The following is a 72,089-nucleotide window of genomic DNA, read 5'->3' on the forward strand; positions in this document are numbered from 1 at the left end:
GTCTCCTTGATGAATCTGTAGCTTTCAGATCTAGAGCAAAACAATTTCAATACTTGCATTCGTTGTGATTACACAATGCCATTTAGAAAGTGGTCAAATGTAACACATGTTATATTTGGGACTACACTTTCTTAGTAAAATACAGATTCTAGTACTTTTGTTGGGTTGAGTCCCATCCGGGATTCGAACCCACACCCTCAGAGTCAGGCACCTAATTGCCAGCACACAAAGTCAGATGCCTAGCCCGCTGAGCCACTGCAACTTTCACTGGCTGGCTGACGTACTATAACTGATTAACACACAAACAAGCCTGCCTTGGTGTCCAGGGCAATGAAAACCAAAATATGAAATGTAAAATATATTTATTTACATTATTATGTACAGTTGATGTTTGAATGAAGGATGTGCTTGCTTCAACACGTGACTTGCATGATTTTCACACCCCACACAATGACCAATAACAACCAAGATTTTCTGGAGAATCTTGAAGCATATTGACTGACTGACTGACTGAGTTTGGTTTTACGCCGCTTTTAGCAATATTCCAGCAACATCACGGCAGGGGACACCAGAAATGGGCTTCACACATTGTGCCCATGTGGGGATTCGAACCCGGGGCTTTGGCGTGACGAGCCAACGCTTTAACCACTAGGCTACCCCACTGGCCCTGAAGCATATTGAGCTGATGTGACTTACTCCAGACATCTAATGTAACATATACATAATTTATATACACACCATTTGACATTATCTTGGCAGAATGGATTACAGTAACATCTGAATGTTAAAATTATTAATTATTATGTATTTTTTCAGTGCCAATGAAGGAGGTAATTCCATTTGCAATATCTGCTGAACTAACAGGGATATGTCTTGAACTTCCAACTAAGTGTCTTTGTGAGGTCAATATATCATTCTTATTGTTTGCTTTCTAAAGTTCTCTTTTTCAGAGATGTTATAACATCACATGTTAACAGAGGAGTCACCTATGTAAAATGAAGCCATTTGGTAATTTTGGGGTCATATTGTCCATGGAGTTAAAGTCTGCTCAACCAGCACATCACAGTACTTATGTTGCTTTACCACTATATTGTGTAGGATATGACAGTTTTTATGCCTACTTTGGCAAACTCGGGCCAAATATTGACTTCTGAGCAGGGCCTGGATTTTCGAAGTTCTCTTATCGCTAAGACAGTCGTAAGTTAATGTTACTGTATGGCACATATGACTATCTTAGCGCTAAGAGAGCTTTGAAAACCTAGGCCCAGGTCTAGACAAATCCATGAGCACCAACGATATCTGTAAAATACTCTTAGTGGTGGGATCACACAGTGAACCATTATATCTATAAGGTTCCTTTTACAAGCAGGCTTAGGTTCCTAAGGACCAATTCTGACCTGGAATGCTTCTATTCAGCTAAACAAGAAGATGCACTTCCCTCAAGGACTGTACCTCCATTGTGTCAATTTGACCAAACTTGAGAAACGTCTTTGGTGAGAACTGTTTCAACACACTGTACCATCATCAAAGGTACATGCACAGCAGCAGTGTATGCATCCTGTGTATTGGAACTTGGTCCTCGTGATGATCTTAACATTAAGATCATCAGTCCTTCTTAGTGTGGGAGTCAAAATCGTTTTGGAGCTATGACTAAACTTTGGAATGAAATTCACTCCTACACCCCATACAGTCAACTCTGTGTCTTTACTTCCAATATACATCCCTGCAATGGGAAGCACTTGGAGGTCCAATATACATCCCTGCAATGGGAAGCACTTGGAGGTCCAATATACATCCCTGCAATGGGAAGCACTTGGAGGTGCGGAGATGGAGATGAAGCTTCACAGGTGGCGTACAATCCATTTGTCTTCAGACAACAAACATTTCAATCATTCAGAAGGACTGGCTTCAGTGAGTATCAGTCTTGTGACAGCCGACCTCAGAGAGGGCAGTCGTAGATGTGTATTGCTTTATCGTCTGAGACGGACACAATCTTGGAACCATTACTGTTATAGGTGGCGCTCCATACCTGAAAAAAACATACCAAACATCTCATTGTGAATTGGAGGGATTTGTTGTGGGAATAGTCTAAATGTGCTTGAAGATTTACGCTTCTAATGCCTAAGGCTAGAAAATGTAATTTGTTAGATGTGTAGAGAAATCAGTTTCTCACAGCACAGTCAATTTCATGACAAAAAGTAATGATTACACTGCCATTAGTTTGTTTGTTTGGTTGTTGTTTAATGATGAACTCAGCAGTATTCCAGCCATACAGTGGCAGTCTGTAAAAGATCAATTCTGGACCAGATAACCCAGTGGTCGATGTCATGAGCATCAATCTACACGACTGGCTAGCAAAATTTGGAACCTATATCACACACTGCTATATTGTGGTAAAGTTGGTCAATGATACATCAACAAAGGGCTTCATGTTTGTTATTTGATTGTGAAGAGTGCATGAGGTCTACTGGTTCTACTGTGGTGACGAGGGAGACTGGAACCCTCAGTAACATTCTGGCCATGTGAGAACAACTGTTTTCCTTACCTGGTCAGAGTGCTCATAGAATGTGTGGACACACTGCCGAGTTCCGGCATTCCAGATCTTCACGGTTTTATCAGATGACCTGGAAGATGAACAGCAGGTGAGTGAGTGAGTTTGGTTTTATGCTGTCTTTAGCAATATTCCAGCGATATCACAGCAGTGGATACCAGAAATGGGCTTCACACTGTGGGGAATCGAACCTGGGTCTTCAGCGTGTTGAGCGAATACCTTAACCACTAGGCCACCCTACGTCCCAAGATTAGCAGGTCATAGAGGTGATAGTACAGTAGGCATCTTCAAATAAGACTTGGACCTCTTTCAACAGTTACATTTTGATTTTCAAAAGCAAACTGGCCCAAACTGACAACGTCGTGTAATATTCAATTCAGGCTTCAACCACTATCGAGTCTCCCTCCCGGAAATCCAAGCACATGCAAATTTGGGTCCTCCTGGTGGTTCTTACAGGTGTATAATCAAACTTGATATGGTGGATAACATGAAGGGAGATAACTCCATGGTAACTCATTTCGTAGTCAATGTGGGTGTTACCTTACCCTGAGACAAACTGGGCGTTAATTTTCCCTGAGACAAAGTGGGCATTATCTTACCCTGAGAGAAACTGGGCGTTAATTTTCCCTGAGACAAAGTGGGTGTTATCTTACCCTGAGGCAAGGTTGGTGTTATCTTACCCTGAGACAAAGTGGATGTTATCTAAACCCTGAGACAAAGTGGGTGTAATCTTTGAGAACCCTGAGACAAAGTGGGTGTTATCTTACCCTGAGACAAAGTGGGTGTTATCTTACCTGAGACAAAGTGGGTGTTACCTTACCCTGAGACAAAGTGGGTGTTATCTTACCCTGAGACAAAGTGGGCATTATCTTACCCTGAGACAAAGTGGGTGATATCTTACCCTGAGGCAAGGTTGGTGTTATCTTACCCTGAGACAAAGTGGATGTTATCTTACCCTGAGACAAAGTGGGTGTTATCTTACCCTGAGACAAAGTGGATGTTATCTTACCCTGAGACAAAGTGGGTGTTATCTTACCCTGAGACAAAGTGGATGTTATCTTACCCTGAGACAAAGTGGATGTTATCTTACCCTGAGACAAAGTGGGTGTTATCTTACCCTGAGACAAAGTGGGTGTTATCTTACCCTGAGACAAAGTGGGTGTTACAATACCCTGAGACAAAGTGGATGTTATCTTACCCTGAGACAAAGTGGATGTTATCTTACCCTGAGACAAAGTGGGTGTTATCTTACCCTGAGACAAAGTGGTTGTTACAATACCCTGAGACAAAGTGGATGTTATCTTACCCTGAGGCAAAGTGGATGTTATCTTACCCTGAGACAAAGTGGGTGTTATCTTACCCTGAGACAAAGTGGGTGTTATCTTACCCTGAGACAAAGTGGGTGTTATCTGGGCAGAAGGAGACACTGAGTACCCAGTCTCCATGGCCTGACAGGGTTCCTGCTAGGTTGGCATGTTGGCTGGAAATAATGAAATGTTGAGATAAAATTAATACTATCACTGGACCACACAGCAAGAACAAGTAGATATTTGGTGTGGGAGCTGTGTTTGTTTGTTTGTTTTTTAAAGCCGCACTGAGCAATATTCCAGCTATATGGCAGCAGTCTGTAAACAATATTGGGAAAGAGGGGTGCACACTTCATTTTCACAAGTTTCAATGGTCTAAACATTCAGGACAAAAGGTGTGTGGTCGCGGCGCACCCTGCACGCACAATTTATTACTACAAATAATATGGAAAAAGGATATAACAAAGAAGAAGGATAACAAATTAAAACGATTTTGAAAACGCAACTCCACACCCATGCTACTGAAAGATATTCTGCTGTCTTACTTTTAGTTTTACACTGAATCGCACAAACGTTGTGGGTAATAGCACACACACACACACACACACCCTGGTCTAGTTACTCCATCCAATCCACCACAGATGTATCTATGATCCACAACTAGGGTGGGGCTGTTCCTGTCTCACTCACAGGGGCCATCAGGTAGGCCTGTCTACTCACACATCATATATCTTGATATTTCCATCGTCTGATGCCGTGACCAGAAGCTGGGAGTCAGGAGAGAAGCACAGAGACCTGATAGGCATAGCGTGACCTGGAAGAGACAAAGATGTCACGTGACTTCTTCATGGGTTTTGTATACCTCAAGCAGTGTCCTGCTAAGATATTAGACAAGTGGGGAGAGGGACCCCTTCAGTGTACAATAGTGGTATTCCGATTAATTGAAATAATTGAAGATTGGTCACAGTATCCCTTCAACGACATTGGACAAGTGGGGAGAGGGACCCCTTCAGTGTACAATAGTGGTGTTCCAATTAATTGAAATAATTGAAGATTGGTCACAGTATCCCTTCAACGACATTGGACAGGTGGGGAGAGGGACCCCTTCAGTGTACAATAGTGGTGTTCCGATTAATTGAAATAATTGAAGATTGGTCACAGTATCCCTTCAACGACATTGGACAAGTGGGGAGAGGGACCCTTCAGTGTACAATAGTGGTATTCCGATTAATTGAAATAATTGAAGATTGGTCACAGTATCCCTTCAATTGGCGACATTGGACAAGTGGGGAGAGGGACCCCTTCAGTGTACAATAGTGGTGTTCGATTAATTGAAATAATTGAAGATTGGTCACAGTATCCCTTCAACGACATTGGACAAGTGGGGAGAGGGACCCCTTCAGTGTACAATAGTGGTGTTCCGATTAATTGAAATAATTGAAGATTGGTCACAGTATCCCTTCAACGACATTGGACAAGTGGGGAGAGGGACCCTTCAGTGTACAATAGTGGTGTTCCGATTAATTGAAATAATTGAAGATTGGTCACAGTATCCCTTCAACGACATTGGACAAGTGGGGAGAGGGACCCCTTCAGTGTACAATAGTGGTGTTCCAATTAATTGAAATAATTGAAGATTGGTCACAGTATCCCTTCAACGACATTGGACAAGTGGGGAGAGGGACCCCTTCAGTGTACAATAGTGGTGTTCCAATTAATTGAAATAATTGAAGATTGGTCACAGTATCCCTTCAACGACATTGGACAAGTGGGGAGAGGGACCCCTTCAGTGTACAATAGTGGTGTTCCAATTAATTGAAATAATTGAAGATTGGTCACAGTATCCCTTCAACGACATTGGACAAGTGGGGAGAGGGACCCCTTCAGTGTACAATAGTGGTGTTCCGATTAATTGAAATAATTGAAGATTGGTCACAGTATCCCTTCAACGACATTGGACAAGTGGGGAGAGGGACCCCTTCAGTGAACAATAGTGGTACTTAAGATTGGTCGCAGTGACCAAACAACCAAGCAATCGATCACATTTTCTCATAATCGAACACAAACGATTTGGAACGACTGTTTTAGTGTTTGAAACACTTGACGATTGAATATATCTTAGAAGTTGTCAGGGCCTGAAGATGTGTTTAATTCTTAGAAAACTCACTTCCCTTACTGAAAAGTCATGACTGAATATTTCTTGAATACTCCAGGAAGTTTATTGAATACATCACAGCAAGTTGCAAGTACATTGGATGAAATTTTCAAATGCAATTTGTAATATATTAGTCATCTACATACATATTTATCACATAGTTGGTTGGTTTGTTGTTTAATGCCATACATCAGCCATACATCTACATCATACATACATAATATTGGTTGGTTTGTTGTTTTAATGCCGACTCAGCCATAGTCTATCTATAAATAATTGAGTCTTGATCGGACAATCTAGTGATCGACAACATGAGCATCAATCTTGCAATTGTGATACGATGAAATGTGTTAACCAAGTCTGACCACCCGACCCTGCACTAATATATATAGCGAAATGGATGCACGTGTATGCATGCAAATGTTCCTGTAGGACTCCAGACTGATGATGGGTTCATGGTGATACCCCACTGAGATACCATACACCTGCTCTGCAAGGATACCCATCTCAGAGACTGTATACTGACTGTAATCAAACAAATCCTTGTTTCATTGGTTTAGATTGAATTACTACTTTTAAATTTATATCTGTGATAATCTAGTTGTTTTACTGTCCTTCACTGACAGGTGTTTATAATATATTTTTAATTATTATAATTTATAACTGACTGACTGAGTTTGGTTTTACGCCGCTTTTAGCAATATTCCAGCAACATCACAGCGGGCGACACCAGAAATGGGCTTCACACATTGTACCCATGTGGGGATTCGAACCCGGGTCTTCGGCATGACAAGCCAACGCTTTAACCATAGGCTACCCCACCGCCCCTTATAACTTGATTTAGTCACGATATGGTTGAAATACTGCCGATGTGACTTAAAACCTTAACTCACTCACTCACTCCTTGTTTCACTCCCTTCATGCCGAGTGACAGGCAGGTACCTTATTTTAGCCTTTTAGTTGGTAGGCTGGTCGGTTGCAACACTAAGCAATATTCCAGTTGTATAATCAAGTCTGATCCAGACAGCCACATATCTTCAAACCTCTGTACAGGTGCCCTGTCCACTACACTATGAAGTCAGTTCAGTGAGTGCACAGGCATGGACCACAACAGTTAAAGGGGCACTGATCCAGAGCGATTAATGTTTCTCGCCTACAGTCTGATTACGAAACCTAGCTACAAGCTGGTCAGTACTGCTCCCTCGACCGTGACGGACACGGGGACTGGGCTACTGTCCACCTTGACAGAATTTCAACCTAAACAGTGGGACATTAGGAAGGGTGGATGCCCATCAGATGCAGTTATTTGAAAATATCCACGGTAGTTCTTGTATGATTGCCGTAAAGTATCCCAGCAGTGTAGGTTTTTCGGATTTTCGAATGCCTGGATGGTATAGTGACTGATGCAGCTTGATCCTATGCTTATATGTATTTCTTATGCAACAATGAAGTTCTGTTCGTATCCTCAAAATAGTGTCGGCCATAGGTTTTCACATGCAATTAAAATTGCATGCAATACAGCAAATAATACTCCCTTGTTGTAACCCATGTTAGGTGGTATAAACCTACATGTTATTTGTCATCATTCAGTTGATGGTCAGTTAATGAATTTATAACAGGTATAATTAGTGGTATCACCACTTAGATTACCCGACAAAGGTTCCCATTTAGCATTTCTCGTGTCGGGAGTAAATACTCAACATTATAAATAAAGGTCTGATGTGGCAAATGTATTACATGTTATGTAATATGCACATGGAAGTGTAGCAAGAAGAATTATCAGCTAAGTTACAAAAACAAACATCAATCAAAGAATTAACTGATAGTACGCTGATTGATTAATTACTTTTATCTTGCACAGCGGATTTGTCACAAGGTAGCGTTTATGTATGTAGATTTACTAATCTATACTGAATACACCCTGTCATAAAGTGCCTGTGTAGAAACAACGTCCTTCGTTCAAAGGATTAACCACCAATACATTGATTAAAACACTCATTGATGTCTTACTAAATTACTTTTTAAAGAATGGGGGACATCATGCAATTAGTTGTGTGCTATCTTCAGTGACCAATGAGACTATACACCAATGTTAAAAACCTGAAACGATATATCACTTTTTCGCATATTAGACTGTTAAAAGACACATGACATGGAACAGGATTCTTTGTCAGCTGCAGATGAATGGCATATCGTTCCTTTATGTGGATATTGATGGATACATTCCTTGAACAAGGTAATAGCCTGACATTGTTGTTATAACTTTAGTCTGTTTTAATTTTGATATTTGCATTTTGCTTTTATTTATTTGTTGTAGCATTCAACAGAATAATTTTTTTCACCGGGAAGTGTAAATGAGACAGACAACATACACTCGGTCGCACTTAGGGCGTGTGTGTGAAATATGATTCATGTTCAGATGTTTGATGGGCATTTAGAAGTTGGATGGTAACTAGTGTTGGGAATTGGTTAAAATCTCACAATTGATGATTGCTTCATTACCAATGAACAATCATCGGAAAAAATTAGTTAGCATCATTTTTCAGATTTTCCTATCCAGGTTGATATCGCAGATATGTATAACATTTTGCAACTTGCTACTTTAGTGATGACTAATATATCACGAACATAAACTTCCCGGAGTCTTCAAGAAATATTCAGTCATGGCTTTTCAGTTAGTGAAGTGAGTTTTCTAAGAATTAAACACGTTTTCAGGCACTGACAACTTCAACGATATGTTCCATTGTCAAGTATTTCAAAGACTAAAACAGTAGTTCCAAAATCGTTAATGTTTGATTATGAGAAAATGTGATCGATTGCTTGGTCGTTTGGTCACTGCTATCAATCTCTGATTATTTCAATTAATCGGAACACCACTAATGGTAACACAACAACGTACAGAGCTCCAGATAAGATTTGGCTCATGTGGGTACTGTACCCACTGTATTTTTTTGGAGTGGGTATTATGAATGTTGAGTGGGTATTTCATTTTCCGTTACCCACTGCTTTCAAATATGTGTATTTCAGTCATTTTACTCACCTTAAGTATTACGTCATTGAGTAAGTTTACTAAGCAGATATGTTCTGCCTTATGTCATACCTAATCAAAACCAACTTAAATATAATGGAAATGATTCCATAAAAAAATCATCCTATACTGACAGTACAACACTTGTCTTATACTAACAGTACAACTTGATAGCAATCGATGTCTTTTTCATCACGCAAGCAGCGATTTTTATAAATATATTCCGTACGCATTTGTTTTAAACTTTTTGCATATCTAACATTTTAAATGCGTAACTGGTGCACACAATTATTTTTCAATGCGTAATTGGAAATTTTCTATGCGTATTTTACCCAGATACGCAGCTTATCTGGGCCTCTGAACGTATGATATGGATTTACACCTTCTTTATTATTTACAGAAACGTTGTGTTGTAAACAATAAAGAAGTAGTACATCCATACCATCCATACCATCACGTTGCAATTATAAAACTATAAAATATATTTCAGTCCTAACATTTTGTTAACCTCTGGCAGATGGTTAAACTAATCTGGATTATAAGACAAAATGTTTTCATTTCTTATCATAATGAAGAATGAAATTGTATATCGAGCATAAAAGATTTCATCTTTGTTGATCAATCTATACTTTTACTATCAATGTGGCATGCAGGTGGCGCAGCAGAGGTCCGAACCAGTCAAGAATTCTGGGATATCATCCAGGTACTCATGGGAGAAAAACAATAACAAAAGCAACAACGGAAATAGTTCTGGATCAGTGCCCCTTTAAGATTGTGCAAGCCAAATTTTGCATATTCTTGTAAAAACACAAGCTTCTCTTACATGAATGCGACAACTGTTTTACTTCTTTATCAATATACTTGATAAACCTGCTTCAAGCTGTGACAAATTAACACTTTCAACACAACAGTTTAAATGATTAAATACTTCCCCCGTGAGCTCTTTACTCACGTGAAACTAATATTTGAATGACCAGATAACTATCACACATAATTTTCACATGTTCAACACATTTTATTATCATTTAATGGTGGACTTCGTAATATTCCACCTGTAATGGATAGAGACAATAAAAATAAATAGCCTGGACCAGACAAACCAGTGATTGACATCATGAGCATCAGCCCATGCCAGTGGGGTACCATTACATGCAAACAGCCAGTCGGCAAACCTTACCACACATTGACTAAGAATATACTTAAGAATATTTCGCTCATATGACGATGTGCATGTATGTGTATGTTAGTGTTGGGAATTGGTTAAAATCTCATAATTGATGATTGGCTCATTACTACCGATCAATCATCGAAAATAATTGGTTAGCATCATTTATGAAATTTGTTAATGCACATAAAAATAAGGTAAAAAACAAGTAGTTCTTTTGTTTTTTTGGGCAAAATTTCACATCTTTAATGGATGACTAGTATGTTAGTAGCATAAATTTCTTGGAATCTTTAACATAAATTCAATCATGACTTGAAACTAGCTTGTAGTGCTAACGAAATGTAACAGACAAAACCAATCATGTGAAAAATCACCTGTGTTCCAGAATTGGTTGTGTTCGATTATGAGAAATTGTGATCGATTGCTTGGTCGTTTAGTCACTATGACCAATCTTCGATTATTTCAATTAATCGGACCACCACTAGTGTATGTGCGACTGCTTGTACTAGCCCAGGCTTAAGCTGGTTTTATAGTGCTAGCCCACTGAGATACCATGCCGCAGTGAAGCATGAATACCCCACTCAGACACATAATACTGACTCCAAGCCGACCAGCTCTCATTGTACCCATTAATGCCGAGCGCCAGGCAGGGATCAACAAGTACCATATTTTATATATCGAACCCGCCTCCTTCCGCACATTGACCCGGGATCCTCAAGAGGTGAATGAATGAACAAATATTGACACACACTACACCTGTAATTTGTCACCTATTCTATGCAAACCAATAATTACTTAAAAAGAACTCTTCACAACAGACAGATACAGATGGATATTACCTTCTACTTCTTCACAACAGACAGATACAGATGGATATTACCTTCTACTTCTTCACAACAGACAGATACAGATGGATATTACCTTCTAGTGTGTGGATGAGTTTTCCTGTCGTGATGTCAAAGATGTTGACAATACCGTCTAGAGCTCCTGAGGCTATGAATCTCCCATCAGGGCTCTGAAACATGCATGAAACTCATGAGTATTTCCCACGAAGACAGGTTTTAAATCATGGGCTGTATGTAAAGTATGTTCAGGACACTGTTCTGCTAGTAACCCAAGCCTAAACATGTCACCCCTCACCAGTGGTGTGAAATAGCTTCATTTCTTTCAGACATTCTTTGGCATTTGTGTTGAAGGTTATTTCTTCGATATTTATTGATAATCGTTTGATATTTAGTTTATGATTATTGACCTTTATGATCTATATAGATAGCCAGCCCTAATTATAGTACCCTGAGTTTTATCCAGGCTTCCAAACTGAGTGTCCTTGGTGGGCTAATTGGGAAAAAAGTCTTGATATTGTCCTAAGTTCCCCTGATAAGGTCTTATTTTCTGACGAATTGGGAAATTTCAACCTTGCACCCATGGTACTTAAACATGCAGTTGTGAGCGTGAGACAAGCAAAAGTGAGCTGAGGACATATTCTAACCATTGGACCATGGATACCTGTACCTTAACATGCAGTTGTGAGCGTGAGACAAGCAAAAGTGTGCTAAGGACATATTCTAACCATTGGACCATGGATACCTGCACTTACATATGCAGTTGTGAGAGTGAGACAAGCAAAAGTGAGCTGAGGACATATTCTAACCATTGGACCATGGATACCTGTACTTACATATGCAATGCTGAGTGTGAATTTGCACCTAGTGTCCAAGGACGTCTCCTTCCTGCCAGAGTCTACACCAAACAGGTTGATCTTGCCTGTGTGACTGCCGGATGCTATGAACCTGTTGTCTGGTGAGAGGGCCACAGTCCACGCATCAACTGTTGACAACAAGAAATGGATGTCCATTGGAAACTTCACATCTTCAGATGTCACATTTGAAACTACAATTAGTGACCGATTAATGCTTGATAACTGAAAAGAGGAGAAAATTTGTACATGAAGCATCTGACAAATCATGCTAATATTCACCCCCCTGCCCTGGTGTTGTAAAACCGTCTAGTGCTACATATTCACTCATCTAGCCCGACATTGACACCCTTGTTTAGTGCTACATATTCACCCATCTAGCCCGACATCGACACCCCTGTCTAGTGCTACATATTCACCCATCTAGCCCGACACCGACACCCTTGTCTAGTAGTGATACATATTCACCCATCTAGCCCGACATCGACACCCCTGTCTAGTGATACATATTCACCCATCTAGCCCGACATCGACACCCTTGTCTAGTGATACATATTCACCCATCTAGCCCGACATCGACACCCCTGTCTAGTGATACATATTCACCCATCTAGCCCGACATCGACACCCTTGTCTAGTGCTACATATTAACCGACCAGGCCCAGCATCGACACCCTTGTCTAGTGCTACATATTCACCCACCTGGCCTGGCATCGACACCCTTGTCTGGTGCTACATATTCACCAACCTGGCCCAGCATCTACACCCTTGTCTGGTGCTACATATTCACCCATCTAGCCAGACATCGAAACCCTTGTCTGGTGCTACATATTCACCCACCTGGCCCAGCATCGACACCCTTGTCTGGTGCTACATATTCACCCATCAGGCCCGACATTGACATCCTTGTCTAGTGCTACATATTCACCCACCCACCTGGCCCAGCATCCACATCCTTGTCTGGTGCTACATATTCACCCACCTGGCCAAACATCGACACCCTTGTCTAGTGCCAGATATTACCCGACCAGGCCCAGCATCGACACCCTTGTCTGGTGCTACATATTCACCCACCTGGCCTGGCATCGACACCCTTGTCTGGTGCTACATATTCACCCACCTGGCCTGGCATCGACACCCTTGTCTGGTGCTACATATTCACCCACCTGGTCTGGCATCGACACCCTTGTCTAGTGCTTCATATTCACCCACCTGGTCTGGCATCGACATCCTTGTCTGGTGCTACATATTCACCCACCTGGCCTGGCATCGATACCCTTGTCTAGTGCCACATATTCACCCACCTGGCCTGGCATCGACACCCCTTTATAGTGCTACATATTCACCCATCTGGCCCAGCATCGACACCCCTGTCTAGTGCTACATATTCACCCACCTGGCCCGCCATTGACACCCTTGTCTAGTGCCACATATTCACCCACCTGGCCTGGCATCGACACCCTTGTCTAGTGCTACATATTCACCAACCTGGCCTGGCATCGACACCCTTGTCAAGTGCCATATATTCACCCACCTGGCCTGGCATCGACATCCTTGTCTGGTGCTACATATTCACCCACCTGGCCCAGCATCGACACCCTTGTCTGGTGCTACATATTCACCCATCAGGCCCGACATTGACATCCTTGTCTAGTGCTACATATTCACCCACCTGGCCTGGCATCCACATCCTTGTCTGGTGCTACATATTCACCCACCTGGTCTGGCATCGACATCCTTGTCTGGTGCTACATATTCACCCACCTGGCCCGGCATCGACACCCTTGTCTGGTGCTACATATTCACCCACCTGGCCTGGCATCGATACCCTTGTCTAGTGCTACATATTCACCCACCTGGCCCGGCATTGTCTAGTGCTACATATTCACCCACCTGGCCCGGCATCGATACCCTTGTCTGGTGCTACATATTCACCCACCTGGCCCGGTCGATACCCTTGTCTAGTGCTACATATTCACCCACCTGGCCCGGCGTCGATACCCTTGTCTAGTGCTACATATTCATCCACCTGGCCTGGCATCGACACCCCTGTATAGTGCTACATATTCACCCACCTGGCCCGGCGTCGATACCCTTGTCTGGTACTACATATTCACCCACCTGGCCCGGCGTCGATACCCTTGTCTAGTGCTACATATTCACCCACCTGGCCTGGCATCGACACCCCTGTATAGTGATACATATTCACCCACCTGGCCCGGCGTCGATACCCTTGTCTAGTGCTACATATTCACCCACCTGGCCCGGCGTCGATACCCTTGTCTAGTGCTACATATTCATCCACCTGGCCCGGCGTCGATACCCTTGTCAAGTGCTACATATTCACCCACCTGGCCTGGCATCGACACCCCTGTATAGTGATACATATTCACCCACCTGGCCCGGCGTCGATACCCTTGGCAAGTTTCCCGACTCCAGGTCCCAAATCTTCATGTGGCCGTCAAGACTGCTGGAAGCTGCTACTAAGCACAGTTCAGGAACATTTTGTCAGGATAGTTAAGTTGCCTTTGACATATGGGGGCACTCAAAACATGGGTCCCTGATGTGGAGTTTAAAGTAAGGTGTTACATAAAGGATAAATGTAAAAGTTTTGCTGAATAGGGATTTTCTATGTAAAGTTTGACTTTCCAGCTATATGACGGTGGTCTGTAAATAATCAGATCTTGACCAGACAATCCAGGGATAAACACAGCAGGAACACTGATCTACGCAATTGGGATTGATAACATGTGTCAACCAAGTAAGTGAGTCTGACTACCCGATCCTCTTGGACACCTCTTACGACCCAAATCTTCATGGGTCAAGATCTTTTGGAGGAATCGGGCATTGAGGCAGAATATTAAGCCCTGAAAAACCTGATGTCCGTAACCATGGTAATTGAGGATACATGTGCCGCCTGGACTGATGTCGACAGACAGGACTCCAAGCTGATGCCCTTCTAAGGTGTGTCGCAGCTCCAGCTTCTCATCTGACCTGGAACATCCACATCGATCGAGTAAGTGAGTGAGTGAGTGAGAGAGAGAGAGAGAGAGGGAGAGAGAGAGAGATGGACAGTGATTTAAAACACTGGGAGCACTTTCGGGAAATAAAATTGCATATATATGTCTCAGCCATTTGATGATCGTCAGATAACAAAATCCAGTGATTTACATCATGAGCGTCATCTACTATCTAGGCAAATGAAATACAATGACATGCGTCAACAAAGTCCACTAGATCCCATAATTCACCTGACCAGCATGGGTTACTGCAGACCTTATGGATGGTTGACACTTACCACTTCCACACTTTGACAGTGTCATCCAGAGCACCTGTCACAATATTTTCGGTGCCGTCCCGCTCACTCCGCCCCCAGGCACAGCTCCATATGCTGTCTTCATGGGCTGCAAACAACCACAGTGTCAGGTACAGAAGCTCACCTTTATCATATAGCAATTGTGGGATGATGAAAACTTAGCACTTATGTTTACATGATAAAGTTCAAGACTACTGGAGATCAACTTTTGATGGAGAACCAATAAACTGATATCTGGTGCATTTCCGATAGATCTCAATAACTAATATAGCTGTTCTCAGAGGCTCATATGCTGTCTCAAGTCAACATGTTGCTAAAATCTCTTCCCTTTGGGGTTTTAGATTTGGGACATTATAAACCACAAAAATATGAATAAAAAGATAAAAAACTGACCATATTTAAAACTTTCATATTCTATCATGAGATTGGAGAATGCTTGATTCTGATTGGTTAAAACGACTTCCATTTTCCAACTGAAACCTTTTTCAAAATTCAAATGGACATATTTAATATTTTCATACTAAGTTATTGTCATGAAATACTGCACTCATGCACATTCAAGCTGTTTGACGGCAGACTGTACAAAAACTGAGTCTGGGCCATACAATCCAGTGACTGACATCACGTGCATTTATTCATGCAGTTGGTGTGGGATGATATATGTTAGGGCGAAAGTCTCTTATCATGTTTGGCTGATCCATTAAGTTGCATCTTATGACATACAATGGCATCGGGAAAAAGATGATACTATCCAGAATCCCCAGAGGTGAAAATTTCAAGATAAAACAGAACAAATCCTTTCCTGAAACGCTTCCTGAAAACACTCCATTGGACACATCTCAGCCTCAGCTATTAGTAGTGGTGTTCCCGATGATCGAAAATAATCGAAAGGCAGATTCAAAATAATTATCAATTGTTAAAAAAATATTTTCGATTAATCATAATTATGTTGTTTTAGTATAACATACTTGAATGAAGTAAACTAACCATTAAATCTGACGAATATTCAAGAACAAACATGCACTCAACAGCGTAAAGCAATGCACATTGTAAAATTTTAACTTCTATTGTTTAATTACAATTCCAGTATTTTTCTTGCATGCGTGCATTTCATTGCATGACAGTATTAAAGTACTGTCGGAAATGCTAGAAAAATGCTTTTTAGCCTTAATACTTTGATAAAGGTGATAAATGTGCTATGTTGTCAATATATCAACTCGCCTATAGTGTACCTAATTTTTATTTCAATCGATTTAACATTCCGATGCATTTAAAGGGCAGTTTACAGGAGAGAATATGGTACCAAAAAACTTAAGATTTTTTCAGTTCAACAACAGAAATCTTTTTATTTGCAGTCAATTGTTGCAAAGGTTTATAAGTTTTTTGTGCTTGAAAAAAGACAGAGGTAAACCTTTCATTAGTTTAGAAAGGGTTTATTACAGAACTTGTAGAGCTGTTGGTATGTGTTACCAACAAGTTTACAATATTGTACACAAATCAGACAAGACAGAGACCGTCTCAAAAGCAAAACCGGGACGTAAAACCATCCTTGACAACTTTGACAAGGGAGTACTTAGATGGGTGGTCTACAAACTTTATGGGAAGAAGAATATATATATTCTAAAGAAGCTACACCAGTGACCCTGTTAAATCTTTGGCCAATGTTCACAACTAGAATAAATTGACCGAATTACATCCATATTTTTGCAATGAAATATACTGTTGACATGCAAAACATTTATTAAAACCTTGCACATTATTTTCTACAATCAATCGATAAGATAACACAAGTGATAGGAATCTTTCCAATGTACAGTAATTCGTATGTTTATTTCAAAACAAACACACATACACAAATGATCCCTTATATAACCAATACGTATAGTATACTATACGTACACATATTCAACATTTTGAAGAAAACATCTATTGAGATGATCCCTTCCCCCGGGCGTGTGCTCAGGTGTCAATTTCACCTGTCGATACCGTGCATGCTGATGACGTAACACAGGCAGTTAATGTTTGTATCAAATAACGTCCCACTACCCGTTATTTTTCTAAGTTTTTGGTATTTTCATCAGTAAAAACACATTTTAGGGCATGTCTCAAAATTTATTCCCTCGGTCTACATTAGGTAGATGTTTCTTAAAGTGATATTTGTTATTTATGTAACTGTAATACATCTGAATTTTAAATATAAGCCAAAAAGCATTTTTCTAGCATTTACGACGGTACTTTAGTTATAAAAACCATTAATTAGAAAAAAACGGGAAAAACTTAAAATTGGTGATTACAATTTACATTAAAAATGTATATATTTCGATTATAATCGATAATCATTCACCACAAGTCCTCCAATAATCGAAAGTGGATTTGGTTTCCGATTCCCAACACTAGCTATTAGCACCTGGACATTTGTCAAGCATCAGAAGATGTAGGAAGCTGTACCCATGTGTGAAATCGAACCTGTATCTTCGGCATGACAAGCGAACGCTTTAACCACTAGGCTAACCCACAGCATCAGAGTGTTTGAGAGTTATCTACCTTTGTGTATCTGCCTTGGAACTGACTCCATTTTTCAAGAAGTTTCTAGATAGCTGGCTGTACTAATGAACACCAGATATAACTGAACACTCGATGATCAATCAGTACAATAGAAACTGAAGGATGTACACATGGATGTACACTAGGATGTATTCACATTTTCCAACACAGATCTGATGACAAAATAATAGTATATATATGACATACCTTGTTCTTGTTTGAATATGATTGAGTACTGAAAAAGAAATGAGAAAAGTGAGTTACATATGTATTCTTGAAAACATTTGGTTTTCCTTTCACATTCAAAACGAATACAAGTGTTTGCCACTGATATGGCAATGTCCCCCGCCGCTAAAGAATGGAATATCCATATTTACTACTGTTAGTGTTTAGTAATATTTAGTGTTTTTTCATACACTGTCATTTATTTTTCTTGCGTATTTCAACTTTTCTACAGCGTATTATACGCAAATACGCAGCTTATCTGGAGCTCTGGACAAAACTACTATATTGTATTTGTGAATAATTATTCGTATTAATTACCCAATATTCGTGACACATATCATATTCGCCACATAGTGTATTCGTTGCAGCCCTAAATTGGGTAGTGAACAATAATTATTTCTCAGTGCTGGAAATATGTAAGGAAAACATCACAATGTTCATGATACTGCAGTCACTACAATGTTCATGATACTGCAGTCACTACAATGTTCATGATACTGCAGTCACTACAATAACTGTGGAATTAACTTTTAATATAGATATGTGGAGCTGCATCATTACATCAACATTAGTTGTCAATGATTCTGTGACACCATTTCGACAATAGCCCATCGTAAGCAATGGTTTGCAACATTGTGGTCTGCCTGCCTATATTGGCCCAACGTTGACCAACGTTGATGATACTGACACAGGGATTTGAAACGTTAATTAGTGGCATCAAGTTAAGAACCTATCACCAAAATTCAGCAGACATATTCTGTTCTGTATTCTGATTTTGGTAGTAACATTTCTTTATACTGAAAAGCATTATTTTAAAATATACAAGCGAGGCCAGTAATTCTGCACGTCCGGTAATTCTGCGTAGCTGCAAAAGCGTACTTCCGTATCGAAGGTAAACATCGCCTGCAACCACATTTACGCTTGATATCAGGACATTTCTACAAGGGACTGGCTTTTAATCACTAAAGGTAAGCAAATAACACTGTACCAGTAATTGACAGATAAATTGACAGTTTTATGAAAATTTGTTTTCTTCAGACTTTTAAAACTTTTTCTTCATTATTCATAATTGGATTTAATATGAAACACTCTTCCTTACATTGATCAGTGTTCCCAGTGGTTTTGAAAATTACTGGCGGCTTATGCCGACGGGGTCTGAAAATTCCGGCTGAACTAGTTTTTATCCGGAGAGACAAAGTAATCAGTATTCATAACAATATACTGTTAATAAATGTGTTGAAAAGTCTGCTGTGTGTTGCTTGCTTTTCGAGAATGTTCATTAGACCTACATTACAATTATTGATTCGATGCCATGCTGACACAATCAGAAAAAGAAAGCGGTCCAACTAAATTCGATAAATGTGTTCAGAATGTCATTCGCTATCTAAATGCCTGTGAAATGTGCAAATAATTAGTTTTTATATACCTGTGGTGAACTTCAATCTGCATTTCACGAGTTACTTGGCAAGCTTTGTTACACAATACAAAGGCTCGTATTGTGAGCGCAGGTGACATGTAACCTTGGCTCTGATTGGATGAAAAGGGAACTCCATGTGAAACACAGCTCTTGATTGGTCAGCCTGTCAGCGGTACAACTAATTGATTTGAAGGCATGTGACAAGTCAGGACCTGCATTTAACAACATAATCGACGGTGCTTTATGATGTTGAAAAATCTATAATTACAAAGTAAGGAATTGATGTTAATATATAGTAACGAGCAGAAAAAATGCGACAATTTTTTTTTTTCTGTACACTCAATCCTACTATAAAAAAAAGCCGAAATACATTGTTTCTAGCCGCCAGTAGCTTGCCTCGTTGGTATGGAATTATCTCCTTTGGGTTCAGGGATGGCTTGATCACATGACCTCGTTGCTAGCGGACGATACCGAAGCTTTGCCATGACGTTACAAAACAACAAAAATCGACTCTTGGCATATTATGAAGCAGGTATTACATCCATAACTAGACTTGTGAAACTGACAGGACTGCATCAGGCCTCTGTTTATCGAAATTTGAAGAAATTTGACGCAGGGTTAGGGACAGAGCGACAGGCTGGATCGAGACGTCGTGCTACTCTTGGGGCAAATGACAGACGACGTATCGCATGTCTCGTGGCGGCATACATAAAATGGTCTGCAAAACAGCTTGCTGTGAAGGCGTCAAGTCATGGAACCCCTAAGGTATCAGAATGGACAATCAGAAGATCTTTAAAGCAATCTGGATATGTCAAGCGCGAGGCGAAGAAAGTTCCATTGATGACAACAGCACATATGGAGAAAAGGCTCGAGTGGTGCAGGGAAATGCAGGGTACAGACTTTTCAAATTTGATTTTTACGGACGAATCAAAGTTTCAGTTTTATAGGATCACAAGAAAGAGGTGGTCAAGAGGTGGACGTAGCTGCAAAATGGTTCCGAAGTTCTCACCCAGTGTCATGGTTTGGGGTGGTATAGGCAAACTCGGGGTAACCCCGCTGCTAACTATTACAGGAAGGATGGATTCATGCAAGTACTGTCAACTTATACAAGAAGGCATAGTGGAATCCCATATAGGACAGAGTGGAATACCTGTCTTGACTTTTAACAGGACAATGCACCTGTACACAAGTCAAGACACCCGTTACTGGTTTGAAATGAGTCACGTGACCTAACAGAAATTTCCAGCGGCATCACCAAACCTGAACCCAATTGAAAATGTGTGGCAGATTATGAAAGACAAATGAGAAAAGTTGGAACCGAAGAGTGTCGTTGAGTCGTCTAATCTCATCAATCAAATATGGGTGGGCCTAACCCAGGACTACATAGACAATTTGATTGACAGCATGGGACGCCGTATTCAGCAGTGCATCGAGAGAAACGGTGGACTAACAGACTATTGACTTGGATAAATGTAAACTTCAGTATCCAGAGTGGATGTATGAAAAATATAACTGAATTTATAAGTAAATATATGTTGAAACTACGTCTGTGAAAAGTCGCATTATTTCTGCTCGTTACTGTATGTAGTTTACTTATAAAATGAATTTGAAACATGGTAAATTCAAATACTCCTAACCTCGAATGGCGATGATGCAATCATATGGTATTGTATCTGTCAAAACCCTTTCAACAGTAGTTTACTGGTTTGTATTATGTGTATTTATAGACAGATATTACAATACTCACTCACTGCATGGTTCAAAGAATCATGAAAATACAAAGGCTTGTGTAGCCTAGATATGTACATGGATGTATATATGAAGACAAGTAATTGCAGCTGCAGGTGGATTATGTATAGTGGAAACGTAAGGAAAGTATTTCAGAGAGCCGCAATTAGTTTGATTAAAATGTCACAGCAACTGTTTGTATCTATCTTGTTCATCATGATGCAAGGAAAAACAAACAAAATACAATTCTGGTAAATATTGAAACTCTTACACTTTATTAAAATTCAAACTGGGATGTTGCAAAAGAACTTTTGTCAGGAATTATTCTCATAAAGCCTGTACTCAAAAGTATGCCATTAGGTATCATACTGTCAGTAGTCAGTACTATTAGTATTTTAAATGTAAAACTAATTGTTACATGATATCGAGTCCAGATGTAAAGTCTCTTTGTCTGTTGTGTTTCACATTTAACTATCAGAGTTACATGATACAAAACTATCAACGATAAACAGGAATCATAATGCTGATCGCGCTTCATGTGAATACTGGCGATCATGTCATGACAGTCACATTCATGACAGTCCCATTCTGTGTCGCTGAGAACTTGGGACAAATCTCGCAGACACTCATAACGAACAGCTGAATACTGACAGAGTTTGTAGATTTCATTGGCCCTAATACGCTTCCATACTTCGGAACTACAGCTGGTTATTATGCGCATCAGTTGCTGCGCAGAATTACCGGACAGTAAGCGAAGTCGTCAGAACGCCGGTATGACATAATGCAACGTTAGAATCTAATAGTCTAGGTAAATATGATGCATACCAGCATGTTTAGTCATGTAAACCACCAAAAATAAGAGACGTTAGTTGCCGTGTTGCGATCGATGTGCTTAGGTGCGCTGGATTACCGGACGGCATTGTACAATTTGTAGTTCCGTGCCGACAACGTTAGCAATAACAGGTAGATATTTGTTATCCCCAAAAGTTCCTGTCAACGCCATCACGTCACGACAACAATGAGAGCCAGTTGCTTCTGCAACAGTAGTAACACGTGATCAACCAAAAAGAGTGGCGCATACAACAGATGTCCTCAAATATTATATCCACAGTATCTCAGGAAGAAATACACGGATCTACTAGTTGAAACTGAAAGCACCCCTCTAACGATAGGCCTAGCCAGTTGTGCTTTAAGTTTAACGAGTAGAGCCTAAGGCAAGAACTAATAATGCAGCAAGTTGGACGATGACAATCATAAAATATCCTGAACAACTAAAATGAGACAATCAGGAAAATTCTCACCATACTCATCTTGAAGTTTTAAAGTAAATCCTGCACACCTAGCGTTGTTGTCACTGTCGCGTTGGAAAGCACCTGTCCGGCGCGGAATAACTGTAAATTTTGACAAATGAAAATGCGGATTCAGCTTGTATTTAAAAGGGTCATCTTCTGCATAAAATAGATAACACTCTGTATTGTTCGGATAAATACACCAACATTATAATGAAATTGTCGAACATGTGTACAGAATTCAGTGGTAATCAATTTGTACTGAATATATTTTCGTTTCTTTTTGCCGATCAATGGTTTATGATATCTGTACAACTGATTCCCAACAAACGAGATTTAAAATAATTTAGTGTTTATTATTCATTGTGTCAAAGGATTTTTGTTATTACTGCATACATGGTTGTATTTTACCTCACTAGTCACGAAGGTAATCAAGTTGGGAAAAAATAGTCATATCCCATCATCACCAGTAATACAAAATGGCGTCCTTGGATGTCAACAAATAACAACGCGTCGTGATGCAGTTGGTTTGAAGCAAGGATTGTGTGTATTCGTGGAACGAAAAGGTTTTGATTTTGAGCACACTTAGTGAATCTGTATAGAACCGTTTGACCCGATAGTTTGGTTGTCAAATGAATATGTCACTGTGACATAGTGTCGGTAGTGAACAGCTGGAGAGATCCGGAATGTGTCGGAGCATTGCTAAATCTAGCTAATTGTAATTTTGCTTTATCTCTGCGTACGCTGTCTTTTATACTGTCAACCAACACATGCTACGGGGCTTGAGATCTTCGATTAGAAAGGATCTTTTGACATGGAAATCAAAGACAGCCATGTAGAAGTTCAAACTTGCCTTATTTATCAACATGTAGTGAAAACTCGTTCACCTACGGCGGAACACCTATGGAGTTAGCTATGGCTCGCACTCTGCGGTAATATAGCCCTAACCTAAGGATTTATGTAGACCCCAGATAAGGCGTTGTGTACTCACAGAATGGCTGGCATAGACTCGCTGTTTTTCCGGCTGTTCCTATCACCTCCCCGACACCGGTCATTACCACTATCTCTAGCAAGGGTGACCGGTGATCACCATATTCCTCCCTGTTTTAAAAGGCCCCCCTCTACAGGAAGTACACCCTCCACAGGAAGTACACCATGCCGTCCTCAGCCAAGGGGTCTTCTCGTAACTGTCTCCCGAGGGGTATCCTTTCTGTGCGGCACACCAAGGGGTCCTCCCCTCAGTCACACTGATTCCGCAAGCACCTAGCTTCCGGCTTTCTGGTGTGGATTCCACCGTATCCTCGGTGGGACCAATCGTCCATAACATATAGGGTTCGGGTCCCACTCGTACCAACAAGTAAGACCCGCAGTCTTTTACAGTCTCTAGGAAAGTCCCACTCCGCTGCGGAGTGACACTAATGACCTGCCAAAGGCCATCCAACCCCACCTAGCCATTAGGTGGGGCCAACTGGCTGCTACTGGCGCACACAGACACCACCCTGTCTTGGGTGGAGCCCAGAAAACATTAGGCATTACACGAGCCTCACCCTACCATTGGATGAGACCCACGGCGTCCCCCAGAATGAACAGCCGAGCGTTGACGTTTGTGGTCAAGAGAAGTCCCTCTTTCTTGCTACCACTTGCGCCACATAGCACAGCAACACTGGAGTTCAGGGTGCAACCTTCTGGTCCAGTGTCGGGACAGTCTGTCCCCATCAGCACCCTATCCTCTGGCACCGCCCTTAACCACACCATCTGGCCCTGGGGAAATTCCACCACCCGGGAGGTGAAACTGAAACAAGATTGTGGGAACCCCTCCAACCATTCCTGGTCCGTCCCCTCCTCTCTGGTGGAGTTGGGGACTACCAAGGGTTTATCTTGGGGAAGGCATTCCTTCAACACCCGGATGACCCGGGTGTAGGATGATCCGGCCAGCTCATCCCCCTCAGGCCCACGAACCCATACCACTACCGGGCACCCAGCCGGGATGTTCGGTGCCAGCTCCCTCAACACTTCTTCCTGTCCTCTCCACTCGTTGGCCTCTGCGGTGTCGTCCAGCCCCACCACGCAGAGGACGTCCCGCCAAAGACGTAGCGGCAGGCGGAACGCCCTGTCAACCAGATTGGCGTCTACTCTGAGGTGCAATCCCGCAACTGTCCTACACTTGGGATCAGTGTGAATCTTCTCCGGGTAGGATTTGGGGTCACTCTGCGCTTCAAGAGAATGCCCCTGATCTTCTGTCTGATTCTTGCTCATCCCCCCGGGGTCCCACCTGGTAGGGATCTCTCCCAAGTAGCTGATATCTTCCACCCCTGTTACCCCCCTGACTGTCCAAGGTCAGACAGCTAATGGAAGGATGTACTCTACGTCCTTGTGGAACTGGTCCCGTCGTTGGCGAGCATTTTGACAGCCCCGGCATGGGAGCTTGTGTAACTCAACCAACCTCTGGCAGCTGTCACAGTCTGCTTCATCGGCCAGGTCTTTGGTCCCTGGACGATATTCAACCCTCATGTCATATGGGCTCAGTGTCTCAGGCCAGCAGGCCAGCTGTCTGTCAGACGATTCGAAATTAAGCGACCACCTCCAACTGTTGTGGTCCATTCGCATCAGAAAATAATGCCCCAACAGGTAGTGGCAATACTCTCTTGGAAGGTGAACATCCACCAGCATCTTCTTGTGAGTTTGGCCATACCCCTGCTGCTCTGGGGTTAATGAGCAACGACCACAGCTGGCCCCTCTCTCTTGCCCTAATGGTAGCTCAATCCTGACAGCTAGGCCAGAGCCGTCTGTGTCCAAAATACACATGTCCATCTCGTTGGGCATGTCTAGCAATGGCAGTTTCCGTAGGACAACCTCCCCTACCTTCGCAATGGAAGAGGCCCTATAGATAACGCTGTTGGTCTCCCCACCCTGTCTGTCTTCAACTGCATTGGAAACGTGCTGACCCTTGTGTACCTTCACTAAGGGGTCAGCCGGGTTGATCAAATACGCCCAGGCAGAGCATTGCCCTTGATGTAGGTTCCCCAAGCTTAATGCACACCGCCTGGTTTCTGAAACAGGCTCCACCGGGGATTGGTTCAACTCTTGACTGTCAAGGCATGGTAGTCTGGTAGCTGTGTGCGGTGCACACGACACTGCCCTTGGAATGGCCCCTTGGCACACAACAGACTCTCTGGTCCTGAACGTTACCGGGATCTCACACCCGCCAATGGTAACTGTCCATTGTTGCATATCAATGTTTGTGCAGTGCCTGTTGGCTAAGTGAAGTCCCCGGATGAGCTGATTGCTGATTTGTGCCACCAGCACCTCCTGCCGGTACGTCTCTCCATCCATTTGGAGGCTTGCCTTACCTGTTATCGAAGCCCCCATCTCCAAAACGGGAGATTGACCACCCTCCCTGGTGTGACCGTCGGGTATCCCCAGCGGCAAACATTTAACGTTCAGACCTGTGTTGCTGAGGAGAACACCATCTGCATCCTCCTTACCACAGCTCACTAGGGCGCCATCTGGTGGCCAGGGGGGTAGACCCCCTTCTGCTATCATGCTTAAGCCCCCTGTTCTCGCTTTGATATTCTCTCCGCAACCTCTCACAACCTCATCAGTTGTTGCTGAGGTGTCTCTGTCAGCAGTCTTTCTTTCTCCATCGTTCTCCTTCCAGTCCGCAACAATCTCATTCATCTGAGTGTCATCAAGACTCACCTCAAAAGAATCATCTGTTTGGTCGAACAGAGTGACCGGATGCTTAGGAATGTTCCCTTTTTCTGTTGCTGTGTTTGCTGATACAGCTACTTTAGGTGAAGATGATCGAGTAGCATTCCCAGCAGGAACTCCCTGTGTCGCTGCTGCAGAACGCGTTGATTTGTCTGCCGGAGCAACAGTCTTGATATTTGCTGGTGTAGTAGGTGTAGCAAGGGCAGGAACCAAGGGTACTTCGGGGACAGTCAAACCCTCCCTCACTCCTTCATAATCTACAACATCCCCCTCATCCAAGTCTACTGAACCATCATCATCCCCGAGGTCCAGGACTGCATCATCCTGCGTGTGTTCACTCTCATCAATCATTGTTTCCACACCTTCACTCTCAATGAGGACTTTGTACTGAAACAGTGCATTAACCAGTCTCTGCTTCCGCCATTCAGCGAGTTCCAGAAGTCTCTGGTAACAATAGTCAATATTATTCAATCGACTCCTGACCAAAGGACATTCACAGTACTCCTCTCCCAGACCGATGGCCTGCTTATGCAGGTTCACAATAACATTCTGATAGCTTTTGAGCTCCTCAGTCACCTCCTCATGTTTCTGGAGAAGCGATAGAACACTGGCCTCATCCTTGCCAACGTCTTCCATGGACCCTAGTTGTAAAGTGTCCTTCATCCAAGTGTCAACCTTGCCAGAATCAGCAACGAACTGGTGGAAATCCATGGCAACAAACAGTCGCTTTCTTCGTTCATCAGCGAGGTCCACCAGGCTGCGCCACTGCTGTCTGACCTCATTGATGTGTTGCTGAATCTTGTCAGCACAGAAATTGCCTGCAGCAACGAGAATGTCTCCCACTTGTAGTACTGACTGGAGATGGCTGTGACGGGCATTCATCTCAACCTCCATCGTGTCATGCTTGTTAAGCAGCAGGCGAGTACTGGTGGGGTTAAGTCCAAAGTCAAGTGATGACATAAGTTGTTTCTTATCCCTGATCCATCCTTCCTCATCTTTCATGTTCCTGTAGAGCTGCCGCTGCTTTACATCCTCTTCCACACGAGATCGTCTCTGCTCAACAAGTTTTTCAGTTCATCATGCCGATTCCAAAATAAGCATTAAGTTTTCGACCACATCAGGGTCACAGAAGTCCCACAAGTAAGTCTTCAGTAAAGCGGGAGGCTGAACTGTTCACAGTTTCCACCTTCTCTGCCACTACATGGATGTCTGCTTCCAATAGGCGTTGCTGCTGCACGAGATCCTCCACCTCCATCAGGTGCCAACCATCACCCTCAGATGTAAGCCAGGCTGTGGTCCCTTCCATCCAGTCCAAGTTGCACAGCATCTCCTGGAAGATCTTGTGCAGGCTCGTGTCAACTCCAAATTCCTGTGACGAGTGTGAAGAAGCTCTAGCAGGTAATTCCATAGTCTCAGCTCTTCATCAGTGTCAATGTCATAGTAGTCCTCTAGTTCCATTTCTGATATTGCAGCAGTCACTGCCTGTAAACGCTCCTCATTGGCATAGACATCGGTCATACATGGTTCATGGTCAAATCTAGCAACAAGTTGCTCCAGTTCCTTTATTCTGATCCACTCCTCCCTCACTGCATGCACAGACGGTAACTCGGAAGCGGACCTCCTGGCAGTTCTCTCATCCAGCATCTTACTCATAGGGTCATATCCTTCATTGCATTCCCCAGGTTTTGTTTTCCTGCACACAGGGGCTTCATGATGCAATCCCGCCGCTTGTTCTGGTGTGGCCGGCTCCGGCTTTACGCCCTGGAACCAGCCCTCCATCCCTCCGCCACCTTGCTCCCATCTTACAATAGGGTTTGGTCCACTGTGTACGTCCGTCCAGGAGACTGGGGATCCGAAAGGCATACCCCTGGGATAGGGACCATACGGACTGAACCCATACGGCGATGTCAGTGGATGTCCTTGGCTATCTAGCCGGTGAATTGCTCTCTCCACTGCCTCAGCGTTATCCTTCACTGCTGCAGAGGTGTTTTTACACAATTCTACACTGTTCATGGACATTTCGCTCACCGTCCTCATCATGAAATCTGCGTTCCTTTTGTTCAAGTCCTCCATTGACCGCATCATTCTGTCCATCATGTTTACCATTCTGGTATCCCGTGAACCAAAACCGTGTGCTCCACGTGCCGATTCCCATCCTGAGCTCTGTTGGGTATTACTCTCATTGGCCTGCATCTGTATATCGTCACTGTCCTGCGCCTCGGCAAGTAACAGCCTTCTGAACCTGTGGTACCCTTTGACTCTATGTTATCTTCCAAACTATCCTGTTTGATGGGTTGGATACGGTTCTTCAACTTCCCACTTGGGGTGTAATCAAATGTTGACACTAAATCTGCATCATGATTAAATTCTTCCAAGTCCGGTATGTCCACAGCGGTAATATTAAACCCTGTTTTCCTCATTGTCACCAATGATTTCACTTGACTTGGGGAAAGTCCTCTCTCCTTCAAATCATTCGCGGTTGAAAGATTTACATAAATGGGTTGTTGAGCCATAGTGTATAGCCTATAAAGTCCAGTTTCTAGCACTCACGCTTTAATATTTCCGTGAATAGTCCTTCCGTGAATAATCTTTCCGTGAATAGTCCTTCCCCATAAAACACAATATGAGTGTCCGAGCTCCCGTCAATGGAATTCACAAAAATTAGTGTTTTACGGCTATCCGCTGTTCGTTTGCACTCCCGGAACAACACATCACATCCCTCGAATGTAAACACTGCCACTTCCTTCTTGACATGCGCAGACAGTTCACAAGAGTAACACAGTGCATAACATCAATAAAGTCATACAACATCCAAAATTTGTCCAGCACACGATGAATGTTCAATAATCCGGGCCCCTGATAACTTTAGAAGCCTAACAAAATCTTAGAAAGTTAGATAGCACAGTATGCCAGCCAGGTTGGCTGGAGCACCAGTCGGGTGCGCCGACCCACGTGACCTGCACGTGAGCCGACCGAAGTTGAAAAAACTTATATTAATCTATTTTGTAGAAGATTTCCCCAAGCTAACCTTCCGAGAACGCCCCGGAATAACTTTAAAAATATCCTAAACAGCAGTACGCTGGCTGACACACAGTCCTACGACACATATGTCGCAGACTACGCTCTCTCCCCAATAGCGGGAAAACTGAAAACTGCGCTGCGATCTCCCGAGGTAGAAAAACGGAAATTCCCACCCAGGAACGGTGTTCGCGGCGTCACTGTAGTGAAAACTCGTTCACCTACGGCGGAACACCTATGGAGTTAGCTATGGCTCGCACTCTGCGGTAATATAGCCCTAACCTAAGGATTTATGTAGACCCCAGATAAGGCGTTGTGTACTCACAGAATGGCTGGCATAGACTCGCTGTTTTTCCGGCTGTTCCTATCACCTCCCGACACCGGTCATTACCACTATCTCTAGCAAGGGTGACCCGGTGATCACCATAAACATTTCAAATGGCCAGGGCGAACGGAGCATTCAGTTTAACAAGCAGTGTTAGCTTGAGAAATCATCATATTGAGCTTCTGCTAATGGGGCAGTTAGCTAAGTTACACTAAACTACAGATACCCTTTGTTTGATATACCTCACTGGTGCAACCAATAAAGCTAACAAAATATACATTTTTGTACGGAACATATTTACTTGGATTGAAATTGATATAAGTATGTACAAAACTACATGGGCCACATGTGTGTAGATGTTAGCGCATTACAACACACAATCTTCAACGAAAATTGGCATCTTAACCGAATGATTCCAGAAACCTCTTTACTTAAAAGACCCTGAAACAAAATCACCTTGGTATGAATGTATAAATTTAGTTAATCCGACTTTACACAAGTATTTTGTGGTACTGGTATTCCAAATTAACTTAGTGAAAACACAAAACATTTGAGTTTTCTAGAGACACTTCTGTTGAAAAATGTAATCTTTCCAAATCCCCTTCTGAAGGAAGTTCGTATGTGCATTGGTTTGCGCTGAGCTAAGTGGGTGATGGGATAGCCAAGTGGTTAAGGCGTTCACTTATCAAACCTAAGACATGAAGTCAGTGCATCCCAAAATAGGAATATAACTACAAAGAAAGTTACATATTTTCCTAGCCAGTTACATGCTTTATTTCTCTAAGGTGTCCTTTTGAGAATTTACTTCATGCTAAGTTGAATTACCAAAAAAATACCTTATTTCCCTTCCAGCTGAGAAGTGGGCAATATGTCTGATATAGAAGACATCTCCTTGGAAGCAGTGGCACCGGTTGTTCCAGTCGTGGAGATCGGACATGGCAGTGGCTACCGCTCACCCCGTGATCACTCAGACCAGGATTATGACTCAGAGTTTGAGTAAGTAACTTCATGGTGATGCAAATTACAATCAGATTCTGACATGTATCAGGATTGGTTAAAAAAGTAGTGTTCAGGGATATTATTTATGGTGTCTTTAGTTTTCGAACAGAGTATCATTTATGTCAGAAGAAAGTATTTTTTTCTTTTGACGTAATATGGCACCCTACAATTAAAGATATCATAACTACTAATATTATGACGTCAGTGTATTTCATATAGTTAGTGTCTGGACGATGAGATGAAAATATAATACAACAGTGACTGAGTGAGTTGGGTTTACACTGCTTTTAGCAATATTTCAGCAATATCACAACGGGGGGACACTAGAAATGGGCTTCACACATTCAACCCATTTGGTGAATCGAATCTGAGTGACGAGCGAACGCTTTAACCACAAGGCTACCACATTGCCCATTCACACAACAGCATGTCAGATGATGGCAGTCAGACCATGTCATAATCTGTTACCATCACTCAGACTTACATTGACCTCGTATCATGTACCGGTATTGATGTATTCACAAAATTGCTATTGTAGTATCAGCTAATGTTCATGAAAAGCTTCTTTGAGAGGCATTTTTGAAATTGTGAAGATGAAGGAAAACCAAGTTCTATGGATAGTCAGCTTCTTTTTTGCAATGAGTGTGATGTTTCAGTGTAGGTACTATAACCAGGGTATTTAGAGTTGAAAACATTATATAGATTTTATAAATATTTAAGGAAAATTTGAAGTTAAGTTCAGAAGGGTGAATGTACTGGGAAAGTGCATTGACCAAGCTAACTGAACTGTTATTGATTCACTTTTCTTGGGGGGAATAACAAATTCTCTGAATTGACATCAATGAGGGTGAAACGTTCAAACTGGTGTTTCTACACAAATTGGGTGGATGGACATTTGGGATACAGATGGTCAGTTTGGTCAGTTTGTCAATAAAGGGGCATGCATAGGATCTGAAATGATTTTGATTAAGTATGTTTTGGCATCTACCAGTCTGAGATATTAGTCGGATATGTCAACGTTGGGTTGATGTATGGCTTAAGGATAACTAGCAATGTCATTTTATCACTGGAAGAAATTGATGGTACCAAATAAAGTCTCCGAAAGGGACTAATGAAAGTAACTAATTATTAAGATTGGATATGAGGCATTTCTGTAGGAGGTAGGACATCATTTCGGGGGGGAGGAGCCCAGAAATTGTGAAGAGAACTAAAAACTAGCTGACTGAGAGAGAGCGGGAGAGACTGAGCCCTGCCGTTGACTTGAGAGGTTCTCTCTGCATATTGAGAGATTGGCTCAGATGAAATTGTAACTTTAGGAATTGGGAAAGAAACCAACAAGTTCTTCCAGGAGATGTGTGAATCTGTGTTACATGTAAACCAGGAAATCTAGGAAATATTTGAGGACCTTTGTGAAAGAATTCATGTTAAAATAAACCGGACTTGAACACCATACTGGACTTATCCTTGATTATCCATCTAGCTACATCATCCCCAGAATCAGAGTGGCTAGACAGATTGCCTAGGTAATAAGGGTACAACACCCCCGAAAACCTAAGGTAATAGTACTAACACCCTTATCAAGCAAGTGATAACAGTGTTCGTACCTGCACCGAAACGTCACACTCATTGCATTAAAGATATTGACTATCCATAGAAGTTGGTTTTCCTTCATTAAAAGCTAACAGACGTAATGAAACGTATTGTCAGTGTGGATGTTGTGACCTGTTCTTATTTCTATTATTTCAAAACACCAACAGGGATTCAGGAAGACATTTTATAAAAAAATATTAGCTTCTGTGGGAATTCAGATGTCTAACTGGCTGTTTCAGTCCGAGGTGGTCATTTTGATTTGAAACCTCTGATTTACCTTCCAGAACGCAGTATTTTCCAAATCCACCACAGAGTCACTGATAAGTTGAAAGAATGCATAAAATATTTATTTATGAGGATGTGAGATCCTGACCAATTTCCATAAGAGAAAAGTGCATGTGTTTATCTCAGTAACTGACATTATTACAATGCTAGTTTGTATGATACAGGTCTGATGAAGATGATGATACCCATTCACCACAATCTACGTCCAGACAGAGGCGGAGGATGAGGAATGTTAAAACTGTTAATGGCCGTGTTGCAGTTGACATGACTCCGCCTGATGACAAACTGAGAGATGCTCAGAACAGGGCCAAGAAATACTCTCGCTTGAAGAAGGTAGATGGATGTATGGTCAATGGATTGAAACAAAGATGTATTTTACAATGTTCGATTACCGGTAGTTAAAGTATGAATTGTATTGATATGTTTCAAGCTGATCATAACCAATGTTTAACTCTTTGTTTTTGCTGAATTTGGATTGAGTTAAATGAATCGCAGTGTAATTCGGCCAAAAGGTTTCACATTAACTATGAACTTCTCAAATTATTGTTTCAGTTTTCAAAATGATGTTACATGATTTATGTTGCATGATTCATGAACTGTACAAAATAACAAAATGTTAAGTACACAGTACCAAAAATCATAGTAATAAAGTATGTGTTTGGGGAACTCAAAATGACCTGATTCTGATCAAAGTGATGACTATGCATACTTCAGATAGTTAAGGCTGATCCCTCACAATGCCCATCTATGATAAAAGACTAATCCCTAGAAAATAGTCTTTCAATGACTGATCCCTCACTATGTCTATGAGTGATCAGTGACTGATATCCCTCATGATATCTGTCAGTGATCAATGACTGATCCTTCATGATATTTCACATTGTCAGTGATCAATGTCTGATCATTCATGATATGTCAGTGATCAATGACGGGTCCTTCATGATATCTGTCAGTGATCAATGACTGATCCTTCATGATATGTCAGTGATCAATGACTGATCCTTCATGATGTCAGTGATCAATGACTGATCCTTCATGATATGTCAGTGATCAATGACTGATCCTTCATGATATGTGTCAGTGATCAATGACTGATCTTTCATGATATGTCAGTGATCAATGACTGATCCTTCATGATATATGTCAGTGATCAATGACTGATCCTTCATGATATATGTCAGTGATCAATGACTGATCATTCATGATATGTCAGTGATCAATGACTGATCATTCATGATATGTCAGTGATCAATGACTCATCCTTCATTTGTCAGTGATCAATGACTGATCCTTCATGATATGTCAGTGATCAATGACTGATCATTCATGATATGTCAGTGATCAATGACTGGTCCTTCATGATATCTGTCAGTAATCAATGACTGATCCTTCGTGATATGTCAGTGATATGTCAGTGATCAATGACTGATCCTTCATGATATGTCAATGATCAATGACTGATCCTTTCATGATATCTGTCAGTGATCAATGAATGATCCTTTCATTATATCTTTCAGTGATCAATGACTGATCCCCACAATGTCCATGAGTGATCAATGACTGATCCCTCACAATGTCCATTCCCAATCAATTTGCTCACAATATCCATGTGAGATAAATGATTCACACACAGGTTCCTCACAATGTGCATGTGATATAAAGGACTGGTCCCTCACAATGTCCATCAGTGACTGGTCCCTCACAATGTGCATGTGATATAAAGGACTGGTCCCTCACAATGTCCATCAGTGACTGGTCCCTCACAATGTGCATGTGGTATAAAGGACTGGTCCCTCACAATGTCCATCAGTGACTGGTCCCTCACAATGTGCATGTGATATAAAGGACTGGTCCCTCACAATGTCCATCAGTGACTGGTCCCTCACAATGTGCATGTGGTATAAAGGACTGGTCCCTCACAATGTCCATCAGTGACTGGTCCCTCACAATGTGCATGTGGTATAAAGGACTGGTCCCTGGCAATGTCCATCAGTGACTGGTCCCTCACAATGTGCATGTGATATAAAGGACTGGTCCCTCACAATGTCCATCAGTGACTGGTCCCTCACAATGTGCATGTGATATAAAGGACTGGTCCCTCACAATGTCCATCAGTGACTGTTCCCTCATAATGTCTATCAGTGACTGGTCCCTCACAATGTACATGTGAGATAAATGACTGGTCCCTCATAATGTCCATCAGTGATCAATGACTGATCCCTCACAATGTTCATTCCCAATCAATTTGCTCACAATGTCTATGTGAGATAAATGACTGATCCTTCATAATGTGCACGTGAGATAAGTGACTGGTCCCTCACAATGTGCATGTGAGATAAATGACTGATCTTTCCCAGTGTCCCATCAGTGATCAGTGACTTGTCGCTCACGATGTGCATCTCTGTATTCAGGCAGACAAAGCTATCAAGGAGTACGTCACCTGCACAGCCCTAGCTCGTATTGTATACGGCAACAACCACTGGAAGTTTGCAGCCAGTCACGTTGACCTAGCAGAAGCATATCTGGACTTGAAAGGTAGGTCATTCCTGCAGTGTGCATATGTAACCTAACACAACATTTGGTTAGACAGAAATGACCAACCAGAACAAAAAGAAACAAACCAAATGGAGATATTATAATTTAATGCAATGAAGCAATTGTCAAACCAGCCAAATCAAGTACAATAAGAATCTATAAAGCAAATTAAACAACCCAAGCTAATTCATCAGAAAGTATCCTAAACTGTAACATATAGAAATGTGAGTATCTGTCTCTCTGTGTCAGGCTATGCTGTACAGGCTGAGTTCCACTCCGACAGTGCCAAGGACATCATGCTGCACGGCGTCCACACCTCCAGCTCCCACAAAGAGAAGGCCAACATCTACCACGTCCTCATCCGCGTCTACTACATCTTGGGCAAGGCTCTCACCATCCTCAAAAAATATCCTTTAACAGCAATCAGCCCAACGAGTGTCGTTGATCTGTATAATATCTACTGATATCTTCATTCTGTTTTGCTGGTGTGGTTGAAATTATTAAATCAGAAATTGACTTTCTGTTAATGGTTGTACTGACATTGAAAGACTGACTGACTGAGTTTTGGCTTTACGCGCTTTTTAATATTCCAGCAACATCACGTCGGGGGACACCAGAAATGGGCTTCACACAATGTACCCATGTGGGGATTCGAACCCGGGTCTTCGGCGTGACGAACCAACGCTTTAACCACTAGGCTACCCCACCACCCCTACATTGAAAGAGGGTCGATGGGGTAGCCTAGTGGTTAAAGCGTTCGCTGGTCATGCCGTAGACCCGGGTTCAATTCCCCACATGGGTACAGTGTGTGATGCCCATTTCTGGTGTCCCCCACCATGATATTGCTAGAATATTGCTAAAAACAGCATAAAACTAAACTCACTCACAGTGAAAGAATGTAGCAGTTTTTATTTTGTCTGTGCAGTATGCAACTTTAGCCTGTGTCTGAAAGCTGTTGTCTTATAAAGTTATAGAAAGTCTTGTCACCTCAGAAATGTGAAAAACTTTGTTATGAATTAATATGAGCAGTTCTTGAAACATTGCTTTCACCGAAAAAGCTCGACTAACATGTAGCCCCTGAAATATTTTACAGATAAAAACAGTTTCTAAACTACGTTAATAAAATCTAATGAAAAGGAGCCAGGAGACATTCCTTATTTCCTGAAACTATGGCATCTACTCTTGCCAAACATTCTAGACACGCTGTTTATCTGTAAGCATGACAGAGTTACCGTCGGGGTGTGTGGTGAGCGAGCAATCTAAAGCACCAGGCTAGTGATCCAGCGAACTTAAGATGCTGGGATTGAGCCCACTTGTGACTGGGTGTGAAAACCTTGGAGTCAACTTTGTGTGTGTACAGTACACAACCCTATGCACTCACAAGAACCCATGAATCCAGCGATAAATGACCAGATGGTGGCGCCTTTGAGCAGTTGAGATGAGCTGGATATTGGCGCTACACAAATATCATATAGTGATAATAATAATAATAATAATAGTCATTTGTGAAGTTTTCTTTTCAACACCGCTTCGTTAAAGCTTCCTTAGTTCCAACTGTACTTTCCATCATAAACCATGCCCTCTAATGAAAGGCCAATGTCCCTAGTTCTGTAGCTTGTACTCTACTGTAAGTACATTTTAAGGCTTATGTTTGCTTCGTGCAATTCAGTATGATGTATCTTCATCAGTCATGAAGTGGCAGTTAGTTTTCATTTAACATATACAGTGATGCTCTCTACGATTCCCACTCCAATTCTACCCTGATTTCAGAAAATACTCAACCTGTGAAGGTCCGGGTTAGAATTTGTCTTCAGCAACCCATGCTTGTCATAAGAGGCGACCGACAGGATCAGGTGGTCAGGTTTGCTGATTTGGTGGACACATGTCCTTGCAATCCAGTTGTATAGATCGATGCTCATGCTGTTGATCACTGAATTGTCTGGTCCAGACTTGATTATTTACAGCTGGAATATTGCTGAGTGCAGCATTCAAATGTTAATAAGCAATTCTGACAGATTTTCAAATTCATTTGCCATGATGAATAATGTGGTTCTTTGAGCTGAGGTCCTGTAGTATTTGAATGTATGGATATATAGAGAATACTAAACGTTGTCCCGTGTAATACTATATTTATGAAACGAGTGAATGGTTTGGTATCTAACGAGGGAAAGCGAGTCAGATACCAATACCATTCACGAGTTTCATAAATATGATATTACACGGGACATTGTTTGGTATTTTATTTATTACACACCCAACAGTAGCAAAATAATATCGAGCAAAGTACTTCTTTCCTAAGAATTCAACGAGTGTGATGACTCTCAGCTTTCCGTGGAGTCAAGCAAGGTCTAATACTATTGTGACAGAGGTATTAGCATTGTGACGTCATAACTGTAAACCAGTTTTACGTCATACGTACGGCACCACATGGTGATATTACACAATGTGTAATAACATAGTAAAATTATTAAACAGTGACATCTTCAACGGGTGAGTAATAAACTGATATACTGAACAACACCACCCATATAATACGAAATATCCCTGTCAGACTGAAATGTACCCATGATATCTGAGCATCGTCGGTGCATTTTAGTGTGGTGCGTTTCTAATGTTGTTCAGTATATTTTTAACACCGAGGGTATGGTGAGGACTTGTGGTTTAAATCATTACACACTGAAACACTTCCAAAACTGTTGCCTTAACATCCCTACATACAACGAGGCAGAGCAGGCGCTGACGAAGGCAGACCGGATCTCCCAGGAGAGAAGTAAGCTGGACTGTGTGACTGATGACGAGTGTGATGAGATCGACATCAGGCTGTACCTCGCAATGGCCAGGTGAGTCCAGACAGCTGACCATGGGCTTATCATACACAGCTGACCATGGGTTTGTCATACACAGCTGACCATGGGCTTGTCGTACACAGCTGACCATGGGCTTGTCATACACAGCTGACCATGGGTTTGTCATACACAGCTGACCCCATGATGCCTTCTTTGAGAGGCGTTTAGAAGTTGGTGTGATGAACGATGGGGAGACTTCTATGGATATACAACTTCTCTATTATCCAGGGTTCCAGATAAGGGTCGTAACGGCGTTTGTATCGGATAACAAATATGTACGATATGGTAGGGATTAATTTAGAAAACGTAGGAGATACGCACCACATCAATGTTGTACAGTATTAGAATCGCTTACAGATGTATATTTCCAAAACATATCAATCTGATTTCAAGCAGTGTCTATCTTTGAATTTACGTGAAGAAACCGCGTACTGCATCGAATCATCTCGTTTAAATTTGATTGGTCAAAACTGCGCATGTGTATGTAAACATGGCGGCACAAAAACAAGTTTCTTTCAGAACCAAGACTGTGCCTCGATGACTTGTAAACAGTCAACTAATCAAATAGCTGTACGAATAATGAACAAATTACTACCAGTATCACTTGTTCATCTTGTTGTAGTCACACTCCAGTAAATTCCATTCAGTACTCTAAATGTACTCTTCAGTTTTTGCAGTACTCCTATATTGAAAAAATAAGGAGTACGTACTCCTGATGTTGAACAATTATCTGGAGCCCTAATTATCAATGTAATGGACATTTCGGTGTTGATGCTAACAAGTAAATGTTATCAAGTAAATGCTGTACAACACTCCTGGAAAGGCTAAGTCTGTACAGTAAGATGATTGATGTTTACACAATTAATAAGGTTGATATACAAAGTGTTAATTCTGCTTGTTTAACAATTATCTTCATAAATATTAGCATATTTGTACCAGTGCCACGCATATATCCATACCTAAGCATGCTCAAAGTGCACAAACTAGAGTCCGTTTGGCTCAAAAGCAGACCGATGAATTGCAGTCTAACTCGAAAACTAATAAACATAAAATACTCAATGAAACGCTGATCATAATCAAAACATCATACCAACTCTGTGAGTTTTTTTCAGAATTTTTGTCCTAAAAATAAAAAAGTTGTTTAACAATCTATCATTAAAATATTGACACAGTTCACTATTTGTTACGAGGGAGGAGTGCAGAGAAAGGGACAGCCAGGTGTTCGAGAACGGATGGAGACGGCACAGCACAGGTTAATGAATAAATAACTTTGTCTGTGAACGTGCTTCTCGAACACCTGGCTGTCCCTTTCTCTGCACTCCTCCCTCGTAACAAACAGTGAACTGTGTCAATATTTTAATGATAGTTTGTTAAGCAGCTTTATCATTTTTAGGACAAAAATTCTGCAAAAACCTCACAGAGTGGGTATGATGTTTTGATTATGATCAGCGTTTCATTGAGTATGTTATGTTTATTAGTTTTCGAGTTAGATTGCAATTCATCGGTCTGCTTTTGAGCCAAACGGACTGTACAATCTGATCATTATTGCCCCGGATAACCCAAGCTGCCTGTGAGGCACTGGAAAGCTAATAGTCACATGACTTCTGTACCCTTGTACCCTTTTTCTGCTGGGTGAACAGAGGCAATATGGAACAAACTCACTTGCCTAAGATGAGACAGGCCTAAGGGCGTTGTGGGGCAGGACTGAAGTCCTATAAACTCTTAGGATTCAAGCTGCCAAACAAGGAGTCTCCGTGCCCAATGTTGCTGAACTTCAACTGATTTGTGACTGAGGACCACATACATGTTTACCTCATTTGTTGTGCAATCGTCTATCTCACTCTGTACATCAACATTATGTACTGTGTAAGCATGAATCACGTTACTGTACAAACTTTACTAAAGTACAGTATCTGACCCTAGACTCACATAGCTGACTTTTAAATACTTTGTGTGTTACAGGTTGGCCAGTAAGCAGAAGAAGTATGCAGTAGCCAGTGCCCACTATGACAAGGTGTTGGAGCTGATGGAGATTCGGTACGGCAGGGACAGTCTCCTCCTCATCCCTGTCTACCACGACTACGGCAGAATATCCTTGCTTCCAGAATCACTGAATTGCAGTGTATTTATTTTATGCCACGTTAGCAGTAATGCGTGGGAATTTATTGTAGTACCACAGCGGGTTCTTAACTGACCATCCCAGCTAAATGTGTGCAATCAGGCAAAGTCAGTGTGACCAGTATCATTATCGTTCTGAAAAACAAGGTATATTTCACTGTAAACAACCGACAAAGCAGAGGGACTATTAACAAAGATACACATATCTAATAAAAATTTCGTCGCAGTCCTGTCAAAACATCGTATCTGACTTTCATATAGTTTTGAGATAATCGAAAATATTATAATCAGTCTGGACTGACAAACCAGTGGTAATTTGAGCAATGCCTCATATCAACCAGGGTGCTCTGTCAGAACTCTTGGAAGATTCAATTTAGGAGTACTGTCAACTTATTCTATCCAGTGTCCAAGAGGGCAGGAATATAAACTACAAGAGAAATTAATTTTGCATCTGGCTTCAACTCCACATGGGTGGGCTCAAAGTGCTGTATGCCTAGCACCCTGGTGTGTGGGTCAGTGTTCACTCGAATTTCTATCTCAACTCCTTGGGGAGAATACAACCAATGATGTAGGGTGTAGTTTTGTAATGACCATGTTCAAAATTGCCTCTGTTCACCCAGCAGAAAATGGGTACCCGGTGGGTAAGTCATGTGACTATCTACCTTCTAGCACCTCACAGACAGCTTGGGTTATCCAGGGTAATGATAATCAGATTGAGCGTGCCCCTCTGAGGTGTGGGAGGCGGTGGGGTAGCCTAGTGGTTAAAGCGTTAGCTCCATCGTCAATTAAGACCCGGTTCGATTCCCCACATGGGCACAATGTGTGAAGCCTTTATTTTTAGTTTATTTACCTAAAATTATAGACATCTATAGAGAGGTTTAGCTAATATCCTTCAACAATTATATATATATATTTGATAGATGTTTAATTCGATGTTTCTACTGTTTATTCGCAGCGGGGCCTTGCGTGTTGTTTCAGTGGATTACGTTTGATGAAAATTCTGTACTGTTGCACATTACGCTTTTTATTCTGCCATGCTGATCCGCATTTAATATGCCTAGCTGTACTGCGCCATGTTTCATTTTATTCAGGTTGCAGTTGCGGTACTAATTTGTCTCAATTCTGCTTTAATAAATAATTACTTTCGTTTGGTATGCAGGCAGCGAATGGAATGGCGTGTATGCAGAGTCTAGCCATGACTGATACACCTGAGACCCTGCATGAGTCTACTGCTGTTGGTGGAGCCCCCTCCCGTCGGGCCTGGTCACGCTAGAGTGGTGCTTGGGCGTGGATCGTAGTCCGCGCCTCAAGAAGCGTCCTGCTTCCCAGACATCCCCATCGTCGCAGCCCGAGCACTAGAGGGCTTCTACTGCATCTCAACGCGACCTCTGGGGAAATCAACAAAGTCTTACTTGAACTTTCTCGAAAGCGAGATTGTTCCGATCGCGATTTGACCCTGTATGATGATCAGCGATCATCAAGGTCACATGATCTGGGCTATCAAAAGAATGACCGATGTAGGCAACAGTGATGTAAAGCGCGCAGGATCAACATGCAGGCCTGATGTACCAACGCAACGCTGATATTCGATGATCTTCCTGAGGGTCCATTAAAATTTCGCCACCACTCAGCGCAGACTTACGCGACTCCCAGGGGCAGCGTCGACCTCTGAGGGGAAATCAACTGGCAGAAGTCTACCAGGACTTTTCTCAGCGAGAGATTGTTCAGCAGCTGAACTGGGCTCTCTCATGATGATCAGCCGATCATCATCCCCAACGTCACGCCGAAGAGAGCTGACCGGTGACAGCTTACAGTGACATCAGCAGAGATAAACCGCTTCACAGCCTGATTGTCTCTACACTGGCATCTGTGCGACTTCCCTGAGGGCCCGCCCGCTAACATGCGCAGAGAGGGTACCCCACCGCCAAATGCCGAAGACCGTCCCCAGATGAACTGTTGCGCGGCATCATCATGATCATGATGGAGGCCACTACAGACTGGAAGCAACCAGCCAGGGCAACGAGCGCCAGCGAAGGATTTCCAGCATGAAACTGACACCCCAGAGCACTCCGTCAGCGTAGCAGCCAGAAGCGAAGCCACCTTAGCGAAGGAGGTACCATGAACCACCTCGGCGAAGGACCAAGATCTTACAGCCCGCCCACGCGAAGGCCTTGTGGCGGGATGGATCATCACCTTCCCACCGGCTTCATCGCCAGGATCGCGGACTCCAGACCACCAGACCTCACGGAAGCCAGCCAGAAGGTAAAGTCGCCCGTTCCCAGGACCCGGACATGAGAGGAAGCTTAGCGAGGCCTTCAGCGAAGGAACACCTGAAACTACACAAAGGAAGCGGCGAAGCTATCAGCATTCTCCCTCCTGCGTACGAGGAAAGGTCAACCCATAGGCGCAGATCACCAAGGCGATCTCCTGCATGAGTCCGCAGCCCGATCTCTAAGTACACATCACCGCGTCGATGCGCCTCACAGGTCACCACGCAGTCTGCACAAAGTCTACCGAGTCCAGAGTCTCCCGATCACCCGTGCATAGATAATGAAACTTTACAGTCCACCGTCAGAAGAGCATCAACACTCTCATCAGCGATGCTGCAGGGATAGAAGGATGATGGGCATCATTGCCGTTTCTCCAGGCGGCTGAGATCACGATATTGGATGGTAAACTTACCCCTGGATCTCTCTTCGCGAGCTTCCAGGTAAGCGGCTTCAGGCGCCAAGACTGATAACCCTGATAGAAGAGAGAAGGCGATGCGAGGCATGCATCCACCTTACCTCAAGGTGGGACCCGATTGCTCGCAGTGCCACAGAATGTGGACACAGCCATGGCCATAAAGCCATAAAAGTTCAAAGCGCCAGGCGTATGTTCTGTAACCTTAATAGATCTAGAGAGCGATCAATGAGATTCTACATCTGCCAGTTTTAGGTGACCACGACCAGAAGATGATAGGATGATCTGCAGAAGCTCTACTTATACCAGAACCAGCAGAACCACACCCTGTATGAAGCTAGCGCATCATGCATATTGGTCCGGACTCTGAACGCCCGGCTGAAGAGTCAGGCCACGCGGCAGAAGAAGGCTAAGAGCCTCTCACCAGTTGGAGACGTGTGACGTCAGCGAATTATGGCAGCTTCACCGACCCACATCCTGTTGAACACAGAGGTGGATTCGCCGAAGCAGCGGCTCATATATATATATACTGATCGGGCTCCCGGCTCATACCCCATACATGGAAGTGATGGCTCCAAGTCTACTTCACACAGAAAATCTAAGAATGGATGCTTCCAGGCCGAAGTCTCCGATCCACCGAGGGAAATCTCCTCCAAGGTCTCCCATATACTAGCCACTTTCGTCATATACTAGCTTCTCCTCAGTCCGTTCAAGACGCCATAAGTTGTCACTATCAACTGTATGCCGCCCATGCGATCTATAAGCCCTACGAAGACAATTTGCACAGGCTATTTTACAACACAGAAGCGTCGGCTGTATTAATTGAAAGATCGCGGCGTTCATAGATCTTCTGCGGAATCCCAACGCTTTCACGGTAACCGGTTGCTAGAATATGCAATCCGGACTCTGACTCTGATTATCTACATGCGTGACCATTACATGAGATCTGCAGACATAATTCAATACTCGAGGGAATTGAACAGCAGCGCTTATTTTTATGAAATTATAACTCGCCGTAAATTCAGAAGTTTTCTGGAGAAGAAATATGTACAACAAGTTCAGCATTAAATTCTCTTTACTAATTATGGCGATACGTTTGTCATGTATACAGTCACTACAAGCTGACAACTTGCAGAGTTTATTGTACCTTTATATAAAGGGAGTCGATTCCTATTCAAGAGCTGAAGGATTACTTTCCACGACAGCCAGGAAAATAACCTGCAACATTAATATTACGGAAATGAGGGTATTTGGCGGGAGGTTTTAGCGTTTACCTTTTAACCCTCGAAACCGCGTGGTCACTTTCGGGCAGCCGGGAAGCTACGGTGAAGACCGGCGATTATGCTAATATCAACGGCTGGCAAGATTTTATACGGGAAGGGTTTTTCCTGCCACTGCGATGGTGAGCATCACAGCGGGTATTCTACAGAATCAAAATGCCGCTTAATTCCACAGATTTGGACAGCGATGGACAGCGACCTCACGCGCGGACGGTCTGATGTAGTTCACAGTTCAAGACTTTTACGTTACGAAAGGTGACGGCTTCAACATATATATCCAGTGAGCCAGAGCAAAGCTACTTTGGAGTCCAGTTAATCACTGAACCCTTCCATGCGGGTGGGCTGCTTTCTTCCAGGTTAGAGAACCTCCACTGTCCCAAGAGTTAGGGCCCGAGGAGCCACGGCCAGTCAGGCGATTTTTCGCATAAAGTTCTGGCGAGGACGAAGACTGCACCTGGTTATTGCACCTACGCTGGTCCGTAAGACTTCGCGAAAGTGAATTACCTAGACGGAAGCGGGATACAAGTGGATCACAAATCCACGGCTACGATCACTCCAGACTGCAAGCTGAATTTCATCCATCAAAATACTAACACAGCTAGATGGTTAGTGGAAACTTCTACGCCCAGCTTTCTGATTGGAGAATTAAAGCCGGAAGTTTCAAGCTCCAACTTAGGGATCTGACCCATAGATTGGCATCCCAACACCTCACAGAAGTGAGGTTTATAGAACTGCGCCTGGATGACATGCTTGGACTCCATGATGCGATGAGTTTCACATCCGCGATGGCCAGCAAAGAGCACTGTAGAATTTATCTCCACCCGAGACCAAGAACTAGGAGGGAAAAGTACGGCAGATTATTTCCATATCATCAACTGAAGATCCAGAATGAAGTCTCACGCATTACTATATACGTTTTTGGATCAGAACTGTCGCCCACTCGTGCATTGCATACAGGCGGATGGACCCAATCAGACTTACCTCCACTTGAGCTTTTTAATACTCATGATAATTCGGAGGCTAGCTTCTACAGAGTTGATCTACTGGAAATGATTATTTGAAGAATAAAGGGAGGATTTATTTCTGGAGATCCGATATGAGTGGTTTGCCAGCCATTATCTGAGAGATATATCACCACCGTAGGAACGATCTCAGGTATCACACAGAATTCGGTGATCAATGAATTACGCTCGCACAACGGTTGACAGTTCTCTCGGAGAAGGATAAAGTCAATCTTACAGATTTCTACTTATCTTATAGCATTTGCTAAATGCAAACTCCATGCTATATATAGAATTTGCTTAAGTTCCTTTTATCATCCACAGTACTATGATTAGTTACATCATACAACAATATATAAGTTAACAACTCTACAGAGTTGGATTTATTATATATTTACCTTAAGTTAATCCATATCTTAAAAGTAGTACTATGAGATTACATGATAAATTGCATTAGCTAACTGGAAGGCCTCCTACAGAGTGTTTTGGCTATTATATCGTGGCTTAAGTTAATTACCATCGCCCGGCATGAGTACTATACTCATGTGTAAAAATATATTCCAATATGGAAAGCTCCTACAGAGTTTTGCTATTATATATGGTAGCTTAAGCTTATTCGCCCATATCGCCAAGACTCAAGTACTATCAATTTCATATCCATATAAATTATATTAAAGCTAATATTAAACTCTCAAAGGGAGTTTTGCTATTACAACTAAAGGATTTCATCATATCGCCAAGCAATATGGGTTACTGGATTATAGCATGTATTAGCTAACAAACTCTCACGGGTTTTGCTGACCCTATCTGCAATGTGGCTTACAGTATTATTCGCCATATCTTAAAAGTAGCAAGTACTATGTTTTACCATCATAATAGGTATATTGGCTATCAAAAAGAGCTCTACGCGAGAGTTTTTACCAGCACTATTATATATTTTGGCTTAAGTTTCATCATATTTACTAGAAACTTAAATAGTTTACATTATAGCATGGCATTATTCCAGCTCGAAAACTCCCTCTGTGGGGTTTTTGCTGTATTACTCATGTCACAACTTAGAGTTTCCATTATATATCTTAAAGCTCAAATACCCATCATGTTTATACTTCCTCTATCCATAGTATGTTGAACTTACTACAATACAAGGTTTTTGCTGTACTCCCATCATATTTAGCTTAAGGTTTCCAGCCTTCGCCATCATCAGCAAGCTCAAAATACACTTCAGGAGTTTTATATCATATATAAGTATGCACAGCTAACAAGCTCTAAAGGGTTTTTGCTTTCAATTATATCGAATAGCTTAAGTTTCAATGTCCCATATCAGCCAAAGCGAGTATGGTTGGCATTAGCTCAAAGAAATCTTAGTAAGCTAAATAACAAACTCTCTTCTGAGGTTTTGCTGTCCTCATATAATATTACCAGGATTTAAATCATATCTGCGAGCTCAGTACTACTGTTTATAACATAAAGAAGTACCATTAGTTAATAAAGCTCTAAGGAGTTTGCACTGCACTATATACCATTTAGCAGAATCTTATCATATCGCCGGCTTAATTACTATCGGATTACATTATATAAATCTATTAAGCTAATAAAGCTCTACACAGAGTTTTGGGGAGACTCATTGTATATGTAGCTTAAGTTAATTAGAATCTATCAAGCACAGTACTTCCTACTCATCGATACCCTTGCAAAGAAATATTAAATTAATCTTTCTAGGACAAAGCTCTACAGGAGTTTTAGCTATTATATATCTTCAGCTAAAAGCTTATTCTCATTATCTATGAAGCTCAAGCATTCCGCCATCTATATCATATAAGTATATTAAACTAACAGAACTCCTAAAGAGTTTTCCCTCCATATCCATATCGTCTAAGCTTAAGGTTTAATCAGCCACCTTAAACAGTACTATGTTTATATGCTTAAAGTATGTTTAAAGCCTAACTGAAACTCTAAGGAGTTTATACTAGCATCAATGTGACTTCAAGTCTATTAGTCTTAAGCATTGTATTAAATGTTATATCCTATTTTTATCATAATAAGTACATTGCAAACCAAACCTTTACATGGCAGCCCTGACCAAGTTAAAGCAGCAGGAATTCCATCCAGGTTCAGTGCCTTTATGAGTTCCCATGGGGTTATTACAATCAAATCACGCAGTTCAAATCACTAATTATTCAAAATCAGAAGAGTATTGCATATATTCCACTCAGCGCGCCGTCATTCAGGTTCTACAAACCAAGAGGACATGGAGTCAGGATAGGGAAAATATGCTTAATTTTTAAGAGTAAAATTGATGTATTATCCCATACTTATCTCTGACTCGCTAATGAAATACACCTCCATCCTCACCCACATAACACTTTGGATTTCCCTGTAGAAGGATTTAAATGTATGGGCTCGGTATGTAAGGGAGGAAGTATGAGGCCTTTTGTATGGGTGGGAAGGTGGCCTCAGAGGCCTACGGCAGCTTGTGGAAGAAGTGGCGCTCGTGGTGAAGTAGTACTAAATTAGTAGATTTTTACATTGAAGAAAGCTTCAATTAGGGAGATACAAAGTGTTCCACTATGTTAAAAGAAGAAGAAGACAAGCAAAAGAGGCATGGGTCAGGATAAAGTGTTATAAAATATCAATTTTACTCTAAAGAGTACATTTTTATTTTTATTATCATGACCTTGTCTTTGACACCTCTTTCCTTTAATCCTTGTGTACAAAGTGATTGCATTGATCATTTAATCTGAAGTTTGCTTCAACAATGGTTGAACTGACTTTGAGACAAACCTTTATAAACGTAGTATGCAGTAGGGTTAAAATGCATGATTGCTGTTTTTCCTTAATATGAGTACCTTGAACAGAATAAAATTCGGTCGTCATGGCAACCATGAAAGAAAGATTATAGAACTCTTCCTACAAGGCACATTCCATAGCTGGTGCCAAGTAAGTATCATTTTTCTTTATTTGAATATATTCTATATGTTGAGCATCATCGATAATCTCGAATTATCTGATTTGATAAAATCTCGCTGAGTACAATGTACATCAATGTAATGCCCGATGCTTTTTATTACCTCCCTTTGCTGGCTCCACTTTCTCACGGTAGCCAATCAGCTAAGCTGCCATTTGCAACTGAGCTTGCCAGTGTAAAAAACAAAGATAAGCTCACAGCTGCACTTGCGAAGGTTTGTTAAGCAGTACAACTCATATGATGTGTGGGAAATCATACAGACAAATTGACGGAGTCCTGAATCTTAAAAATATGTGCAAGAACTCTTTCTACTTCTTTTCAGAGTACCTCTGCAGCGATTATATTTGCCAAGTTAAATTGGTTAGATAAAATAAGCAAAAGTGAGTTGTGACTGGTGCGCTCCAACTTCCCAACTTCCCTGATTGGATAAAAGCCCAGCCAAGGGAGGTAATAAAATCTTAGGACCGAGGCGTAGATTGCATCAGGGTGCAGTGGAGGTTTATAAGTAGCGTATATACCCTGGAGATAATGAGGATGTATTTTTGGGTAGCCAGAATTTACAATACCTACAAATTCATTTGATAAGCTACTTTTGTGTTTCATTGTTGCAATGTTTCTGTACTGGGAACCCTTGCACTCATGTATGAAGTCGTTATCCATGCGTTTGTCAGTGAAGTAAGCATGATGTTCACACCCAACTGTCTACTTGATATATCCTCTGTCACTACTTGTGATAATCGAATCTCTATCTGTCATCAATGCAGGGGTGGCCCACTTGTCAAAGGTGAATTCAGAGTTCAGATCTCAGTTTACCATGATTGTGTTTTGAGGTTTGTCATCACCAAATACATGCGTTTGATTCGTTTAAATCCTGCATCATTTTAAGTTTTCCTCCACTATATTGAGGAACACCATAATATGAATAAAAGAAAGTTTGATCCCCTCCACCATCCTCCATCATCAAAAAGGGGTATACAGTGAAGCCTCGTTAATCCGGACAGTTCGTTTCTCCAACAAATTAGATCCGGAGTTAAAATAATCGTCGAGACTAATGAATCAAGACCCACAAGTTCAGAAGCAAGAGTTGCTTCCCTTACTTTACAAAAGCGACCGCGACTCTGGATAAAACAAATAAGCATTTAATGCATGAAAGCTTATAAAAGATGAATAGCGAAACACACCAATAAAGAGAATTATAGTCATAAGCAAAAATCTTTCAAAGTTGTTTTCAAGCACTCATAACATCATCCGTATCTGATCGCGTCCTTCACTCCAGCGCCTGGAGGAGGTAATGTCTAACAGGCGATCTCTTGTACTATGCCTTGAATTATTCCCGCATCAAATATGCAGGTTGAATGTATGAGGCGTGGTATTTGGGGACAAAAATGCAAGGTCACGCCATGAGATTAATGAAGCACACTTGTGACTTGCGGCGTCGAATGAAACCTAAAAATCACTTTAAAAGATCACATGCCGCTCTCTCGGGGGGTACAAATACATAAATCACTAATTGACATCATTATAAATGAAACCCGTCATTAAGACTACTCATTTTAGGTCTTTAATTAACTTAAATCTACCTTTTTGACAACAGCAGTGCACGAATTCTACTCTCAACCCAGCGACGGAAATTTCCAACCAATCAGGCTGAAGCATCTCTGTGATGCCATATGAGGGACAGATATGAGGGCTGATGCAGAATTCATGTACATTTCAGGGGTAAATTATCTTGTTTACAGACTTGTATAAACCTGAATTACAGTAACAACTGTTAATGAAAATGAAAGCTATATGTTCTCACAATCTACTGTCATTTAATTTTGTCTCCTGCTTGCCTAGTTTCGAGTTACAACTTGTGTTCATAGAGCGATGATTCTGTCTAAATGCGGCTTGAGTATCGCTAGGCCTTATTTATTCGAGCCAGGCGGCTAGTGATAGTAAGCGATGATCAGTTTAGATGCAGTTATTTGAAAATATCGGTGGTTCTTGTCTGATTGTAATAAAAGTATCAAAAGCAGTGTAGGCGTTTTCAAGCTTTCTAATGCCTGGATGGGTATAATGGCTGATCAAATTGATCCCATTTCTGTAATTTTGTTTTACCTCAATATTTAGACATCTATTACGATATTTAAAACTGACATTTGATTTATTTGAACCTGTAAACTAAACAACCCTACTTTGCCATTGCTAGAAGAATCTAAGAATTTACTTAGGGAAACAGGTACATACATTATTAGCAGCACAATAGCAAATGCCTATATGTATTTCTTATGCAACAATGAAGTTCTGTTTGTATTCTCAAAACAGTGTCGGCCCATAAGTTTTCACATGCAGTTAAAATTGCATGCAATACGGCAATTAATACTCCCTTGTAACCCGTGTTAGGTGGTATAAACCTACACGATATTTGTCATCATTCGCTTGATGGTCGGTTAATGAATTTATAACAGGTATAATTAGTTAAGGCAACACCACTTAGATTACCCGACAAAAGGTTCCCATTTTGGTATTTCTTGTGTCTGGAGTAAATACTCAACATTATAAACATCGATCAAAGGATTAACCGATAACACGTAGCTGATTGATTAATTACTCTTATCTTGCACAGTGGATTTGTCAAAGGTAGTGTTTATGTATGTAGATTTACTAATCTATACTGAATACACTGTCGTGTGTCTGTATAAAACAACGTCAGCCTTCTTTCAAAGGATTAACCACCAGTACATTGATTGATTGCCCATTATTGGCTAACTAAATAACTTATTTTTTAAAGAAGGCGGACATTATGCAATTGGATTTGCCAGGTGTGCTATCTTGGGTGACCAATGAGACTATACACACTAATGTAGAAATACCTGAAGCGATATATCACTCGCTTGGTACATTGGACTGTTAAAGACACATCATTTGGAACAGCTGCAGATGAATGGCATATCACTCGTTTTGTGGATATTGATGGATACATTCCTCGAACAAGGGAAATAGCTGGACATTGTTCCTGTAACTTTAATCTGTTTTAATTTTAACATTTGCAATTTGTTTGTTTTCTTTATTTGTCCTAGCATTCAACCAGAATCATTGTTTTTTATATTCAAGGATATGATGTAGAAAACTACCTTATCACGGTAAAGGCGTATTGGATACCTTCAACAAATTCTCAACTCATTACACCAGTTCATTTCTAAAAGTACGCTTCCAGTGATTATCACCTCTACATATACATGTATATTCCATGCAAGACAAGATTTATATAACTTGACTTCCTCGCGGCCAGCTCATTTCGTTGCTAGGCACAACCAACACCATAAACCAATATTTATTATTCAATCATTTTTCTGGAGGTGTAATTTTGTCTCAGTATTATTCTTTTCTTGTCGGACTATTTCAATTTTGTATCCAGCTATATTGGAACCGTGTACTGGAGGCTGGCGTTTATATATAAGCCACTAGGCATGTTAGCCTATCCAGGTTTCTGCATTGATGGAATAAAAATATGTTTAAACCAATCATTGTTTTAGCGGTGAAGTGTAATGAGAACGAGGCAACATACACTAGGGTGTGTGTGCATATTATGATTCACATTGTTGCCAAACTATAAACTGTCAGATATCACAGTCCTGTTATAAATTCCTTTAAGGAAGTATCAGCAGATGCGCCTGCTTTTATTAAGTTTCAAAATGCATACAAGTATGATAATAAACCATTGGGCGTTAATACGCGTGAATGTAGCAAAATTTATAAGCGCGCAGTATTGTCATTTCGACCCTACCTGCAGCTTCCGTGGAAGAAATGCGTTATGTTACAAGTGGTGTCATGCAAAATCCTTTTGGTCATGATTCAAATCCATATTTACCTACGAGTAGAAAGTAGTTTTGATTTTCTGGCTTGAGTGAAAACAAAACCATAATCTCATTAATTCTAACGGACTTTAGCCCGTGGCGTCGCGATTTTCCAAAAGGTGGCTCCCTCGCTCGGGAACATCCGCCAGTCTGAGGAGAAATGCTATAGGTTTGTTTTTCAAGCGTTTTACAAAATCAAAACTACTTTACTGGTAGTAAATATGTATTTGATTGATGGCCAATATGATTTTGTGACATAACTTATAACATAACAATTTCACTCAAATGGAGGCGAGGTGGGTGTCAATATAATACTACTTACAATATTATTGTTACTTGACCACAACCTGCGGCTTCGAGGTTAGAAATGCGTTAAGTTACAAGTTGTGTCATGGAAAATCTTTATGGTCATCAATCATATACATATTTTACTACAACTAGTAAATAGTTTTGATTTTTTAACTTCCGGAAGGCGATCTGGAACACAAGTAAGATATCGTTCCAGGCTTCCACAATGCTCGCCGCTCTCACAAACTTAACCCATTTAGCGCGAACTCTTGGGGTCCTGCTGGGGAAATCTGTGCATGGTGACACCATAAGCCCGACCCTAGGAGCAATTGGCGATAAGCGCGATTCGACATGTCTTCATTGATGATCGAGAAATCATCAAAATGACAGAGCTTACTACACGCTTTACAACTAACTGAAAAATCCTTCCTATTATGATGTCACATCAGTGCTCTGGCGACAGAGTTCAAAGTAACCAGTCTGTGGTTTTACGTTGGTGAGAGTGAAAGTGAAGCAGGCGACTTTTGGCAACTTTTAATTAAATCGGTATTAATTAACCATAAGTTTTTTAAGAATGAATTTGGTGTTCCAGCGTAAGACTAACCACAAAACCGCGTATGACTAACCACAAATCTTTCATATGTCCATGTCCAGATCCATGTGACCGCATCTGTCTGTCAAAAGTACATTAACCGTCACGGAAACAAGCTCCGCGATGTCAATCAAACTGTAAATGTACAGCATCTTCAGTCGGGAGCTTATAATGTCTAATTAAAACAACAACCCTTAATTGACATTTCTCAAAAGTTAACAAAGAGTTCATCTTGTCAACTCCATGACCGAGTGTTTATTGTTTGAGGCCAGTTAAGTAAATGCGGCGGGATGTGTTATTCTACGGTTGAAGAACATGGCGGTACAGCATCCGGACTGTGAAAACAATTTACTGTTTATTTTACTGATTGGTTACAACTACTTACCATCCGGTTCGGAAAGCGAATTTCCGTATTATCGAGGCAAATTAAATGGGCATAGATTGGTAACAGGCTGAAATCGTCCGGGAGGCAAGACAACCCGGATTATGCGGTCGGACTAACAGGGCTTCACTGTATATGCTATGATATCTATAGGATCCCTCCCACCATCCTCCATTATCAAGGGTAAATATCTGTATATGATCCCTCTCCACCATCCCTCCATCATCAAGGGTAAATATCTCTATATGATCCCTCCCACCATCCTCCATTATCAAGGTGTATATCTCTATATGATCCCTCCCTGCATCCTCCATCATCAGGGTGTATATATTTGTATATGATCCCTCCACCATCCTCCATCATCAAGGGGTATATATCTCTATATGATCCCTCCACATCCTCCATCATCAAGGGTATGTATCTGTATATGATCCCTCCCTCCATCCTCCATCATCAGGGTAAATATCTCTATATGATCCCTCTCCACCATCCTCCATCATCAAGGGTATATATCTCTATATGATCCCTCCACCATCCTCCATCATCAGGTATATATATCTCTATATGATCCCTCCACCATCCTCCATCATCAAGGGTATATATCTCTATATGATCCCTCCCACCATCATCCATCATCAAGGGTATATCTCTATATGATTCCTCTATATGAGCCTCCATTATCGGAGCAGTAGGGTAGCCTAGTGGATTGCAAAGCGTTGGCTCGTCAGCTGAAGACCGGGTTGAAACCCCACATGGGTACATTGTGTGAAGCCCATTTCTGGTGTCCCCTTATGCGATGTTGCTGGAATATTACTTGCTAAAAGCGCGATAAAACTAAACTCAGTCAGTCAGTCCTCCATTATCAAGGGTATATATTTGATCCCTCCTATCATCCTCCATTATCAAGGGTATATCTCTTTATGACCCTCCACCATCCTCCATTATCAAGGGTATATATCTCTATATGATCCCTCCGCCCATCCTCTATCATCAAGGGTATATATTTGTATATGATCCCTCCACCATCCTCCATCATCAAGGGTATATATCTCTATATGATCCCCCCACCATCCTCCATCATCAAGGGTATATATCTCTATATGATCCCTCCCACCATCATCCATCATCAAGGGTATATATCTCTATATGATCCTCCATTATCAAGGGTATATATCTCTATATGATCCCTCCCACCATCCTCCATCATCAAGGGTATATATCTCTATATGATCCTCCATTATCAAGGGTATATATTTGATCCCTCCTATCATCCTCCATTATCAAGGGTATATCTCTATATGATCCCTCCCACCATCCTCCATCATCAAGGGTATATATCTCTATATGATCCCTCCCACCATCATCCATCATCAAGGGTATATATCTCTATACAGGGCTGGATTTAAGAGATGTTAACCTACTTGCACCAGGTGCAACCTAAGATAAAAACCTAGTTGCACCAGCCAAATTCCAGTTGCACTGCTTTATTGCGATATACATGTAATGAAAGACATATGCTAAATTATTTAGATTTCTTTTTTCAGAAGTTTCCCACTCAAAATAGACTTGCACCTGGTGCAAGTTAGACTAATAACTAGGTTGCACCTTGTAATATTGGGTTGCACCAATGCAAGTAACAAAGCACTAAATCAGCCCTGTCTATATGATTCCTCTATATGATCCTCCATTATCAAGGGTATATATTTGATCCCTCCTCTCATCATCCATTATCAAGGGTATATCTCTTTATGATCCCTCCACCATCCTCCATTATCAAGGTATATATCTCTATGTGATCCCTCCCACCATCCTCCATCATCAAGAGTATATATATCTCTATATGATTCCTCCCACCATCCTCCATTATCAAGGTGTATATCTCTATATGATCCACATTTCTGGTGTTCCCAGCTGTGATATTGCTGGAATATTGCTAAAACTCACTCTCACCTACTCCTGTTTTCAGTCACAAGACCGGGAGTGTGGAACTGGTAGACACAGCTCTAGCTCTGGCTCAGGCCTACGCCAGCACTGGACGTGAGGAGGCGGAAGGTTTGTTACAGTATTGATCAGATTGTAGGTTTTATTGGAAAGAAAATACCATATGCTCAGAAGAGAAGCTATGAAAACGCATTCTTTGTTAGTCTTGCGACTGTCATAGACATGTGTTCTGTTCTTTCTGTATTTGATAAATGACTTTGATTGCACAGGTTTATGTATTTAAACTATGAGAGCGAGAGAGACATGGATGCCATCTTCAGATTGCTCAGGTTCCTCTATTTGACCTATGACACACAGACATGGATGCCATCTTCAGATTGCACAGGTTCATGTATTTAAACTATGAGAGCGAGAGAGACATGGATGCCATCTTCAGATTGCTCAGGTTCCTCTATTTGACCTATGACACACAGACATGGATGCCATCTTCAGATTGCACAGGTTCATGTATTTAAACTATGAGAGTGAGAGAGACATGGATGCCATCTTCAGATTGCTCAGGTTCCTCTATTTGACCTATGACACACAGACATGAATCATGCCATCTTCAGATTGCACAGGCTCATGTATTTAAACCTATGAGGAGCGAGAGAGACATGGATGCCATCTTCAGATTGCTCAGGTTCCTCTATTTGACCTATGACACACACAGACATGGATGCCATCTTCAGATTGCACAGGTTGATGTATTTAAACTATGAGAGCGAGAGAGAGACATGGATGCCATCTTCAGATTGCTCAGGTTCCTCTATTTGACCTATGACACACAGACATGGATGCCATCTTCAGATTGCACAGGTTCATGTATTTAAACTATGAGAGTAAGAGAGACATGGATGCTATCTTCAGATTGCTCAGGTTCCTCTATTTGACCTATGACACACAGACATGGATGCCATCTTCAGATTGCACAGGTTCATGTATTTAAACTATGAGAGTGAGAGAGACATGGATGCCATCTTCAGATTGCTCAGGTTCCTCTATTTGACCTATGACACACAGACATGGATGCCATCTTCAGATTGCTCAGGTAACTTCTGTATTTCAGCGTCAGCCGAGAGTTACCTGAATGAGTGTCAAGCCAACTGTACAGCTGTCCACGGACCGCATCACACCAAGACCCTGGAGGTGAACGACGAGATCGCCAGGCTGCTCATCAGGACAGACAGACAAGATGTAAGCAGTCATATACTTCATAATAAATAGTGTATGATATTTGGAATACCTTCAGTAACTTGACATACCTAACTCTGTAGAAATGTAATAGGCACTATATCACACCAGACTTGTGTTACGGTTAACAATTTGTCGTCACAAAAGGTTTAAGAGTCCCCTTTGAGCCAGCAAAATAGAACACAGACAAGTCTAAAATATTCAATAATATATTGAGCGAACAATGAGGAAGTTACAATGAATGACAATACAGATTTCTAGTACACAAGAGTCACAAATCTAAAATATTGGGTCACAAATATAAAATATGAACTCACCAGAGTCTTGACATTCACAGTGAGAATAGATATACTGATTGAAGGTTGTTTACAATGACAGCAGTGGAATAGACAAGCATGGTCCTGAAACGTTGATAAACTTGATGATGTCAGACAGATGTGTCTAAATCCAATGTTCTTAAAGTCATGTAATGTTAGTCCCCTGCACAACTCACAATCATCCCTCTATATAGCTCTTACACAGTTTTCAAGCATTCTGGCACAGCTAGGCTACATCAGTATCCTCTCAGAACGTTATTGAAGTCCATCGAAAACACAAGACACGGCGAGGCCATCACCGGATGTCAAAACAACTAAACAAGATTGTCAAGGGCAGGTAATTCCAAAGCTCTGTCTCAAAACGCATGCCGCTTAAAATACTATTGCCATTGAACTCACATTATGCGGGATAACGAAGCCAAAACCCACACTCAAAACGCGTGACCCATAATAACTATGAGTTAATCAATGTGATATTACAAATTACAAAAACACACTCTCATAACACTTGTCTAAAAATAAATGATGCATTTCTTGCAATAATACTATCAGCCCTCAGCGAAGCTACCATATAATTTATTCAAAAACAAATTACATATTTAGATTACAATATTAAATTAAAACTTTGAATGAATTAATGCAACGTTGCATTAAATCAACTCTTGCGCCCTCTACAGGCGAGAAACATTATATCATCTGAACCCCATAGAGTTATGTCTCTTGGAGAACTCTTTACGAATAACTTGTGATTGAAACCAGTTCGCAAACATCGACAACACCGCGTGCAACAGTTTTTTCGATGCTTGAGAGAGCAAATTGTTTACATTCAAGTGTGGCAAGTGCTCTCTGTTTGAAGCTGTTCAAAGCTTTGAAGTTTCAATTATCTATTTCAGAAAAGTCGTAAAAGCGATAATAGGTCCTTAATTGCATCAATAGGAAGCTAAAAAGAGTGCATATGCCCAAATATATATAATATAGTCCAAAATATTGAAAATGTGTGACATTGTGCCTCTAAGATTCTGGTAATATTTCTATGGATGAACAAAAGACTGAAACAGGAAGATGTGAAGACATTAGTTTAAGTAGATGTTATCACCACCAACAATCTTGAAGGACAATTGGGCTGAGATGTCAAATTCTAAAGGAAGCATTTTATTGAATGACATAAACAGTGTTTGGGTTTGTTGACACTGCTCCATAATCTGCTGATCGCAGACTGTGAAACATTGAAAGTATTTGCAACTGTACACTAAGGTCTACCAGTTTCCTGAATCCTGTAGATACTCTGCACATTTCAGATGCCACATAGCTGGTTCAGACAATGCATGAAATCTAGTAAATATCAACTGTATTATCACGCGCAGAATCAGTAAGATTGACAGAGATTAATCAACCCAACTTCTAGCGTGTGAGAATCAAGATGATGCCTCTGTGTGCGGAACTTGCAAACTATTGGATGTTATTGTGTCTTCAGCACATATCTTTGTCCTAATACTTGTTACTAACATACCATTAGCACCGGAAATTTTCGAGGTATCTAATTTCCTCGAGGTTTTTGAGGTTAGAAAGCGCAACCCGAAAATATTATATCCACGAATTTTTCCGAACTTCTGCACCTTGGGCTAGAATTTCCTATCGATAAGCGTTTCAACTGCTGGCAAACAATGACTTCCTGACATGCACATTAACTCTGTAATGCCTGTCAACAACCACGCTTATTAGACTCATTTTGTCACCGATCCAAATGTAGCGACTTATCGACTCAAACAAACTTTTATTCGTATGCGATGGCACGCGTTTGAGTCAAGCTACATACATGTATAAACTATCGTGAAACAAAAGAGTTCAACTTCTCAGCTTTCTAACAACAACATAGTTTCAGCAGACACCCATGCATACATGCTTATAATTAGTTGTTAAGAAAAACAATATAGTCTGAGAAAAATGGGTCACATGTTTGAACTCTGCCGACAGAATGTTTAGAGTAGGGCCATTTATCATAACAAAGGATCAAAGCGTTTGTTTTCATTTTACTATTATTATTGCTGTCATGGACTGGTATACCGGTTGTTATAACAGTCAGACAGCAGTTATCACTAGCTACTGGGAGTTTTGCCGATAGCTCAGTGAGTATTGGTCCCGTTAGAAGTGATGTTTCTGGCCACTTTCTTCTAACCTCGAAATTAACATTGTCTAAAATATTTACATATTTTAGGTCCCAAAACCCTAAATTTAAATCACCTCTCGAAAGCTCTGGGGGTCTCAAAACCTCCGAAATTTTAATACCTTGAAAATTTTCGATTATCTGGTAAAACAGGTTCTATGAATTAGCAAAAATTTCACCCTGCACTGGTGCATGTTTCACTACCTGGCTGCTGGTACAGGTTGCCCTTAGTAACAGGGTGCACATGGTGCAGGTTACAATAAATCATCAACATCAAAAGCTGTCATGCGTGTGTGTTTTAATGCTGGAACAGTAGAAGTGGTTGGAAGTAACAAAACTTGTTTGCGAAGCATATATGGAGAGTATGACCAGAATTATTATTGAGAATTTTAGGAATAATGTATAATTGGATTTCTGGTATACTGACGGCTGACTGAGTTTGGTTTTACGCCGCTTTTAGCAATATTCCAGCAATATCACGGTGAGGGGACACCAGAAATGGGCTTAACACATTATTGTGCCCCATGTAGGGACTTCGAGAACCCAGGCCTTGGTAGTGACGAGCCAAACTTTAACCACTAGGCTACACCCACGCCCAGTTTCTAGCAGGTATATATAAATAACCTTGACCAGCTATCAAGTTAGCTTGGTTTCATTCAAGAGAGACAACTCTGTTAATCATTTTCATTAGTTTTGTGAAGAGTTATCCCCTTTTGTTTGCCTTGCTAGCAGATCGACATTTTCAGTGATCCTCAGTATGGATGATTTAGAGAAGAGGAAGTTGATTTTAAAGTATTATACGGGGACATCAAGATCAGCTAAAGGATTTCCAAAGTAGAACAGGCATCCCTTTGTCCACTGTTTAGCGTGTTTTGAAAAATATTGCAAATGGATATGGCATTGAGCAAATTCAGGGAGAACGCCAGGTAGGCCCAGAAAATTGACTGTCCATTGGTGACAGCAGGAGGCTTGGTATTTTTGTTTCAAAACAAGCGAAGGAGTTTAGAAACTTAAGGCTGGATATGATTGATGAAGACTTTGGAAACTGTGGCCGTTTGTAAGAAGAGCAATGAATTAGAACTTGAGCTGCATGCAATTGGTTGGCAGAAAAGAGTGAGGAATTCCATTACCTATTATCATGAAACCTATGAACAAAAGGCGAAGGTTGAACTGGTGCTTACAGCATACACACTCTTTAACTGGGACAATGTGATATTCTCAGATGTAAGAAAGTTCTGTGTGGCTGTTTTCCTAATACTACTGAAATTCTGAACCGAAACAATCTGAAAAACCTATGTATCGAAAGCCCAGAAGTACAGTCGAGGGAAATTTAGCGATGTGGGGTGAGCATATATCTGTGTTAGGGTAGCGCCCTCTACCTCTGTATTATGTGTGAATAGGCGAACAGTGAGCGGTACCACAGATACTTTCGAGGAAGCATTTTACTTCCATTTGCTCCGTGTTCTATGGAAATTTTTGGATTTCCAGCAGGACAACGACCCAAAACATCGTTAAAAGCATTCGCATACCTGGTTTCAAACGCAAAATATGACATTATTAGATTAGCGGCCCGAGCTATAGCCCTGACCTAAATCAATTAGAAAATGTTTGGGGGGCTTATGGAAGGAAAAGTGTCGAGCGTAAGAAAAACCTGACAAATATTGCTGAAATGAAAGAAAGAGGTGGTCCGATATTGGGGACAAAGCATGGACCAACGACTTTGTCACTTCTTTGATCCAGTAGTATGCCCCGCCAAGATTGAAGCTTCACATTGCTGCTCATGGTGACTTGAAGGCTGAAATACTAACTGTTCACCTGTCTTTGAATCTGGAGTTATGTTCGGCTAATAAATATTCACATTTAATACTGAGAAATGAGTGAAATCTTTTTAAAATTACAATCTTTAAATTCTCAATAATTTCTGGTTTGTACTGTACATTTGTGTACTCATCAATCAGTTACGTAGCAAGTAATCAGTTATAGGAGATTTTAGAAATAAAGGTTATGCAAACTTGAAACAGAATCATCCATCATCATCATCATGGGCTCCTGTCAGGTTCTATTTGAATGTATCTGATACACTGAGTACTTTGTTATGAAAATTAAGCTAAACAAGTATTTAGAGTTACGTTTTTAGAACCATTAGTGACATTATTTTGATGGTGCAATGAAGCCTATTAGCCATGTTGCACTCAGTGCGGGTACTGGAAACAGAAACCAAAATGACGTTCCTTGATATATAATTCATGATCTTCTGCCCTATTTTGAAAATAATATTTTAATTTTTATTATTTGTTTTTATCACCTTTAAAGGAAGCCATGGTAATTCTCAAGTCAATGATATTAAACTACGAAGGGAGGAAGTGCGAGTATTGCGGGGACTGCTTTCGAACAAATTCCGGGCGCAGCCCCTACCAAGATGTATGATGGCGTCTGTCCACCTCTTCTCTCTCTCAAAGAGTGAGAAGCGCACTCCGATCTTACTGGGAAGAAGGTGTGAGGTATAAAGGAAACGCAGTAGCCAATGAAGGCACTCCGATCTTAGCAGGAAAGGTAAAGAGGTATGCAAGGGGAAACATCGGTAGAAGGCTCTCTGATCTTATAGAAGAAGGTGTGAGGCCTGGAGGGGAAACATCATTGAAGGCACTCCGATCTTACGCTAGGGAAGGTGAGGTGTATGAGGGGAAACATCGTGAAGGCTCTGATGATGTTACAAGAAGGTGAGGTTTTAGGGGAGCATCGCGGAAGGCTCTCTGATCTTACAGAAGGTGAGGTATAAGAGGAAACACTTATCATTGAAGGCTCTGCTGATCTTCACAGAAGAAGATTGAGATTATGAAGAGGCTTATCGTGGAAGGCTCCTCTGATCTTACCAGCAGATTGAGGTATATGTGAAACATCGTGGAAGGCTCCTCTTAGATTCCATACGAAGGTGAGGTATAAGGAAACATCGTGAAGGCTCTGATCTCATACAAGTGATGAGGCATATGGGGAAACAATAATGGGAAAGAACTCTGATCTTACAAAGGGAGACCAAGGTATTTTTGAAACACTTGAGAAGGCTCTCTGATGATCTTTACAATGTCACGGTGGCAGGAGAAGCACGTCCAAGAAGATTAGGGCATTTTTACAAGAATGGCTAAGCGTATTTTATGAAAACCCACCTATGAAGTGACCTTTGACTAGTTAGAGATGAACTTGTGACCCTGACTCTGCATTTACCGTTGTGTTATTGCTTATTCAGATCAGTGAACACATATTAGATCAAACGGCATTTGTCTTGCCGTTATTACTTATTACTGCTTTATTTCAATTCTGTTGACATGTTTTTCAATATTTAAAGGGTTAGAGTTGTAGGCCCTTTGTTGTTTAAGATTCACTAAATGGGTTTCCTTCAGGTATTTTGGCTACGTGGAACTTGTAGATGATATTCATCAGGGCTTCCATCCCTGTTATAGGAACCCTCCTAACTAAACTGGCAGGTCTCAGTATTATCTTGAAATACTGTTTCGCTGTAGTGTATTAGATGGAGTCTATATTTGATATTTGCTTCCCAAGGTTGTATGCTTTCAAAGACTTGAACTTGAAACTGTGGTAGTCACAAGGTTTTCTGCTTCATTTGCAGTGCCCATACTATAGAAACACTTACTTGTGCTGGGGAAAGAGAGATCACCATGAAGATGAAAGACACGAGAAATTCACGCTATTAAATTAGATACTGATGGTAAAAATTCTCTAGTTCTTAAAATGTATAGCCACATCCTATCTACAAAATATGGGCGATCATTTCGGGTGCAGCATGTTTAATTAGCTATATAATAATATTTTACTTTACTTTACTGATCAACAAATGCGTGGCTTATGCTGTGTATTATTAGATCTTGTGATGAGTAATTTGCAACTGGAGGGTTTGAAAGTAGTATAATTTGGGAATTGTTTGAAATCTCTGAAGTACGATGGAATTTGGTTCAGTGCACCAACAAGCAATCATAGAAAAAAAGAATTAGTTAACAAAAAATGTTTTTTAGATTTTCCTATTCAGGTTGTAGTTGCAAGATGAAGTATAAAACATTTGGTTTCTGCTCTATTGTTGTTTTGTTTTATTTGAAACTGCACAAATTACATTTAAATTTCAAATCCAGTGTGGGCTGAAGTTTCAAGGTTTCAGTGTAACATTAACTTCCCAGATTCTTCACTGAAATGTTCAGTCATGACTTTTCAGAAAGTGAGTAGTTTTCTAGAATTAAACACGTTTTTCGGCCCCACCGACGGCACGTCTGAATTATGTTCCATCATCAAGTATTTCAAACTCTATTACAGCGGTTCCCCGTCGGTTTGTGTTAGATTATGAGAAAATGTGAGCGGTGCTTGGTCGTTTGGCCACTCGCGATAATCTTCGATTGATATTTCATTTTAATGAACCCATTGGGAAGAGTAAAACAAATGTCATTGTTCAGGTGTCACCATCAGCCATATTTTTGCGGCACTCCGCGGGTTCGTAGCCAATTTATATATTGGTTCAGCACGAAGTTCCAGGCGGGTGGGTAGCCCATTAGTTTAAGCATTTGGTTCCATCATGCACCAAAAGACCCGGGTTCCGATTCCGCCAACGTTACTAATGTGGCCCATTTCTGGTGTCCACGTACGCGAAATACCCGGGAATATTCCGGTAGAATCGGTGTAAGAATCCACTCCGCTCGCTCTTTTATAGCCATTCTCATGGCGGCACTGGCGATTCATGTTGCACTACATTTGGAAGCCGAGGCACTGCATCGAATTAATGCATTGCACTACATCTGTTCCGTAATAGCTCACATCGATTCCGTAATCCATTTGGTTTAAATGAGGCATTGTATGTCGTAATTCATGTTGCCCGGTACATTGGATTAGGGGCACTACGTTAGTTCATGAAGCTGTTGCAGTCACGTTAGTTATCGTACGCACTGCATCGATTCATGTTGCAGTACATTGGTTAATTGCACTGCATCGATTCATGTAGCTCCCCATCAATTCGTATTCTACGTTAATAAGCCGCTGCATCGATTCATGTTGCACTACGTGATTCAGCATGTTGCCGCGTATTGGGGTGGTTAATGAATACCTACATCGATTCATGTTTACTACGATGATTCATGTTGCAATGGAATTGGTTAATAAAGGCACCTACATCGTTCGTATTGCACTACATCGATTCATGTTGCGATAGCGTTGGATTCGTAGGAAGGCGCTCGCCTCCTGGCATAGTACGTGCATTAGTTTAATGAGCCGCTGTCGATTCATGTTGCACTTCATTGGTTAATGAATACTACATCGATTCATGTTTACTACGGTAATTTGTGAGACTTTGTTAGCCAAGGCGGTATTTGCGTAAATTTCATGTTTGTTACATTTGGTGTGGGGCACTACATCGATTTCTTATTTGCATTTAGTTCGTGTTGGCTTTGATTCATGTGAGCAATTTTCGGTTTCCCTTAGAGACTGCTCGATGTATATTGCTTATCTGTTGCGGGTCCAAAGGTACCGACCAAAGTTTGAACGAACAAGGAGAAGATATGGAGTTAAAATTCCACAGATTCCACGAAGTGTTGTCAGTCGAGCGCTGCACCACCTAACAAGGGGGGCAAATAAGCCACAGTACGGTAATATCCTACCATGGCGTGTCGGCATTCCACCTCTTATTTACCATAAGTTTGCCTCTGGGAAGCACCGCCGCGGACTGGAATAAAGTCGCACCATCCAGGAGAATTTCGCCCGGATGTTCTGCCATTTAGGAAGGAGTCGAATCGTCATTGTTGCTGAGGGAACCACGGATAGTTAGAACCATTAACATGGACACACAACAGGCTAGCTTCAATTTACCAAAACGTTTAAATTTAACCCTACAGCTTCGCGCGTTTCTTAACACGTGGCTGGAACCGATTTAAGGATTCGCCAAGGCTTCTAGCGTTTTGAGAATAGAGACTGAATCACTATTGCGGTAAAGCATTAGGAGTATTTTCTTATTATTGGGTCAGTTTGATTCGTTTTTAAAATATACTGCATTGGCGTGTGGAATAATAAGTTTTTGGCAAACAGCAGCTGTAGATCTTATTAGAGGGAGTGATTATAAAATCCTGGAACTCATTGGGTCATTGCTTTGGATTATTTTTGTGCCTTTTTTCATGTTTAGAATCGTGTGAAAGGAAATATTCTATTTTTTTGTTCAGATAATTTTATTCTGTTTGTTTTGATAGTTTCTATTTCAGTGTGATGGCAGCACTGTTTGTAGAAGCTGAGAAAGTGAGTCTCTTATGTGCTCCAAAACGTGTTCCTGCCACGAAAGTTTATAAACTGCTTATAAGTGTAATATATTATTTATTGTCAAGATTCTATCCACTCCTGGTTGCATACACATGGATACCCACAAAGACAACAAAACACACCGAACTTGTTTGAGGAAGGAGACTTGGGTAATATTTGCTTTAGGATCTGCAGAGAGAAATATCAACAGTTAAATGTTGCTCGGCCTTTCATATGAATCACTGAAGTGGAGAAGCGTTCTACTGATGGTTATTTTCGTTTCAGACAACATTTCGTTCAGCTTTTGCATTTGCCCTATTTATTTATGGAAAAGTCTATTAATTTCTTGTGATTTATTATGAAACAATAAAAGTAAGGATATTATCTATGTTTGTTTTTCGCTGTCAGGGATCTAGTCAAATGGAGCCAAAGGACAAAAGAGGGCCAAGAAGTGGCAAGTCAGATGAGGCCATGGAAAAGTCAGATAAGGCCGTGGTGAGAGTCAAATGAATGGGCAGAAGAAATGTCAAAGGAACTTGCGCTGAATTATATGGGCCAAAACAAGAATAGGATTTACAAATGTTTTCATTTATTGATGACATATAGCGCATTAAAACATAATATCATAACAATTTCCAGTAACATGCCTCAGCTATAGACACAACGGACTTGAACGCGGAATGCTTGTGGTACAACCTTCTTCACTATAACGGCAACGTTAATTGATCTTATTCAGGAGATCAATTTTGATCCTTTAACATCTCAGTTAACGCTTTCGAATTATGGAAGTTCGCTAACAGTTAGCGAGGTACTACTCACCTGGCAGAGCTCTTGGACTGAAGATTTTGTTTTGCCACAGCATCTGTTTACCTGTGGACTTGGTCTTGGCGGCGAAGTTGCCTTACGCCAGTCTGTGGGTCTTCTGCGAGTCTTCCCTGGCCGCCTTACAAAGCCCTCGTAGTAATCACTGACTGACGTTTCGATCACACACTCTAAAGGCGTCTTCTTGGTTCCTTCTTACCTTGGAACCTGCACTATACAGATTAGTCACGACACTGAGTCGAGAGACTCTAACAACGAAACATTTAGTGACGTATTTCAATTCCGTTTTAAAATAACCGCTTAACAAACTACGCGGCTTTTCATTTTACTATTTTGCTATTATGGAATTTTTCGATCCTTTTGACCTTTAATTTTATTGTTTAGCCTCGGCGGTATTTTGCATTGCTTTTTGTCACGCTGGCCCATTTGACTATAACCCTTCCATCCAGGTACCGCTGATTCCGAGACTTCCGCACAGAAATTTACTCCTTAGGATGCATCTGGCGTACGAAAATCAGCCTTATGTTGGTTTAACACCAGTAGATTGATAATCCCCGAGAACCATGGCTGGTGACCGGAGCGGATCTCCAGGAACACAAACCAGGCACCTGGTATTTATATAGAACAGTACTGAAAACACGAAGGAATAGCGTGAATTGCTTTCGGCTGGGGCTACCATATATTTCATAATCAAGCTTCCTCCCATCCTATTTGCTCAACTTGGCTTTCAACTCATAATGAAGTTGAGGCAAAATGAAGAGAAGGAGGCTGTATTGGTCAGATATTTTCGTTTCCAAAAAATGCCGGTCAACCGGTTCATAAGACGCTATGACACCGAAACACCGGTGGCACTCCCCTTCATATAATTATACAAACATGGCAGTTATGACCGGCAGCCGTGGATTCGCTAAGCCAAGACATCAATTATCCACCACGATGCGCGGTTTCGGAAATTGAAGCCTGAGATTCACGACATTTCAACTACGGTATTTGACGGAGAAGAAGGGACACGGCAAAGAAAATCTCCACGGTAGTAACATGAAAAAAGAAATGAAAATTGTAGAACTCCTATAATTTTGCGGTTTTAAACTGGTAGGGATGTCACGATCTATAATAGCACGTTCGGGTTCACCAGACATCAATTGTTTTGTTCTATCAATCTGCTATGAAATAAAAACTTGCTCAGTGATGCTTTCGTCAATTATTCAGGGTTACTGTAGCGATATAGATATATAAATGACTGCGGTGTGTAGAAATTTCTGAAGCCGAATGCTTTGTTACAGTTAGTTGTGTGAGAAAATATTTGTACTTTCCATGGTTTATTCCGCCGCGTCATGCCAAAACCGATGAAGCGCGGCGGTGATGGAAGCTGGACATAGATTGAATGGCTATTAATTAAGTATCCTGGTCAGGGTACGGATGGTTCATTAATTTTAACGTTGCATTTCGATCCGTCGACTTTTGAACAGTCAACTGAAGTTGCCGTCGATCCAGGAAGCTTAATGGCGGTGGTTCACCATTGCTAAATCGGTCGAATTTCGGGCCAGGTACGCTTACTGGGAGAGTCTAAAAGTTCCCACAATAATTAAAGGGATCGAGCTTGGCATTAGAATTTAGACTACGTAATTTCAAAACCGGTTTTAAACTCCCGATTCAGTTCATTCCTATAATTTACTTTTAGTTTGTACGTAATCGGTTTGGCGAACATGAAAGTATAGTCGGAAATTTAGACAATCTCCGTGGCCATGGTACGGCAGGAGTGAATTTTGAAGATATTATATTACCAAAGATAAAATTATCGAAATAATATGTTTATACCGTCACCGTAAACTGGAAAACTGACTGTACACACTTTGATGTAATAAGTCTTTGTTTAGCGGTAGGGCTTGGATAACAGACATTCAATTCTTCAACCCATACCATATATCACCAAAACCAAGAGTTGTCAATGTCAAATTAACCTGGAAGACCCGAGTTCCACGAACGCTATTTGTTTCCACCTCATCAATAATATATATATTCATACCCTACATTAGAATATAGTTATCGGGATTCCCTGCCGGCTTAATCAGTACCCACCGACGTAGAAGTAGAACACCTTACCCATCGTTTATGCACGAGATAACACGACCAACTTGTTTTAGGTGGCATTTTAGAGTTCTGGGGACGTACAATGGGAAAAGTTTATGGATAACAACTTCTTTCATTTTAATTGCCGAATTTTCCGATACGGAATTCTTACATGCCAGGTGGCAAAGAGTGATACGCATAGAGAGTCATGAGCGCGCTGCATATATGTATGGCAATGAGGAAGCAACGCAAATGGGCAAAAGGAAACAACATGCAATTACTTGGCGATTGGCTAAAGCGGTATGGCCACTGAAGAAGCCAATTTCGAGTACGCAAGGATGATGGAATGAAGCCAGGATGTGATTACAATGAGATGTTTAAAACAATGATGCGATGTTTGCCAAATAAGGAATTGGAAGCGGTAGGAGAGTGGATCTCAAAGCTGATGGAATGTATCCTTCCGTTAAGTTGATGGTGGACTTGTAATTTTGATGTGAATGACTGTAGAGGCTTTACGTTTAGTAGAAGTCGTTTGGTTCCCACGTTGCGGCGAATGGTATTATAAACCCATTCAAGGATGCTTCAGCAAGAGAGTCAAAATACCTTACCCGCACTGCGTCTTTTGGCGCGTCCAATGTTTGCGACAACTATTTAATGGCTAGATTGCAGTGCTCTCATCAAATCGGATACGCGTTTTACTGCGCTCTGAATCAAGAAGTTCATTTTGTTGAAACCTGGTACGCGCGACCAATTTAAACAAACGACGAGGCCGCTTTGCCGAAATACCGCTTCACAAAATATCGATAGCTTCATTTCGGTAGCCATTACATGATGAACCGTGATGTTGCGCTACAGATTTCACGGGGTAAAGACGAAAACTGCGAGCAACCGGGTTCTGGGTGCGTTTTATTTTTTAAACAAGCATGGCCAGTTACCTTAGTCCTATGTTAAGACTGTGAAGGTGCGATGCCATAGCGCAAAAGATCGCTTTTCTGCGGCACTTCAGCGGGAGAGAAAGTCACCCGGAAGAAAACGCGATGGTACTTTGTTCGCCCGCTTCCATCATGCTGGGACAGGCCGTGTGACATGGCATTTTGCACACTTAAATATAGGGTGTCGTAACGGTGCCCGAAATGTTGTAATATGGGAGGGCGAAAGGCGGGAAAAATTAAAAACAGTTGAACAACAGCACTCTTGGTAACTATCAAGACTGGAATCCACGTGCTTTCATACGAACTCATCTGGGGAGAACTCCATGGGATGGAAACCTGGGTTTCAAAAGTCATTCTGATCCACAGGGAGACGAAGATATCAAAGTATGCAGTGGAGCTTACGTGACTATTCGCCAGTAACAATAAAGTTCAAAAGGAACTCAAGGGGCGGTGTTGAGATTAGCCACAAATTGTTGAAGAGCTGTTTGCTCAAAAATCACTGAACCCCGGGTTCAGCCAAGAACCTGTCGTAGCTGAATCCCGGTACTACTACTGAAGGCATACCCCGCCTGATATTGCTGAATGTTGGTAAAAAGAAAGCGGCGTTAGGCAGAGTCTCGCTCACTCACTCCGAAGAACTCCCTCCAGCGGCAATGTCAAGGGCCTCTGTCGGCTACCACCAATGATCTCGGGGCCATAATCGTAGATAGAGCTTATTTGCCGGGGTTGCAGAGCCTGCTCGTATTAGGGTGCATAGTATGCAGTGAAGGCACCACTTCGGGTTGCGTGGCAATCAGAGAAACATAGAAAGTGGAAAAGCTTCCGCCAAGAAGGTGCATTAAACTCGAAGCCAAGTTTCTGGGACGGTAACTATTAGGATCCTCTTCTGATGTGTCCAACTCTCTGGGCCTTCTGACTTCTGGCTACCTCGCACCCTGCTCAAGAATCTGATCTCCTAAGGTACCAGAAATGTGGGACCGAATGAGCACATTGTTGCTGAGGAGGGACTTTTAGGATCGCCCATGGAAAAACCTGTGTGTTTTCGGATGGGTTACGAGTAACAGAAACGTCAGATCGAGTACCATACCAGAATGCAGGTGACTACCGCCCAGCAAACCGGGTTGAAGAAAGATGTTCTGCCATATCTGGTATTTTCATGGGAGTCTGGAGCCGGAAACTTCCCAGGGACGCCGGCTTTGTTGATATGGCGTTCTGCCACACCGTCCGAAAGTGACCGCGCATGCCATCTTGAAACTGCTGTACAACAAAGTCAAATATTATTGTTTTGCATGCCTGCTGGGAACCGAAACGTGCTAAAGCAATATTTATGCGGTAGTGCTGCTGGCAAGCGTCACGCGAGGCAACGTACGCCAATAGAAAAAGCACTGAAAGTGCTGGGCCAGAAGCTAAAACCGATTAATTTGACAGGGTTCAGGAATCATAACACAGCTCGTTTTGTCACACACACACCGTTCACTCCACCACTGTCCAGAGGAACGTCGAAATACCTTGAGTTCAAAGGCGAAACAAATGACACGGCTGGTCAGAAAATGTGAGAATTGGTGAAAATTAGAGATAGCTGATTTCGAAGGGATAAAAAGAAAGTATGCGCCAGAAGGGTGGTCGGCAACTATGGGTTACGCTACGTCAAAGGCTGTTGAGCAAGCAACGAGGAACGACTTTGTCGGTTGAAGTGTATATCTAAGAGACTTGCCACAACTGGACTCCTGTGAGAGAATCGTGATGCGACGTTTTCTGCACAAATTCATTACCTCCTCACAATACGCGTAGCTCTAATGATTGAGTGGCCCAAACTAGTGATTGTACGCTGGCATCGTGTATGTTTGAATATACGGAATTGGATCGGCGTAACAATTGTAACAATCGATGCAAAGCTGGATGTTGTGGGGTCTATAAAAGAGTGGTGATCAAAGGGCGAGCGTGTTGATGTCGTTTGTTGCCCGCAGAACTTCGCGATCTGTCAGGAATTTCGTCCTGCTCTACGGTTTGGAAAGCGACTTTCTTTGAGCTCTGATCACTAGACGCTTACGACCTATGAAAGGAGAAAAAGACGTTCAACTTACATTTATATGAGGCAATAGAGAAATATACGCTTGTAGGTTGGTAGCACTAAAGAACATACACTTTGCAAATGTACTTGAGATGCATGGCCGGTGCCACTTTAGAAGCACGAAAACTAAAGCTATGAGCGTTGTGAGACTGTATTTCGCCGGAATTATGGATCACAATGATTTGAGTGGATACTTCCACAGATGTCTTTTATTATCGGTAGGCTACATAAAATTAGGGCTTTCTCTCTACCACAAATACGACGTTGTACTGTCCGTATCACCAGGTGGCGAGAATAGAATTATAAATTTCCATGTTCCGAAAATATATATGAATCGTGGTGTGTTTTAGGTCAAACTGAAACCGCTTCTATTTCTTACTTAGGGCCCAGAAAGTCAAATATTCTTGTAAAAGCTATGTAAGGATCTTCGTGTATGTCTTCCACTCTGGCGATTAAGATCTGGTCTGCGGGAAACACGTTCATCCATTCTCCTGATGAACACATGGTACAGGAGCTGCTACCTGCGACTGGCAATGATGTAGAACAGATGTACTATAGAGTACCGTAACCAAGGACGTCAACGTGGAAGTGGTTGTATGCAGATCTAACACAGAACACGTTGCCAAACCTTACGTTAAGCCTGGTTATGTACGCAATATGAAGATCACCTGGCGCAACTTTCGTAGTATAAGGGTTAGATTAGTTTTACCGCATTTAGCAATATTGGAAACAACTTCGGCGTTACTGAATGGAGCTTCACATTTGTGCCAAGTGGGGATCGGGCACTCGAATCTTTGGCGAACAGTTGAACCGCTTTAGGCAGCCCGCTGACCTGTCCAAACAGGGAATTCATTCACGGCTTTTATCTTTCATGTAACTAAAGTCTTGTCTTGCACAATCAACCCCGCAAAATAGTGTACCTTAAATTGAAACTAAAGTTATTTACAAGGTAACACTTGCCGACGTACGCTTTGAAGCCCTCCGGGTACTTTGTTAAAATGATCAACTGGAATTTTCTTATGCCATCTACTACCGCTGTCATGGAAGCTCTCTGCCGTTAAGTCATTTTGCTCAACTTGCCGCGTTATGCTGAAAATCGTCACAGAAAGATGGCGGATTTCATTGCTGCCGCTAAAGTAATCACGCTATATTGCAAAAGATATATCGATACAGAAGGGAATGCGTGTCTTACTACCGGGATTATACAGTTAAAATATCATCATAAGGAACTTATCACTAAAACTTTTACCGTCTCGTAAAATAGCATTTGCTGTATTATTATCATTTACGGTAACTGCTTAACTTCATGCAAACTATCTGTTACAAATAACTCACCTTTCTTTGTTGGATTTCCTGACGAAGGATTATGATTTTGAGTGGAGG

The 72,089-nt window shown here is 41.5% G+C and overlaps 3 protein-coding genes across 4 annotated transcripts; 1 reads left to right on the plus strand and 2 right to left on the minus strand.

Annotated features, from left to right (window-relative positions):
* Window positions 1-345: 345 nt before the first annotated feature.
* Window positions 346-22,587, minus strand: LOC124269564 (WD repeat-containing protein 61-like). The gene is made up of 12 exons (XM_046704593.1): window positions 22,434-22,587; window positions 17,970-17,997; window positions 15,201-15,306; window positions 14,811-14,896; window positions 14,318-14,385; window positions 14,208-14,226; window positions 11,885-12,033; window positions 11,128-11,221; window positions 4,579-4,672; window positions 3,939-4,031; window positions 2,546-2,624; window positions 346-2,029 (listed from the first exon to the last, which is right to left on the minus strand). Exons 1-12 carry the CDS (start codon window positions 22,440-22,442, stop codon window positions 1,940-1,942), a joined length of 915 nt encoding a protein of 304 aa, XP_046560549.1. The 5' UTR covers window positions 22,443-22,587; the 3' UTR covers window positions 346-1,939.
* A 272-nt stretch (window positions 22,588-22,859) lies between these two features.
* On the plus strand, window positions 22,860-56,055 carry LOC124269566 (tetratricopeptide repeat protein 23-like). 2 transcript variants are annotated; one of them, XM_046704594.1, is made up of 10 exons: window positions 22,860-22,987; window positions 30,328-30,471; window positions 32,514-32,682; window positions 34,761-34,884; window positions 35,134-35,290; window positions 37,599-37,724; window positions 39,693-39,819; window positions 47,658-47,748; window positions 54,844-54,929; window positions 55,927-56,055. In XM_046704594.1, the coding sequence occupies exons 2-8, from the start codon at window positions 30,344-30,346 to the stop codon at window positions 47,694-47,696; spliced, it is 870 nt and encodes a 289-aa protein (XP_046560550.1). In that variant the 5' UTR covers window positions 22,860-22,987; window positions 30,328-30,343; the 3' UTR covers window positions 47,697-47,748; window positions 54,844-54,929; window positions 55,927-56,055. The 2 variants fall into 2 exon arrangements, with proteins under 2 accessions (XP_046560550.1, XP_046560551.1); XM_046704595.1 differs by lacking the exon at window positions 22,860-22,987 and adding an exon at window positions 23,106-23,139.
* On the minus strand, window positions 23,970-24,677 carry LOC124269559. Its single transcript, XM_046704590.1, has one exon. The coding sequence runs from the start codon at window positions 24,675-24,677 to the stop codon at window positions 23,970-23,972; it is 708 nt and encodes a 235-aa protein (XP_046560546.1).
* Window positions 56,056-72,089: the final 16,034 nt, after the last annotated feature.

This window comes from Haliotis rubra, unplaced genomic scaffold (assembly GCF_003918875.1).
Source record: "Haliotis rubra isolate DU_JTF1 unplaced genomic scaffold, ASM391887v1 Scf1456, whole genome shotgun sequence".
NCBI lineage: Eukaryota > Metazoa > Mollusca > Gastropoda > Lepetellida > Haliotidae > Haliotis > Haliotis rubra.

Bases quoted from the DNA above. Each gene is read 5' to 3' on its own strand.
- LOC124269564 (XM_046704593.1), bottom strand. The intron at 14,897-15,200 runs GTAAGTGTCAAC...TGGATGTTCCAG, and splicing joins ACTGTCAAAGTGTGGAAGTG to GTCAGATGAGAAGCTGGAGC. The intron at 14,386-14,810 runs GTATCCTCAATT...AACTGTGCTTAG, and splicing joins CATCAGTCCAGGCGGCACAT to TAGCAGCTTCCAGCAGTCTT.
- LOC124269559 (XM_046704590.1), bottom strand. From the start codon at position 24,677: ATGAGCAAGAATCAGACAGAAGATCAGGGGCATTCTCTTGAAGCGCAG.
- LOC124269566 (XM_046704594.1), top strand. From the start codon at position 30,344: ATGTCTGATATAGAAGACATCTCCTTGGAAGCAGTGGCACCGGTTGTT. The intron at 35,291-37,598 runs ATATCCTTTAAC...TAACATCCCTAC, and splicing joins GCTCTCACCATCCTCAAAAA to ATACAACGAGGCAGAGCAGG. The intron at 39,820-47,657 runs ATATCCTTGCTT...TAATATGAGTAC, and splicing joins TCTACCACGACTACGGCAGA to CTTGAACAGAATAAAATTCG.